Below are 72,089 nucleotides of genomic sequence, written 5' to 3'. Positions count from 1 at the left end.
TCAATCTCAAGGGTCTAGTTCTTCAGGAAATGAATTTGGTAGAATTGAAGTTATGTTTGAGCAAATGAAGAAGAAGAACCAAGACTCCGAAGCTCAATTGACCTCCACAACACTTCTATCCGTAACTTGGAAGTACAACTTGGCCAAATTTCTCAGTCTTTAAATACTCGCCCAAAGGGTGCTCTACCAAGTAATACGGTAGTAAACCCCAAGGGTGGGCACAATAATCATGTGATGAAGGTGACAACGCAAAATGGAAGAGGCGGTGATGTGCATGCCTCAAGAGGAAACCAAGTTATGGTGGATGAAGATGAGTTACGAGATAATGAAATGCCTTTGGTGGTTGAAGATGTAGTTGAACCAAGTGTGAGAGATGATGTGCGGATTGATATTCATGAGGTTGAAGAGGAGACACAAGAGGCCGTGAACCTGTCTAGGGAACACGTGATTGATATGCCCGAGCTGGTGGTGCCCAAAGCCAAAGCACCCTTACCTCGGCCTCCTCCGCCCTATCCTCAACGGTTGGCCAAGCAAAAAGGTGGCAACCAATTTAAGAAATTCATTGAGATGATGAAGAGTTTGACTATCAATGTGCCTTTGGTGGAGGCACTCGAGAAAATGTCGGGGTACGCAAAGTTCATGAAAGATTTGGTTACAAAAGAGATCAATGGAGTGTGAGACAATTAAGATGACCCATCAAGTGAGCACAATTGTGCATTCTATGGCTCCAAAACTTGAGGACCCCGGTGCATTCACTATCCCATGTACCATTGGAAGTGCCGACTTTGCAAAAACCCTTTGTGACTTGGGGGCAAGTATCAATTTAATGCCATATTCGGTCTTCAAGACCTTGGGAATCGGACAACCTCGTCCAACTAATATGAGGCTTCAAATGGCGGACCGGTCAATGAAGCGGCCTTTGGGGATTATTGATGATGTCCTTGTTCGTGTTGATAAGTTCATATTGCCGACCGATTTTGTTATCTTGGATTGTGAGGTGGATTTTGAGGTGCCAATTATCCTTGGAAGAACTTTCCTAGCTACTAGAAAGGCTTTGGTAGATGTCGAAGCGGGAGAGTTGACCTTCCGTGTTGGTGATGAAAAGGTGGTGTTCCATGTGTGCAAATCTATAAGGCAACCAAATAGCACCGAGGTGTGCTCATTTGTTGACATTGTCACGGGGGTGATAGTGGATGACACAAGCGCAATGGTGAATGTTGAGGACCCACTTGAGGCCGTGCTCTTGAACATGGATGTTGATGATGATGCCGGGAGAGTTGAATGTGTAAACGCTTTGCATGGTATGGGCTCGTATTCTTATGAGCCTAAGAAGTTATCCTTGGATCTTGAGAATTACAAAACTCCCCCAACCAAGCCATCTATTGAGGAGCCGTCAGTGTTGGAGTTGAAACCACTTCCTCCTCACCTCAGGTATGAATACTTGGGCCCTAATTTCACTTTGCCTATTATTCTTTCATCTTGCTTGACTAACGTGCAGGTTGACACCACTTTGGCGGTTCTACAAAAGTGCAAGAGGACGATCGGATGGACATTGGCGGATATTCGGGGTATAAGCCCCGCCTTTTGCATGCATAAGATCATATTGGAGGGGGATGCGAGGCCCTCACTTGAACACCAAAGGAGACTCAACGAAGCTATGCAAGAAGTGGTCAAGAAGGAAGTTATCAAGTGTCTTGACGTCGGTGTGGTGTATCCTATTTCTGACAGCTCATGGACTTCTCTGGTGCAATGCGTACCGAAGAAGGGCGGGATGACTGTGGTAACCAATGCTAACAATGAGTTGATTCCTACTCGGATGGTGACGGGATGGATAGTTTGTATGGACTATAGATAGCTTAACAAGGTGACTCGAAAGGATCATTTCCCGTTGCCGTTCCTCGACCAAATGCTTGATCGTCTTGCGGGTTGGTCGTTCTATTATTTTTTAGATGGGTATTTGGGATACAATCAGATTCTCATCGCCCCAGAAGATCAGTAAAAGATGACCTTTACTTGTCCCTACGGCACATTCGCATTTTCGAGGATGCCGTTTGGATTGTGTAATGCCCCAACGACCTTTCAACGATGTATGATGGCATTTTTTACCGACATGGTGGAAGATATATTGGAGGTCTTTACGGATGATTTTAGCGTGGTGGGGGACTCCTTTGAAGAATGCTTGACAAATTTGGACTGTGTGTTGGCCCGATGTGAAGATACAAACCTAGTTCTCAATTGGGAAAAATGTCATTTTATGGTAGAAGAGGGTATTGTATTGGGTCATACGATTTCGAAGAGAGGTATTGAAGTTGACAAAGCCAAGATTGAAGTCATTCAAGGTTATCTCCCCCTACTTCTGTCAAAGGGGTGAGGAGCTTTTTGGGGCACGCGGGTTTCTACCGAAGGTTCATCAAAGATTCCGCTAAGGTAGTTAACCCGTTGTGCAAGTTGTTAGAGAAGGAGGCCAAGTTTGTCTTTGATGAGAACTGCATGGAGGCTTTCGAGCTTCTAAAACACAAGTTGACAACTACCCCTATCATTACCGCACCCAATTGGAGCTTGCCATTTGAGCTCATGTGCGACGCTAGTGATGTTGCGGTAGGGGCAGTCTTGGGCCAAAGAATCAACAAGATGTTCCATCCGGTGTACTACTCAAGCAAGACGATGAATGAAGCTCAAAGAAACTATACAGTCACCGAGAAGGAGTTGCTAGCTATTGTGTTTGCCATGGAAAAGTTCCGACCATACCTTATGGGGGCCAAAATGATTATCCATACCGATCATGCCGCCCTTAGGTATTTGATGATCAAGAAAGATTCAAAAGCAAGGTTGATGAGATGGGTGCTACTTCTTCAAGAGTTTGATCTAGAAATTGTAGACCGGAAAGGAAGTCAAAAATCAAGAGGCGGACCACTTGTCCCGCTTGGAGGAAGAGGGGAGGCCTTCTGACGGCCTTGAGATCAATGATGCGTTCCCGAATGAACAACTCCTTGCGGTATCTATGCATGATATGTCGTGGTTTGCCGATGTGGCAAATTATCTTGTGACTGGTATAATCCCGTATGAGCTCCCTTCTAACCAAAGGAAGAAGCTCAAGCGGGATAGTTTGGATTATTATTGGGATGAGCCATATTTGTTCAAGATTTTCACCGATGGTATGATTCACCGATGTGTACCAGAAGAAGAACAATTGAGTATTTTGGAGGCTTGTCATTCCTCTGCCTATGGTGGCCATCATGGCGGGGTGAGGACGGCTTCTAAGGTGCTTAGTTGCGGTTTCTATTGCCCTCCTTGTTTAAAGATGCCGGTGATTTTGTCAAGAGTTGTGATGAATGCCAACGAGCTGGTGGGATTTCAAAAAAGGATGAGATGCCTCTCAACACAATTCTAGAGGTGGACATCTTTGATGTGTGGGGTATCGACTTTATGGGGCCGTTCGTGAGTTCTTGTGGGAACACCTATATCTTGGTAGCGGTTGATTATGTGTCGAAATGGGTCGAAGCCGTCGCTTTGCCCAACAACGAAGCTCGAAGTGTGGTGGCGTTCTTGAAAAAGAGTATCTTCACAAGGTTTGGCACTCCACGTGCTATCATTAGTGATGGTGGTTCTCATTTTTGCAACCGGGCTTTTTGATTCATTGCTTTCCAAGTATGGTGTAAATCACAAGGTGACCACTCCTTATCATCCTCAAGCGAGTGGCCAAGTTGAGATTTCCAACCGAGAGATCAAGAGTATTTTGTCCAAAACTGTCAATGCAAATAGGACCGATTGGTCGAAGAAATTAGATGATGCTCTTTGGGCCTATCGGACAGCTTACAAGACCCCGATTGGTATGTCTCCGTACCGGTTGGTGTTTGGGAAATCTTGTCATCTTCCGGGGGAATTGGAGCATAAGGTTATGTGGGCCTTGAGAAAATTGAACTTAGAATGGGATGTCGCTGCGAATCTCTGGGTTGAGAAACTCAATGAGCTAGACGAGTTTAGATTTCATGCCTACTCCAGCTCGTCCTTGTACAAGGACAAGATGAAGTACCTTCACGATAAGTATGCCCAAGGGAAGGAATTCAAAGTTGGTGACATGGTTCTTCTGTTCAACTCCTGGTTGAGGTTATTCCCGGGAAAGCTTAAGTCTAAGTGGAGTGGCCCAGTTGAAGTTGTTGGTGTAACCCCATTTGGTGCTATTGATCTCAAGAACAAAAATGGTGAAGTTTTCCGGGTCAATGGGCATCGTGTCAAGCATTACTTGGGAAAGTTTGATGACAGACACGTGGTGGCACTCATTCATTTGAAGTGACTTTGATGGTAACATGCGTCGTGCCGCGACGTTAAATCAGGCACTTCTTGGGAGGCAACCCATGTCTTTTTCTTTCTTTTTGATTTTTGTTGTAGATTAGGATTTTTGAGATAATGGTTTGTGAGATGTTGCAGGAATTGTGATTGAACCAGTGCAAAACAACTGTGCAAAAAGTGCACAGTCTCTAAAAAGTGACCGTGCGGCCGCAATCCCACTTTGTGCGATCCGCACCGACCAAAGAAAATATTGCCAAGTTTCTGAAGATGGCTAGTGCGGCCGCACCCTTGCGTGTGCGGTCCGCACCGGTAAAGGCCAAGAATGATCAGTCTCTGAACTGCGTTCACGCGGCCGCATCCCATTTTGAGCGGCTCGCGTGGTTCTTATACGGCCGCAGCCCCTCTCATGCGGTCTGTGTTCCTTCGTTTCAGCAACAGGTAAATGGTAAAGTCCCAGCGCAACCCGCGGTCATGTTCACGTGGCCGCACTAGACGAAAATGGTTAAACAACGAGGACGTGGAGCTAAAAAAACCCGGACGAGGAGGTGACCCCTCCCGGGGAGGTAAAGCAAAATTGAAGAAACTCAATCCCCAACCAAAGCTAAAAACAAGAAATCAGGTGGTGAGTGATGAGGAGCATTCGGGGAGTGAGTACCTCCCCTCCCAGGATGTCTCAACTGATTCAAAAAAAGCCCCCGCAGGCCCAGCTAAAGCTCCAACTGTTATACAACCTGAGTCGCCTGAGGGATCAGAAGTAGGCAGTGCCAAATACTCCACCTCCCCCACAGCTTCAGAATCCGGGGAGGGTGCAGAAGATAAAAACAAGAGTGATGAGGAGGTCCCGAACAGTGGGGTACTTAGAGTTGGGGGAATTGAAAGAACTAGAAACCCAGTTATATGGCAGGATAGATTTGTCAGCGAGGTGGCCTTTCATAAATTCCTGGAAGTGTGGCCCAAGAAGAAGGTGATTCCAGAAAGAAGAGTAGTCACCCGGGATTTGTTACCCTACCTTACCCAAGTCCATGAACAATTTATTACTAGAGTGGGGTGGGATTTCTTCAAAGATGAGCTGATCGATGCAAATGAACATATGGTGAAGGAATTCTACAGCAATGTGGCCCACACCAAAGAAGGGTCAATTGTAACCAAAGTGCGGGATAAGAAGATAGTGTTCTCGGGAGAGGCATTGAACGAGTATTTGGGTTTCAATGAGGAGGATGACTCTCTGTACAGAGAGAAGTTAGAGTTGAAAGAGGAAGCTCGTCCTTGGGTGGCACAGTTCTTAGCTCAGCCGGGTACTGTTCCGGAGTAGATTCAGGTGGGGAAGAAAATACTGTGAAAGGACCTCAATTTTGAGGCGATAGGATGGTTAACTTTTGTATGCAACAGGTTGGACCCTTCGTCCCATGACCAGACCATTCCAATCGCCCGAGCGGTTCTCATTGCGTCCATTATGGCAGGTTTCCCCATCAATGTGGGGAATGTTATGTACAGTGTGATCACATCCATTGGCATTGATACGGACAGAAACTACCCCTACCCGAACACCCTCACCATGTACTTTGAATATGCAAAGGTGAAGAAATACCCCTTCGATGTTGGAGTTCAGCCGGTGTCCCCATTTTTATGGTTTAGTATTCAGGGGCCAGACAACCCGAAGGGGGATAAGAAGGGAAAAGCATCCACCTCTGCCCCGACTGGCCAGTCTGAGGAGCAAGTTGCGGTAGAGGCTTCTGTTGAGCCACCTACTTCTGCTGCCACTACTGTTCCGGACATCCCATCCTCCTCTGCGGGTCCTAGTTCTTCAACTGGCCCAGTGGTTCCCACCTCCAAATCCAACCCCTTCATGGCCCAGCAGTTAGGAAAGACATTAGCCAGTTTGAACAACTGGATGTCAGTCTCGACATCCAAGTTGTCCACTTTGGCTACCACAGTTGCAGCCCAGTCTATTCCAGCCACCGTTGAGATTCCTCAGTCCATTGAGGAGACATTGAAGACACTCCTGGTCAACCAGGAGAAGATTTTGGCTACTCAGGCTGCCTTGAAAAAGGCAGTTGATGCACAGGGCAAAGCTCTAAAGGAGCTTGCCAGAGAACACAAGAAGATGAGAAAATCCCGGGCATCTAAGGAAGAGGTGAAGGTGCTCTGAGCTGAGGTTGACAAGCTAAAGGCAGACCAGCTGCCTTTAGACTTGTTCTTTGATGAGTCAGCACCTCCACCAGCAGTAGTTGTATCGGAGCCACAACAGGAGGAGGAGCCTAGGCACCCATGGAAGAAGAGGAAACTTCCTAGCACTGAGGGTGTTGTGATAGAGGTAGCACATGTTCAGGAGGATACTTCCAGTGCTCCACAGATGTTTAACCGGTACATGACCTGGCCCCTGGCCCAGCAGCAGAGCAGCAGCAGGCCGGGAACCAGTCTGAGGTTCCCGCCAGTACAGAGGACCAGGGGACCACTGATCAACCCATGACAATGGATTAGGCTTGAGGAGCCACTCTATATCCTTTCCCTGTTTATATGCTTATTTTGGTAGTTGGCATTGGGGACAATGCCAGCTTTTATTCGTGGGGGTGCGCCCTATTATTTTGATGGTTGATACATTTGGGATGACTGTACATATTTATTTGACTTTTAGCTTATGTTGCTAGTTCATAGTTGGCTTGTATATAACTTTTCATTCTAGTTACTTTTCTACTTTATGTACATATCCATTCCCCCCGTTGTATATTCTACTCCCCTATTGTACATATTCATTCGGTTTTTCTATTTTCATTAAAAAAATTCGTTTTTAGCTTCATAGTAGGCTCCTAGCCTTTTTGTTTTGTTTTGGCATTTGCAATAAGCCCTTGGTTTTCTTAATGCTACAGTTCTTTCCAAGGGTAAAGTGTTGTGCGAACCGGGTGGCTCTTCCCAATGACAGATGGCATGACAACCTTCTTAAGGGTTTGAGTCCATTTTTTATTTTTCTTTTTTTGATTTTCAAGTTTTGCAGTCAAGGGTACCTTAGGCAAAACTTCACTTGGTCCTAACACATTTGCCTTTGATCCCATGGTCAAAGACATAATGTTGTGCTCAGGATGGTGAAAGTCGTGGCCTTGAGACTCTTGTGTTGACCAAACAGTCATCATGTGGTCGTATTGGACCATTGTGCGCTTGAATCATAACTAAGGTTGTTTTGGGCCCTTGACTCAATATCTTTAGCAATCCTTGAGTGTGTGTGGTAAGAATTCGATTTGCGAGTCCAAGTCCCGAGCCGATGGTCTAGAACTTGCCCCGAATGTTTGTTGAGGCGAAATCCTAGGTGAAATTTGGCTTGAGAAGTGATTGCAGGATCTCCTTGATCAAAAATACTAAGATTGAACAATTCCATGACCTACCAATGAAATGATCCCTAGTTAACCCTTTTGAGCCTTGAACCTTCTTTTTTCAAGAACCAAATCTACAAGCCTATACCCGTTCTTAATGATACCCTCTCTTGGCACCCAAATCTTCCCTTGAGTAAATGGCAAATGTTTAAGTTTGGGGGGGGAGACAAGAAAGGAAACAATGTGGTAAAAGGTACAAAAGCAAAAGAAAAGAAAGGTAATGAAAAAGAAAGAAAAGATAAGACAAAAAGAAAGACCGAATTGAATAAGGTCAGAAAGGGGATTCAAAGAAAACAAAAGTAAAAAAGAGGTGTGGAAAAAGTATAAAAAGGAGAAATGTGTTGAATTGCATAAGAAAGGGTGACAATGTGTGTCTCTAACCCCTTGAAAAAGAAGTGAATACTCAAATGAGTCAAGAAAGTGTGCCAAAATGAATCAAAAGAAGTGCTTAAGGGAAGATTGAACCCACTTGAACAAAAATATGTCCTACCCTTACCCAAAAGCCTTCACAATGACTCCACAAAAGCACTACATGATTTTGAGTTGAAGGGAACCTATATTAGTGGATACTTACATAAGGGGAAAACATATGGTACTTAGAGCCGGACTTGTGGCCTCTTCCTTGAGAGAGATGAGTGAAAATCCATCAACCTCGATTTGTGTGTCAATACTCTAAAAGGTGAGGTTCACTTAGGGAGAGTTGAGGATGTGTGAGTTTGGGTTCCACAATGACCAAAGTAATTGAGAAAAGTTCTTTGATGAAATGTGTCAACTCTTGATGCTCTTGTGTCACACTTGATCCACAAGTTTTCAAAGTTTAAATGTATTAATGATGCATTCGCATTGAGGGCAATTGTTACTCCCAATTGATGCTTGTTGAAGTTACTTTAGGATAAGCTGAAATTGCTTGGATGTTGCCTTTGAGGGGTGGGTCTTATTTTGTTTGCTTGAGGACAAGCAAAGGTTTAAGTTTGGGGGAGTTGATAAGTAGGATTTTAACATGTTTTATACCCATACTTGCCTGCGCTTTGAGTGTAATTTTCTACAAAATAGTCCCAAAATGCTTACAGATTGCGCTTGATTGCAGGTTTGAGCTATAAAGTGACAAATCGTCAAAGATCGGCTCAAATCGGAGTGAAACCTGCTCAAGTGTCAAAGATCATTAAAGTAAGGACATTCGGAACTTGGTGCGGACCGCACCATCATGTCATGCGACCGCACCATAGGAGTTCAGATACTGTGAAACTACAAGTCAAACTCATGCTACCGCATCCCACTTCATGCAGCCCTCGTCTCACTCATGCAGCCGCACAATCTTGCTATGCGGTCGCGTCCAAGAAGTTCAGAGAGTGTCATATTCCAGAAGCAAACCACGCAGCCGCATCCCACTTCATGTGGTCTGTGTCCCTCTCCATGCGGCCGCACTCTATGGTCACACAGTCCGCATCAGTGAAGTTCAGAGAAGCTACCAAAACCATTCATGTAGCCGTACAACAACTTTGTGCGGTCCGCGCCAGTCTTCATGCGGCCGCATTCCAACTTTGTGCGGTCCGCATCACCATCTTCAGAGAGCAAGATTCAGAGGTCAAGCAACCCAGTACGGCCGTGTGCCAACTTTGTGCGGTCCGCACTAACCCCGCAGGAGCATTTTTGTCAGTTTTTCCAGCCCACTATAAATAGAACATTTTACCAGTTTTAGATTAAGTTTGGTACATCTGATAGCTGCTGCACTCGTGAGACTTATGTTTTGGCCTATTTTGGGCATTTATAGCTTGGTTTTATCATAGATTATTGTAGTTTAACATTAGTAATTAATTAATATGGTTGTTTCATCTTCTATTTCTTCAGTTTCTTCTTTAATTATGTTTAGCTAAACCCATTAGCTAGGGTTGTGGCTCAACCCTAGTATGGGTAATTAATGAGTGTTGCTTCTTAATGATACATTGATATTGCGTGTTTGTTATTTGGGTTAATTTTATGGTTTAATTAAGGATTGATGGTTGCAAACATTGATTCTAGCTTAGTGGGTCTTGACTCTTCTTAAGAAAGAGAGTCTATGACCCCAAAATTGACCCAACAAGGAATTGGGGTGGACCTATGAGAAATGGTAGTCCCAATTAACGGGTTAAACCTCGAGAGAGTAATCACCCTACTTGAACCCAAGTTGCTTGGTCTAATTGGCCTACCCAATTGGTCTCGAGAGAGTCAATTGAGCAAATTCGCTCTCCCTACTGAGAGGTGTGAGAGTGGGTACAATTGTGCAACGGTTATTACATTGATCCCAAATATGTCAATCTATTATTAGTAGTCTCTACCCGTTTGTATGTCAATCAAAATTCGCCTTTTAATAACTGTTCTTTCAAACTCTTATGTGTTTATACTTAAATCCCTACTATTTGAGCCTATACTTGTCTATTTGCTAATTGTGCAAAATTCACAAAATTGTCTGGCCAGGAACCACACTAGTGGATTCTGAGGGATGCCTAACACCTTCCCCTTAGGATAATTTCAAGCCCTTACCCTATCTCTGGTTATCAAATAAACTTAGAAATGAACCCTATAGGTGTCCTAATGCACCTTAAATCATTAGGTGACAACTCTTCAAATGCAAAATCCTGTTCCCAAAAGGAATGAGTTGTCCTATACCCAAAATATCATAAACTCGATTTTTCGATGTGAAGAGGAAAAAAGGGGGCGCGACAGTGAGTAGTAATGTCATCGTTGAGCTCGGGGATGACCAACTCTTGCCTTCCTAATTAAAATCTACCCGAACTGTGGGTAGCATTTCCTCCATAACAGAGCATATGTATCTCCATGCCCCTTCACCTCGGTCCTATTGGCTGGAGGCTTTCTCGACATTAAATTTGTTCCTGATGGAGCAGCCCCCGAATATGAAACTCTTTAAGGGAGGCTCTTAGGTTACCTCAGGAAGGTCACATCGCCTTCTGTGGCCGGGATGGAAGATGATCTGGGAAATATGAAGGTTTGAAGAAAAAATATGAAGATTTGAAGATGGGTTGAAGATTCAAAGAGAATGTATGAAGACTGGGGATGAAGATATGAAAGTTTAAGGAGCAATGTATGGATATTTGAAGGAGTTGAAGGTAAGTAAAAAATTCGAGGGTAAGTCAAAGAGTTCTGGAGTAAGAAAGTGGAGAAGTGCAAAAGGGTCTAAGTTTTTATAGGGGAAGAACCATCAATGCGCGATGTTTCACATTCGAGGACAGTCAACCGACGGCTAACACATGTTTGAAGTTAGAATGACATGACTGATGGGATGTTTCGTTGACCCAACAACTCGGTCGTAGTGTACGAAGAAAGGAGCTAGGGTTCACTTTTCGTTTCCCATCGCTTCGATGAATATACCCTCCGGATAACGAGGGGACTATCTGTATATGGGTAAAATCGGAGGTAATGTCTACCTCGATTATCTGATGAGAGAACAAAGGAGAAGCACGGGTCCGGGAGATTTCAATCGAGGTCAGAGACCCTTCGTATCGAGACTCTAGAAGAGTGAACGATGTGTCCAACATTGTACATGGTAAAGCAATGCGTCCAGGACCAAATGTAATTTCTAGACCTCGGGAGGCATGGTGAACGGTTACACATGAGGGATACAGGGTCGTGATACTCGCCCTCAACCGGATATCACGGTGTGAATCTCGTTCGATGTCGATTATGGGTCAACAATTACCGGGAGAAGAAGTTTTTTTTCCTTTTTGAGACTTATATTAAGATTGAAACTCTCCTAACATATAAAGATTTTTTTTTCTTTTGTAACACGCAATTCAAGGCAATAAAAATTTATTTTTACCTTCTAGCTACTGTCAAGAACTTTATTTACTTGTTCTGTTCTTCATTCACAACTAGGTATGATACGAGGGTCCAATCGAGGACGAGGCCACTGTTCATTCCAAGATCAAGCTTGGTCATAACATCGCGATTGGTTTGATCATTTATTCCGTCTTTAATTTGTTTATATGCTATTCTTAATTATTCGTGTTAAATTAAACCACATATTCATAAAATCGCGTACAAATTTAATTGTTACCTAATTTTGGGGTAAACAAACTACACCTCAATCAAGATAGTTGGGTTTAGTTATATGAATCTAGACCGTTGATTTCACACCATTATAAACTCGTTTATTGTATGATGAGAAAATGCCTCATAAATTGACTAGTTTTAATTGTCAACCTATATTAAAATCCTCCTCATTCTTTATCCGAGTTTGAGGCAAACAATATTAATAGGTTCACAAGTGCAGTTTAAGTGAAAAGGACGAAAAAAAATCAAAATTGCCTTTCCTTGTTTCGTTTAAGGAGAAAACATATACACATATGGACTTACTACTTTCTCCTAGTTTGTCTCTTATTTTTCTGGTATGTATAAGACATCTCTTACCTTCCTTTCACTAATAATCAGACTTAGTCAGTCCACATAGCAGCCGTTGGGCCTCACCTTTATGTGGACAAGACGAGAAAGTGGGTCATTGACTATTTTGCCAACTAAAGGCAGTTAGTAAAAGATGAAAAGACGTACCTGACAGTTGATAACTCTCCTCCTAACATGCTTTATGGGAAATTTTGGGATCGTTTGGTTACAATAATTAGAATTATAATTTCAGAATATAATTTAGAATTGTATTTATTTCATGTTTGATTATGAATTATATAATATCTATATTAATTTTATTCTAAAATTCCAAGACTATAATCATGAGGTTACTAATCTCTGAATAACTCTCTTAGGAACCAAATTATAGTACTTAACGTGGTTTAGCAACTAATAATGAACTTAAGGACGAAACCACTATTGCATCCCTTTAAAGATCAATTAATGGTATCAAGTCACATCTTTCAACGAATTTGACATGCCCTGCACCTTAGGAAAAAAGTATGCCAACTTTATTTCATTCGTTTCCGATGCATTACAAGTTGGTAAATTTTTTTTTTAATATTTTAATCTGCTTTTTTTATCTCGGCTAGTGTTAAATACATCGTCATCAGAAAGTCTACATTGTACATGTTGACTTACAGACAAATACTTATGATCCAAATTTCCTTAGTGGATTTTAAACTAGCGTTTGAATATAGATTTGATTGAAACTTGATGGGGAAAAAATCTAAAAGCTGTCCTAAACCAGTTTTTGAGAATTAAAAAATTTATGAATTTTTTTCTAAAATATAATCATATGTCATAAACAAATAATAATAAAGCCAAAATCTATTGTCAAAGGGGAGCTAAGCATATAAGAAAAGGCAAGCGTCCTTTTTGAATAAGTGGAAGCATAAGTCTTAGTGCTTAAAGCGATCAATATGTTTTTATTGCGATAAGGGACCTAGCTCACCTTTTTTTTCGGTCACTTTCAAATAATTTATGGAGTATTATTGCATGTTTGGCCAAGCTTATTTTTGGCCAAAAGTGCTTTTTTTTTTTTTGCCAAAAGCACTTTTGGCCAAAAATTGAGGTGTTTTGCCAAGCTTTTGGAAAGAAAAAAAGTACTTTTGAGGAGAAGCAGAAAAAGTAGCTTCTCTCCAAAAACACTTTTTGATTAGCACTTTTGAGAAAAATACACTTAGAAGCAGTTTTTTAAAGCTTGGCCAAACACTAATTGCTACTCAGAAGTGTTTTTCAAATTAATTAGCCAAACACAAACTGCTTCTCACCAAAAGTACTTTTGAGAAAAGTACATTTGAAAAAAAGCACTTCTCAAAATAAGCTGATTTTTACAGCTTGGCCAAACAAGCTATTAATTACGAATAAAATTTGTAACTTTTCAAACTTCTCATAAGATATTACTTTATCACAAGTTTTAGAATTATTTAAAGAGTAAGAAAATTTTATCCTTATTTACTTGTACCTTTTTATATGAGATATGAAAACATACTATAAGTTTTGTTTAATTCCACTAGTCAAAACTTTGACATATATGTTTGACCAAAAAGTGTAGTTCTTGACTCAAATAATTAAATCTATGTATCAAGGGGTTAAAATTAATTAACAATAATATTTTTAAATGCGAGTTATGAAAGCGTGATTAATGTTGGACAAATCTGGTAGAAATATAATAACGGTGTGTGACAATCATTCCAAGTAACGTGAGTAGTAATAGAGCATTAAATAGCAATGAATGATAATAAATGACATTTAAGTAAATAAAGAAATGATTCACCCAATAAAGGAGAAGCTAGATATTATTCCTTCTGACAATGATGAATATTCGAATTTTTGACAGGCAAATCCTTGAATATTCGAATTCTCCTTGGATCTGCTGGAAAGTATGGAATAATATGGACAAGAATCTTGGTAAAAAGGTGTTGTTTATATCTTAGTAAGAGAGAGAGGATCTTTTTATCAAAGTGTGTTCTTACAAAATGAATATTGCATGCCCTACCCTATTGTCCTTCTTTCTATTTATATGTGACACAATCTTAACAAACCCTAATAGTACAAGTACAGAGAATATCCAATAGGGTATTCTTTTCAATATTCTATTTCCGCAACTAGCCGTTATATCTTTGCCAACAGTGCTCGACCTCGACCCTTATTGACATCTCGACCACGAATCTCGCTACTCCTTGGTCGACCTCGACTAATGACGTCTTGAAGAGTGGATTCTACTTGTCAGGGTCGAGGATATTGGACGAATGGGTCGGGTCGTGATGTTTGAGACGAGCTGGAAATGTGGCCTTTCGTTAGCCGCAACCTTTGGGGTTACATAGTTTCTGGATCAAAGTGATGTCATGATGCCATGCGTTATTATGGTACATTATCCCGATGTTGTGTGTCGTTTCACGTGCCTCTGTTGGTTGGATCTGCCGCTTCGATACTGGTACTAAGTAATGATGGCATAATTTTTTTGTTTCGATGCCTGAATTATTATAAATAGGGATGTGAGGGCATACACGTGTTTTACAGATTTCCCATATCGAAACCTTGTGCCTTCTTATTCTTATTCCATTGTCGTTTATCTTTTTTTCTTGTTCCAACGATTCCTGTTGCTTTTAACCCTTCGTTACTTGAATAGTCTCTCTTTTGTCAAAACTATGGCTAATGCGCCTTCTGGTCCCAGTGAGGAAAATGAACCAATTCCTTTGGCGGTGGTTTTGCCTCCTCACGCGTAGGGTGTCTCTGTTACCGTTGAGGATGAAAACTTCCCTACGGTAGAGGAGATAATTCCTCGTGGTGAGAAAGTCAGGTCTGATTTTTCAAAGGCGCCTGAAGTTGAGCTTTAGATCTCTGAGTCGACAATGAAAGAGGTCAATTTATCAAAGCTTAAGGCAAAATTCGATATTAACGTTCGCATCAAGTTGGTTCCTGCAGCGCAGAATGTGGTACAAGTCTACCGCCCTGGGTATTGTGCGTTCTACGCCTACCCCTTCTAGGTCGGCTATGTTCTTCCCCTTCTCCCATTGGTAGAGGAGTTTTGTCTTTACTATGGCGTTTGCCCGGCTCAGATTGCACCATATATCTGCAAGCTCATTAGGATGCTTACTAAGTTTGCAATATTGGTCGGGGTCGAGATCACACTCCGGTATTTGATGCATCTCTTCGCCCCTAGTTTCTATAGGGGGACAATGTTAAACCTTCGCCATCGAGGGGGCAAGTGCTTGGTAATGAATATGGATGACAAGGCGAATCGTCAGTTCTGGCACAATTTTTTCTTTATTCGAACCGAGGACGTGGTATCTAATGCATACAGCTTCCCCAGAACTTGGTATTATACTAGTAAGTGTTTAACTTCTCTTTGTTGAAGTATTTGATTTGCTTGTTTAGTCGTGGGCTCTGACCTCTTGGTCCTTTCTTATGCAGCCAAAACTACCCCCCTTTGATCGGGGACATTTTTGATTGGGTCGGTCGGCTCCTCCTTCACATTGCAGGAATTCGTGAGTGGCCGGGCTTTTTATTAAGTTTGGACCTGCTCCTTCCTTGACCGGTGAGTTTCTTCGTTTTGGCCTCTTAGTTGCTTACCTTTTATAGTTTCCTCTGGCTGGTCTTCTTTTTCTTTTAAGATTCTTTCAATTTCAGCTCGAGGACCTTCGAGGAGGCCAAGAGCTCCCCCACCTGTATTCCATATGGGGAAAGCTGCCTCCTCTTTAGCGTCTGCCTCCTCTATGAACGCAGGTAGATGATAAGTAGGATTTTAACATATTTTATACCCATACTTGCCTACGCTTTGAGTGTAATTTGCTACAAAATAGTCCCAAAATGCTTACAGATTGCGCTTGATTGCAGGTTTGAGCTATAAAGTGACAAATCATCAAAGATCGGCTCAAATCGGAGTGAAACCTGCTCAAGTGTCAAAGATCATTAAAGTAAGGACATCCAGAACTTGGTGCGTACCGCACCATCTTGTCATGCGGCCGCACCATAGGAGTTCAGAGACTGTGAAACTACAAGTCAAACTCATGCGGCCCACGTCTCACTCATGGGGCCGCACAATCTTGCTATGCGGTCGCGTCCAAGAAGTTCAAAAAGTGTCATATTCCAGAAGCAAACCACACGACCGCGTCCCACTTCATGCGGCCTGCGTCCCTCTCTATGCGGCCACACTCTATGGTCACGCGGTCCGCGTCAGTGAAGTTCAGAGAAGCTGCCAAAACCATTCATACGGCCGCACAACAACTTTGTGCGGTCCGCGCCAGTCTTCATGCGGCCGCATTCCAACTTTGTGCGGTCCGTATCACCATCTTCAGAGAGCAAGATTCAAAGGTCAAGCAACCCAGTGCAGCCGCATGCCAACTTTGTGCGGTCCGCACTAACCCCGTAGGGGCATTTTTGTCCAGTGTTTCCATCCCACTATAAATAGAACATTTTACCATTTTTAGGTTAAGTTTGGTACATCTGATAGCTGCTGCACTCGTGAGACTTATGTTTTGGCCTATTTTGGGCATTTATAGCTTGGTTTCATCATAGATTATTGTAGTTTAACATTAGTAATTAATTAATATGGTTGTTTCATCTTCTATTTCTTCAGTTTCTTCTTTAATTATGTCTTAGCTAAACCCATTAGCTAGGGTTGTGGCTCAACCCTAGTATGGGTAATTAATGGGTGTTGCTTCTTAATGATAGATTGATATTGGGTGTTTGTTATTTGGGTTAATTTTATGGTTTAATTAAGGATTGATGGTTGCAAACATTGATTCTAGCTTAGTGGGTCTTGACTCTTCTTGAGAAAGAGAGTCTATGACCCCAAAATTGACCCAACAAGGAATTGGGGTGGACCCATGAGAAATGGTAGTCCCAATTAACGGGTTAAACCTCGAGAGAGTAATCACCCTACTTGAACCCAAGTTGCTTGGTCTAATTGGCCTACCCAATTGGTCTCGAGAGAGTCAATTGGGCAAATTCGCTCTCCCTACCGAGAGGTGTGAGAGTGGGTACAATTGTGCAACGGTTATAACATTGATCCCAAATATGTCAATCTATTATTAGTAGTCTCTCCCCTTTAGTTAACCACCTAGGTGATGCCACGACCCTAGTGCCTTTCTCTATATTAATCACAACTTAGAACATATCCCTTAAGCATAAATTAGCCTAAACTTGTTGTTGATAATAGTAGTTATCAAACAAAAAACCCAAAAAAATGTTAGAAGTACAATTAGGAGCAAACACGCATTCCTAGTCTGAACAAATACGCAACTCCATTCCAAGCTCCCTGTGGAAATTGACCCCGATACCACTATTCGGGTAAAAGTCTTAGCGCCCGCTCTTCCTACCGTTGTGTGAGGTTGAGTTTGCTGCGACCAGTAGGCCTGCTCGCTCTTTAGTTTCTGCCCCTTCTATGACCGCAGCTAGGTCTGCTTGCTCTTCGATCCCATCTACTACTGCTTCAACATCGATTTCTTCTCTGTTTGTAGATATTTTGATAGCGGAGCTTCCAGCTTCCCTTTCGTACCGTCTTATGGATGATGAGGAGGAATCATCGCCAAGCAATGGGGATTTGGTACCCCATAAGAGAAGGTCAGTTGACGTTAGCGACGGGGTTGACCGGGCTGTGGATTATGTGATGGATGATTTTACCATCCGTGAGACGTCGACCATAATTCTTGGAGAGGACGTCGAGCTGGCATCGGAGGTTCCGAGGTCGGCAAAGGCCGTAGAGGGCGTATCTCTTCCTTCTGTGATGATGGAAGTCGAAGGGTCGGCCGCTAGGGTTTTTCATACTTTGTGGCATGAGGGACATCGACCTCGCGATCGGCTGACGGTGTTTCTTCTCCGGCTGATGGGAGAGATAAAGGCGTTGCTGAGGATGGCTGTGAGACGGGTTCAGACCTCAATACTGCAGATCTGAGGATGATGGAAGAAGGATTTACTCAGCTCGAGGTGAGGCTGAAGGGGCCTACGCGGACCATCGCGATCCCCGAGGACCGTGATCTGTTGAAGAACATAGAGAACGTGGTCCCTGCCCTTGGTGCCCTTTGCTCCGACATGGAGAGTGAAACGCTCAAGGAGCTGGATGACACTACCTTATCGAGGAGCATAGACGGCCTCGCTCTCAGAGTAAATTTTTCCAGGCCTCTTTTTCCTGTCTTTTATATTCAAAATGTTGGGCATTGTTTTAGTGCTTTTCCCTTGTCAACAGAGGCGTTCTTATGTTTGATTATTTTTCTTTTTATGAGAGCAGATCGTGATCTTGGAAATTGAAAGCGCTCGACGGGAGGAGAAGCATAAGGCTACATTCATGAAGCTTTAATGCAAATACTTTGAATACCGTAGCAAGTACCAAGAGATCCGCAGGCGTTTTGGCGAGGGTGGTAATTTGCAGGCCTTTTGGGATGAGTTAAAGCAAAAGGATGATGAGCTGGTGAAGGTTATCGAGAAATACAGTGTCTTCGACGGGAAATTGAGAAATAAGGAAGAAGAGCTCGAGGTTAGTAAGGCCATGGTAATTCAATGTGGCGACCTCCAAATGCAGGTGGTCGAGTTGCACAGGCAATTGGCGGAGTGCCTGCAGATTAAGGTTCTTCATAGCGAGATAAACGAGAAACAGAACGAGCTGGATAGGGCATAGTTCGCTCGGTTGGAGGCTTCGAGGAAAACGGAGCCCCTTGAGGTGGTGATCCAGACTCTCCATTCTGAATGGGAGAATTACTTGGAAACGGCAAGGCAAAAAGAAGAGCGACTTGATGAAAGGATCGGAGAGTTGGAGAAAAGACTTTCGACCTCTATGACCGAGTTGCTGCTCTTGAGGCCGAGAAGGCCCAATTACTGGCGCAACCGCCTTCTTCCCATACTTTGGACTTTCCTAATGTTCCTCGAGAGGTATACGAGGAGTGGATTCATGCCGAGGCCAAGTTAGACATGTTTCAAGATTTGCATGCGGCGGGATATATTTTTGGGGCCACCCTTGAAGATGCTCGTGTTAAGGCTTACGAAGCTTGAGTCACTTGCGGGTATGGCCCTGCTATGCTAGAGGCCGGCAAGGACGAGGGTGATGAAGGTGTATACCGGCTTGAGCAGAACGCCTGGTATGACGCTGTATATCTTAAGGGCCAAGTCGGCGATGATGTCGCAGACCGTGATTGTGGTGGCCAGTAGTTTTCTTTTTTGACTCTTTTTATATTTTTGTGTGTAGCTGGAGACGTCTTCATGAGCCTTTGTAAAAATATTCTAAGTATGAAATGCCAACTTCGTTATTTGCATCTGATTCTCTTCCTGTGTTTTCGTATTTGTATGTTTTCTAATTATGTTGCTTGGTTGCTTTGATTTTCTAGCCATAATTATTTAGTTCGAACAAGGTCAAAGATATCCTAAGTTAAATTATGGTTGAGGACCAGTAGGTGTTAGTTCGAATGAGGTCGAATTAGAAACTAAGTTTGATTATGGACGAGGGCCAGTAGGTGTTAATTCAAACAAGGTCGAAACATAACCTAAGATTGATTATGGTTGAGGTCTATTAGGTGTTAGTTCAAACAAGGTCGAACATAACCTATGTTTAACTATGGCCGAGGGCCGATAGGTGTTAATTCGAACGAGGCCGAATATTACCTACGTTTAATTACGGTTGGGGGCTAGTATGTGTTAATTCAAACGAGGTCGAGTCTTAACCTAAGTTTGATTATGACCGAGGGCCAATAGGTTTTAGTTTGAACAAGGTTGAACGTAAACTACATTTAACAATGGCCGAGGCCCGATAGGTGTTAATTCGAATGAGGTCGAATCATAACCTAAGTTTGATTATGGCCAAGGGCCAGTAGGTGTTAGTTCGAACAAGGTCGAACATAACCTATGTTTAATTATGGCTGAGGGCCGATAGGTGTTAGTTCAAACAAGGTCGAACGTAACTTACGTTTGTAAAGATATGCCTCTAGGTGCGAAGTTTGTCGACATCGTAAACTTTAAGCATTGTTGCCTTGGTTGTACACTTGGAGAAATAGAAATAAACTTCATGCATTGCTGCTTTGTTCATGCACTTGGAGAAATTTACAAATTTTCGGGTGTTGGCAGGCATTTCAGTCCCCGTTCCAGTCTATCTAGTCCCATCATTAGTTGACCTGGAGAAGGCTTGGAGGTCGAACAATGAACTAGTCGTCCCGTGTCGTTTGGTGCCTATGGGTTCTAGCGCCATAACCTTTTTCGTATTCGATTCAATCTTCTTTTCGTCTTGAATAGTAACAGTAGGGGTCGTCTTTGCGTACTTCGACTTGAAGTGTTCCCTTCGTCGCCTTGTTAAAAACTTCTTTGAGAAAACCCAATTGGGACAAAACTCAAGTGAAGGAAAAAAGAGTACGACTTGGGGGACGCTTTATCTCTTAAAAGTTGAAGTACTTGAGGTGGGTAATATTCTAGTTGTTTGGTAGTAGCTTTCCTTCTATTATTTCTAGTTGGAATTACCCTATGTTCGCTGTTGCCGTGATTTTGTACGGGCTGTCCCAATTTGTTCCTAGTTTGCCTTCCCGTGGGTCTTTGCTTGCTTGTGTTTTAGCTTTAAGCACGTAGTCCCCGACTGTGAGCGGCCTGACCTTTTCCTTTTTGTCATAATAGCGTTCCGCTTGTTGTTTTTGGGCGATCATCTTTATGTAGACCATATCTCTTCGTCTTCGGCTTTATCGAGCTTCTACCTTCTACTTTCATCGTTCCTTGGTCCGCTCTTGTGGGGGTATCTTAGGTTGGGCCCCCGACCTAGACCGGTATTACTGCATCAGTCCCATAGACTAAATAGTAGGGCATCTCTCTATGCTTGTCTTCGGCGTTGTTCGGTAGGCCCACAATACTTCTGCTAATATTTCCGGCCACAACCCCTTAGCGTCTTCAAGTTTTTTCTTTATGATGTTTAGTATCGACTTGTTGGCGGACTCCGCTTGTCCATTGCCCACAGGGTGGTATGGCGTTGAGAGTATTCTTTTGATATGTCACTTCTAAAAAAAACCAGTGACCTTGTTTCCTATGAATTGGGGTCCGTTATCGTAGCTGATCTCTTTGGGAAGGCTTAACCGTCATATGATATTTTTCCATATAAAGGTGATCACTTCATGTTCATGTATTTAGGCGAATGCTTCTAATTCTACCATCTTAGAGAAATAGTCAGTTAAAACCAAAAGAAATCATACATTACCTCTCCCTACCGGGAGGGGGCCCACGATGTCCATTCCTCATTTGATGAACGGCCAAGGTGATATGACCGAGTGGAGGTGTTCGCCCGCTTGGTGAATTATTGGGGCGTACTTTTGGCATTGCTCGCATCTTTTCACGAAGTCCGCGACCTCCATTTTCATGGCGGGCCAATAATACCCTGCCCGTATGAGGCATCTGACCAAAGCCCGATTGCCGGAGTGAGCTGCACAATGGCCCTCGTGGACCTCTTTAAGAACGTGCCGCATCTGATTTGGGCCCAAGCCTTTCTCTAGAGGGCCGCTGTACATTCTCTTATATAGGTCGTTGTGTATGATACTATACCTGGTCGCTTGAATTCTCAGTTTCTTGGCCTCTTTTTTATCATCTGGGAGTACGTCATCCTGCAATTACGTAATAATACTATCGCACCAGTCCCAAGTTAAATTTACGGTTCTTACCTCAATTTGGTCTAACGACGAGTTGAGAATGTGGACAACACTTTGGTCTCCGGTTGTAATGTTTTTAGTGGTTGCAGCTAGTTTGGCCAGGCCATCCGCCTTAGCGTTCTATGCTCGTGGAATCTGATCGAGTTGACATTCGTCGAACTCGGATGGCATCTTGTAAATTTTTGTCTAATATTTTTGTAACCTTTGTTCCTTGATTTGGAAAGTCCTTATGAGTTGGTTGACTACGAGTTGAGAATCGAAACGTAGTCTTAACCGTTTCGCCCCATACTTGAGTGCTAGCCTTAATCCTGTAATTACGGCCTCATAATCGACCTCGTTGTTAATTATATCTGGGCACCTTATGGACTAGTGAATTACTTAACCATTTGGGACTTCGAGTACGAGTCCTAGTCCAGACCCTGATGCGTTGGACGTGCCTTCAGTGTACAAGATTTCCTTTGAGAGGGAAGTACGGGCGGCTTCTCTTTCAACCTTAGGTATTACTTTTGCACTAAAGTCGGCCACAAAGTCAGCGAGAACTTGTGACTTTATAGTTGTTCGCAGTTGATATGTGATATCATGCTCGCTTAGTTCGATGGCCCATTTGGCCAACCTTCCTGATAGCTTTGGTTTATGCAAAATGCTTTTTAGGGGGAAAGTCATAACGACCGAGATGGGGTGGCATTGGAAATATGGTCTAAGCTTTCTTGAAGCTATGACTAAGGTCAGAGCCAGTTTTTTGAGGTGAGGGTACCTTGTCTCGGTGTCGACTAGAGTTTTGTTAATGTAATAGATGGGAGACTGCGTACCTTTATTTTCTCGAACCAGGACTGCACTCACAGCTACTTCGGATACAGCAAGGTAAACAAGGAGACGTTCCCCTAGCTCCAATTTTGAAAGTAATGGTGGCGACGACAAATATGCTTTTAATTCCTTTAGGGCCTGGACGCACTCAGAAGTCCATTGGAGGAAGTTATCATTCTTGAGCACACCGAAGAATCTGTGACACATATCCTATGATAGCGAAATGAACCTTGACAGGGTGGCGATACGACCAGTCAACCTCTGAACCAATTTTTTGGTGGTCAAGTGTTCTGGTATCCCTTCGATGGCTTTTATTTGATCAGGGTTGACCTCGATTCCTTGTTGTGATACCAGGAAACCTAAAAAATTTCCCTAGGCCACACCGAACGCACACTTCTCGGGATTCAGTTTCGTTCCATATCATCTGAGTATGTCGAAGGTTTCTCTTAGGTGGTCGATGTGATGCTCTTTCCTTCTGGACTTGACCAACATGTCGTCTATGTAGACTTCCATCGTTTTACTGAGCTGGTCTTTGAACATCCTCGTCACTAACCTTTGGTAAGTTGCCCTTGCGTTTTTCAGCCCGAAGGGTATGACCCTATAGTAGTACGTCCCCTGATAGGTTATGAAAGTGGTTTTCTCCAGATCCTTTTCTTCCATGAGGATTTGATTATAGCCCGAATAGGCGTCTAAGAAGCTCAGTGATTCATGCCCGGCCATTGCGTCGATGAGTTGGTCGATATAGGGTAACGAAAATGAATCTTTGGGGCATGCTTTATTCAAATCTGTGAAATCTACGCACATCCGCCATTTCCCATTCTTTTTTTTCACCATGATCACGTTGGTGACCCAATGGGAGTATTTTGACTCCCTGACGGAGCCATTTTCTAATAATTTTTCCACCTCTTAGTGTACCGCATCATTAATAGCGGAGTTGAACTTAAGCCTGACCTGCCTCACTGGGGAATGAATTGGTCAACGTTCAGCTTGTGCGTGGCGATTTCTTTTGGGAAATCTGTCATATCTGCATGGCTGAAAGCAAACAAGTCCATGTTAGTAGTTAAGAATTGACGGAATTTACCTAGTTCCTAAAGTTTGCAGCCGATGAAAGCTTTCTTGCCATGGCTGTTGCTGTCTAATTGAATGGGGTCGAGGTCTTCTATGGTCGAGTCCAAAGCTTTAACCATATCAGGGTCTCTGATGACTTCCTCGCTATTCTCATATATCGACCTCGACCCTGTTGATTGTTATGCCTCTTTTTCTTTGTCCTTTGTTTGATGAGCGACCGTGCAATCTAGGGTGATGCGGTAGCATTCCCGGGATGTGCATTATTCCCCTCGTATGCTGAATATTCCCTCATGGTATGTATCCATGGTTGCCCTATTATGGCGTTGTACGTTGTATCTTGGTCCATGATTTGGAACGTAGTTTCCAGGGTGACGCCACCAGCTAGAATGGAGAGTGTGATTTCGCCAAATGTTCGCTTAACTGCGTTTTTAAAACCAGTTAGTGTGATGCAATGCGATACTATCTTATCTTCGAGTTTCATTTGTGCAAGTACTCTAGGATGGATAATGCACGCACCGCTCCCATCGTTTACCATAATGCTTCACACATCGGTGTCTAAAATTCGTAAAGTAATAACAAGGGCATCATAGTGAGAGAAAGCCAAATCGTCGATATCCGACTTATCGAAGATAATACTCTCTTCGAGTTCGGCATACTGTTCGCGGGTGATTGACCGTTTGAGCTTGTGGGTAGTGGTGAAATTCACGCTATTGATGGAAGCATCGTTGCCGCCACCGATGATCATGTGAATGGTGCGGGTTGGTGAGGACGGTTTCGATGGTCCTTGATATTGTTCACGGCCTCTGGAAAAGTTGGTCTTCCCCTAGTCGCTCAACAACTCTTTTAGGTGTCCTTGTCGTAACATGTTTATGACCTCTTGCCTTAGGGCGATGCAATCTTCGGTCTTGTGCCCTCGTTCTTGGTGGAACTCGCAGAGGGCGTCTGATTTTCTGGTACTTGGGTCTGACCTCATCTTTTGGGGTCAATTCACCTTTGGTGCGCGCTTCTCCAAGGCATAGACTATCTTTGTAGGTGACACACAAAGTTGTGAGCAGATAACAAATGAGGTATACCTCTTTAGTTCTAGTGAGTCACTATCCTTGATCTAGGTGGGCCTTCTCCGTGGTGGTGGGAGGGCGCAACTACCGCTCTAATATATGGTTGATGTCATTCCCTATTGGGTCGCAGAGCTGCAAGGTCTCTTCTGGTATTATTTCTTCGATATTTTCTAGATTCGGCATGCACCGAGGTCAGTTGATGAGTTGGTCGTCGTCCTCATCTGCTCGGACCTCGGCACAATACGCGTTGTGTATTTCATCCCAAGTGGTTGGGGGATACTTCATCAATCAACTTAATAGCTTTATAGTTGCCCTCGAAACGTCTCTACTCAACCCGTTTTTGGAAGGCTGCAACTGCCATCCCTTTTGACACGTACGACAGGGTCATCCTTACTCGGTTGAACCGGGCAGCTTGGTCCCTCTCCCGAAGACTGTTTAATAGCAAATATGTCGTTCACTCTTGCCTTGGCCTTCTTGGCTCCAGCATGGGAAGTTATGAACTTGTCGGCCATCTCTTCGAAAGTTTCAATAGAGCATGCAGATAGTTGTGAATACCATGTTAACGCTTCTCCTGTGAGGGTTTCACCGAAATATTTCAATAAAATAGAGGATATTTGCTTTTTTGCGAGATCATTGCCTTTTACGGTGGTGACGTAGTGAGTGACATGATCTTCGGCGTCAGTCGTACCGTCATATATCCTTAAGTAGGGCAGCATTTTAAAGGTTTTCGGTATGGCATGTGGGGCCGCATCATCACTGTACAACTATTCGACGAACCAGCGGGCGTCTCTCTTTGGTAACAGTTTGCGGGCACCCGGTATTTTATCGACCCTTTCCATTTCTTCCATCCTTTTCAAAATGGATGCAAGGGCATTGTCACCTGCACTATCATTGATGTTGTGAGTGATATCTGTTATTGGAGGTGAAGGGAGTTGGTTGTACTGTTCATCTGTCGGTCGTACAGTGCAAATCCGTGTGTTTTCTATGGCTGCATCCCAGGCGGGCTTGTTGAGGACACTGGATAGCATGTCGGTTAGCCATGCTTCGAGGAGCTTTTTTACAGATGGGGGCGTCTCTTCCCCTACATATGTGGAGGCTCCCTTATGAAGAGATTTTGTGATGCTGCAATGAGGGGGTGGTGACCATCTCGCCTAGGGGAGGCATTGGGCATTGCGCCTTTTTCTGCTGTTTCACAGCTTTCGTTGATGATGCTCATAAGGTTGACTGGGAGGTCACTGTTTATTCTCGCTCTTTCTTCCCTTTTACCTGTCATGTCGAGATTTTTGCACACAAAGGAGATCTTGCGCGTGTTTCTCTTTTTTTGTATATTTTTGAACCGTGTTAGTGATAGAACTAGAAGAAACTAAAAAACCCCACAAACTATGCCAAATTATTTGACCATAAAGTGTAGTTTTTGGCTCAAATAATTAAATCTATGTATCAAGGAGTTAAATCTAATTAACAATAATATTTCTAGATGCGAGTTATGAAAGCATGATTAATGTTGGACAGATCTGGTAGAAATAAATAATAGCGTGTGACAATCATTACAAGTAACATGAGTAGTGATAGAGTATTAAATAGCAATGAACAATAATAAATGACATTTGAGTAAATAAAGAAATGATTCACCCAATAAAGGAGAAGCTAGATGTTATTCCTCCTGACAATGATGAATGACAGACAAATCTTTGAATGTTCGAATTCTCCTAGAATCTAGCGGAAAGTATGGAATAATATGGACAAGAATCTTGGTAAAAAAGGTGTTGTTTATATCTTAGTAAGATAGAGAGAATCATTATATCAAAGTGTGTTCTCACAAAATGAATATTACATGTCCTACCCCAGTGTCCTTCTTTCTGTTTATATGAGACATATTCTTAACAAACCTTAATAGTACAAGTACAGAGAATATCCAATTAGAATATTCTTTTCAATATTCTATTTTCGCAACTAGCCGTTACAGCTTTGCCAACGGTGCTCTACCTCGACCCTTGTTGACATATTTACCACGAATCTCGCTACTTATTGGTGGACCTGATTGATGACGACTTGAAGAGTTTTCCTTTAGCGTTATATTGTCTTAAATACTTTAGGATAGATTTTGACCTATACAATATGTACTCTTTTTCATCATTAGGTAATTACTACATTATAATTATGTATTCTCTATCTCTTTAAAATGAGGTATTACATCATTGTCAGTTTCTAAATTTATTAACAATGTCCATGAAATAGCATAATAACTACTCCCTCCATCCAAGTTTACTTTTTCGCTATACTAAAAATAGATGTCCACTTTTACTTGTCTAGTTTGGAATCAATGGATAATTTACAATCTTATACTTATTTTACCTTTATCATTTCCAACATTTTGGATTTATAATAGTCAAAGTTGGTTTTTTAATAATAACAATCATGTCACGCCCCAAACCTAGGGAAGCGTGTACTTACCCGAGCGAACCACTATGTAACCTCTTTTTGGTAACTATCATGGGCCAACATGGTCACAATTCGTAATGTATAACTATAATTGGGCAAATGTTGTATTAATGAACCATCGTTCTTAAAACATGAATACATATGGGCTATCAAGGCCTGTACAAAATAAACTTCTGTCTACAAAGCCTCTAAGATTATTCGACATCAAATGGACAGGGTATCGACCTACCCATAAGTCTGTAGTAAAATTCTGACATGATGACTTATAAACACGAATGCACTCCGAATGAGGTGGAGTCTTACCGATCCTTCACTGAATGCCAACCTCGTCTATTATGAGGGCTCGTCAAACTGATTATCTATACCTGCAGGCATGAATGCACCGTCCCCAACAAAAGGACGTCAGTAAGAATAATGTATCGAGTATATAAGGCAAAACTGGAATATAATAATAAGTCAACATTAATTAAAGACATTTAAGAATCAACCTGAATCTCAGAAGTGCCACCATATATGCATACTTATTATACTTATATATATATATATATATATATATATATATATATATATATATATATATATATATATATATATATATATATATATATATAATGCTTCTCACAGCATAATAAATGTCCGGAGGACAGAACAAAATCTTGAATTCTCGGGTTTCCTTTGCCAATAGACCAATCAATGGTGCTCTATCAGAAACAAGATTCAGTCGCTACAAGCCAAGCCCAATGCGGAGCACTCCTAAGGCTTGGTGAGCTAGGTTTAATGACTGGGGCGGACTTCTATTCTATACATGTCTCCTTCTGTTAATATTATATAACATCCTCGAAGCAAGGAATGATCTGGTAATTGGTCTGTTCTGATTCTAATAGTTGTCCAACTGATCAATGGTAACTGTCTGACCGGCCGTAGCGGTAGTAAATGCATGACTGCCCGACCGTCCGTAGCTCGGTGGTAAATGTATAACTGTCCAACCGACGGTAAATAATAATACATAACTGCCCAACCGGTGGTAACTGCCCGACCGGCCGTAGCACGATGGTAAATGCATAACTGCCTAACCGGTCGTAGCACGGTGGTAAATGAATATACATGACTGCCCAACCGATCGTAGCATGATGATAAATGAATATGCATGAAGATGTATGTATTACTATATTATGAACATTAACATCTTTATCAAACGCCTCCATAGAGACTTAGGAATATACTTAGACATACTTGAATATAACTTTACAGGAATGAATAATATAGACATCCTTAACTGCTAAGAGTAGAACCACTTATAGAATAACATTACATTTGCGTATCATTATTTGGATCAAGCCAAAATAAAGAAGGGATAGCCTTAACATACCTGAGCCGATTCTCTTGACAATCTCTCTAACACACGGTTTTTGTAATAAAACACGTAATGGTGGATCGAAGTAGGGGAAAATTCATATGATATTCTTGAGAAAGATTATATCGTATTCTCTTAAAATTACCTTTCACGCTGCTATTACATGATCTTGTATGAAATTTTTTAAGCAAATCACGTCGCCATTCAAAATCATATGATATCTCTCTTTTAATTTAAGAAGTCTTGTATGGATTGCTAAACCTTTCCATTATATTGTAGACATACAAAGTGAATTAGAAAAGGGTTTTTAATCTTTGGGTGTGGACCCCACATTGTAAGGGGACTTAGCCTTCTAAATGTCACCATTACATGAATGTGAGAGTAATAATTTCCTAAGGCAAAAGCTGCCACGTTGATGTTCAAGAGGCTTATCCAAAGTTCTTAAGTAATTATCTACCAATTTCTTAATTGACTTGTTAATCTCCCACTAACCAATAATTAACCAATTACTCACATAATTAAGAATTATCTTAAATTACTTAAAATATTGTTCACTTTTAACACACTTTATACATCTTACTATCATGTCATGTGGTACCATATAAAATCAATACATACACTATTATTTCATTAAAACATCCATGTATAAATATATATATTTTCTCAACTTCTAATTTTTCTAATCTCATATAAAGAGTACAAATTTTCGTACGCTTAATTCTTAAAATGGTAAAAAGATAACCTTCTTTTCTTGTGAGAAAATAATTTCTATCTTTACAATAAAGAATATCTCATAAACTTTCTCATATTATATGTATAATTTAAAGCATATTCAAAAATAGTAATATTAATAACTATATAAAATCATTTTTCAAACTTTTTTACCAAAGTGTTCCACTCAAAATACCATATTAAATGTATATAACAGTATAAAAGTTGTTAAATTTATGGGGTCTTATAATAACATAGTCACAAATCCTTTATAACCTCATGAATGATCTTAATCCCTTCAAGCTCATATGGATTACTACGACTCATCCTAATATTAAAGTACGAGATGTAACAGCCTTTCCCTCTTTAGAAACATTCATCCTCAAATGTTAACTCTTAGAAACTTACAAAAAAAATTCCAAAGTCTCCTCTGTAAACTAAACTAAAACCCAACCTCTGTCTGAAGTCTGGAAAATTCATAACCTTTTGTACTTGAGTATCTCGTATCTTCTTCACCTTTACCTTATTCAATCTTACATGTATCTTTTGTCGCTTTCATAACCTCCCTTCCACATAGGTGGAAATTACATCCACGCCTTAAAGTTCTACTATGATACCTATACCTCTAGTGCATACAAAATCTGGCGAAAGTTTCATACCGACTTCTTATGACTCAACTCTATGGAATGGTCTGGAAACAAAAGAAGGATAATATTTCCTAAATTCCCTATAGCCTCTCAATTATAAGTGTGGCGCGTAACACAAATAAGTGAGACTCTACTAAGCATGGCTTTGTAGACTCCCTAGGACACGATGTAACGGCCTGACTGGTCGTTTTAAGAATTAACACCATGATCCCCTATTTACTGCTTTCCCCGTGTTTGTTTCTGCTATTATGATTTCCAGGAGGATTTTTTTTGAGTTTCAGAGTGTTTTGGGACACTTAGTCTCCAAAATGAGAGCTTAAGCTTTAGAATTTGGACAATAGTCGAAGCAGTGTGAATACAGCCTCGGAATGGAATTCCGTCAATTTTATTAGCTCCGTTGAGTGATTTTGGGCTTAGGAGCGTGTTCGAATTGTGTTTTGGAGGTTCGTAGCTTATTTAGGCTTGAAATGCCGAAAGTTTATTTTTTGGAGTTTTTGGATCAGTAGTGAAATTTTAATATCGGAGTCGGAATCCGATTCCGGAAGTTGGAATAGGCCCGTAGTGTTGAATATGACTTGTGTGCAAAATTTTGGGTCAATCGAACGTGGTTTGGTTGGTTTCGGCATCGGTTGTAGAATTTTGAAATCTTAAGTTCATTAAGTTTGGATTGGAGAGTGATTCGTGATTTTAGCGTTGTTTGAGGTAATTTGAGGGCTCGACTAAGTTCGTATGGTGTTTTAGGATTGTTTGGTAGGTTTGGTTGAGGTTCCGGGGGCCTCGGGTGTGTTTCGGAGGCTCAACGGACCATTTTTGGACTTAGAGAAGTGGCAGATTTTCTGTTGTTGTGTTGTAGAGAAAACCTTCATCGCGTTCGCGAGGGGTGTCTCTCATTTGCGCAGAGCATCTGGGTGAGGCAGCTGAGTTGTGCTTCACTTTCGCGATGATTCTTCTGAGTTCGCGAAGGTTTGGACCCTTTAGCCTTCGCATTCGCGACATGGTCCTTGCGTTCGCATAGGGTCTGCCAATGTAAGCTAGGCATTCGCGAGTGGACCCTCGCATTCGCGAAGGAGGAAAGCTGGCCAGTGATTTTTTGTGCATTGCGTTTGCAAAAATGGACTCGCGTTCGCGAAGAAAAACGCATATGGGAAGAACTTAAATTTCCAAAATCGAGGGTTTGAAGTTCATAACACCAAATTTGATTTTTTAGCTCGGGAGAAGACGATTTTGAGAGGAATTTGAAGAGAAAATTAGTGGGTAATGATTTCTATTCCCTTTGTAGTTGCCCATTAATCTAATCTTAGATTTGTCATTTAATTTTGAATTTTGGGTGAAAAATTGGGAGAAAAGAGGAAAAGCTTTCCAACTTAAAATTTAAGTTTTGAGGGAGATTTTGGCATCGAATTTTGATAATTTTTGTTCGAGTGTGTTCGTGAGTGAATGCATATTCATAATCCATAACTTTTACCCGACTCCAGGACGTGGGCCCAGGGAGGATTTTTGGCCGTTTTTCTATTTTCTTGCCTTAGCTTCGATTTCATTAGCTAAATTAGTTGTTTGTAGTTGTATTTACGTTATGGTATTAATTTGATTAGATTTGGGCCACCCAGAGTTGGATACTCGTGGCAAGAGCGTGGTTTTGGATTGATTTTAAGCTGGTTCGAGGTAAATGGCTTGCCTAACCTTGTGGGGGGGAACTCCCTTAGGATTTTGGTATTATTGTTAAATGAGTGTTGTGTACATGAGGTGATGAGTGTGTACACGTGCTAATTGTTGAAAAATCCTATTTTTATTAAGTAAATATTTGTGTTTTTCTTGTAATTGAGCAATACTTGTACTTGAAGCCTCTTATTTAGCTTCGGAAAAGCATGCTTATGTGTTCTAATTGTCTTACCTGCTTTAACTGCTTACTTGTACTCTATGCAGCATGTTTAGAGTAGCATTCATGTTTACTCACGAATAGAACTGTAGATTATTTCTTGATATTGTTATGTGTTTACTTTGGGACTACGGGATGATATCCCGGGAAATCTCCTTGCATGTTTACTTTGGGACTACGGATCGGTATTCTAGGAGATCCCCTTGCATGTTTATATTTGAGACTACGGGACGACACCCGGGAGATTCCCCTATACTGAATATTTACTTTGGGACTACAGATTGGTATTCTAGGAGATCCTCTGCACATTGACGTTTGGGACTACGGGACGATATCCTGGGAGATCCCCTGTTGCTATCTCCGTGTACTGAGTTATATTCTTTCTGTGATTTTATTCTTTATCAATTGTTTGTGCTTTAATTATGTTGTTACATTTCATATTGTTTCACCTTATTTTATATATATAACCAGTAGGGCCCTAACCTTCCTCATCACTACTCGACCGAGGTTAGGCTTGGCACTTACTGGGTACCGTTGTGGTGTACTCATGCCCTTTCCTACACATGTGTTTCGTGTGCAGATCCAGGTTCTTCTGCTTATCCGTTCTACTAGTGAGGCGAGCGATATCAGAGACTTCGAGGTATATCTGCCGCATTCGCAAACTTAGAAGTCCCTCTCTATTCTCCCCAATAGCTTTAGACTTCCTGTATTTACTTTTGATTAGACATTCTGGAGTTAGAACACTATGTAGTTATTCTATAGCTTGTGATTTTCATGAGATTCTGGGTTTTGGGAGTTTGATTCAGTATTGAGAGTATGTATTATATATGTCGAGCGATACTTTTAATCTCATTTATTATGTTTTATCCGCAACTTGCTAGTTTCGTATTTCATTTCCCTTTTCCGAAATTTGTTAGGCTTACCTAGTCATAGAGACTAGGTGTCATCACGACAGTTCACGAAGGGAGAACTTGGGTCATGATACACGGCCTGCTCTGATACCACTTTGTCATGCCCCAGACCTGGGGAGGCGTGGCTGGCACCCGGTGTTGTGCTGGCCTAAGAGAACCACTCTGTAACCCTTTGTTTGTAACTATTTTGGGACAACATGACCACAACTCGTAATGTATAACTATAAATGGGCAAATGCTATATCAATGAACCATCGTTCTTAAGAAATGAATACATATGGGTCGACAAGGCCTCTGACATACTATACAAAATAAACCTCTGTCTACAAAGCCTCTAAGATTATTTGACATCAAATGGAATAGGGTACCGGCCTACCCATAAGTCTGTAGCAAAACTCTGACACGATGACTCACAGACTCGGTTGCACTCCGAATGAGGTGGAGTCTTACCTATCCTTCGCTGAATGCCAACCTCATCTATTATGAGGGCTCGTCAAACTGATTATCTATACCTGCAGGCATGAATGCAACATTCCCAACAAAAGAATGTCAGTACAAATAATGTACAGAGTATGTACGGCGGAACTAGAACATAACAATAAGTCAACATTAATTAAAGACATATAAGAATCAACCTAAACCTCTGAAGTGCCACCGTATATGCATACTTATGATGCAAGACTGCCCAACTGATCAGTGGTAACAACCCGACTGGCCGTAGCGCAGTGGTAAATGCATGACTGTCCGACCGGCCGTAGCTTGGTAGTAAATGTATAGCTACCCAACCGGTGATAAATAATGATACTTAACTGCACAACTGATGGTAACTGCACGACTAGCCATAGCACGGTGGTAAATGCAGTACTGCCCGATCGGTCATAGCACGGTGGTAAATGAAAATGCATGACTGCCCGCACCGGCCGTAGCACGGTGGTAAATGAATATGCATGAAGATGCATGTATTACTATATTATGAACATTAACATCTTTATCGTACACCTCAATAGAGACTTAGGAACATACTTAGACATGCTTTGAATTACATTTCATAGGAATGAATAACATAGACCTCCTTAACTGCTAAGAGTAGAACCACTTATGGAGTAACATTACATTTACGCATCGTTACTTGGATCATGCCAAAATAAAGAAGGGATAGTCTTAACATACCTGAGCTAATTCTCTTGACAATGCCTCTAACACACGTCTTTTATGATAAGATACGTAACGACGGATCAAATTAGGGGAAAATTCGTATGATATTCTTGAGAAAGATTATACCGTGTTCTCGTAGAACTACCTTTCACGCTGCTATTACATGATCTTGTATGGATTTTGTTAAGCAAATCACGTTGCCATTCAAAACCATATGATATCTATCTTTGAATTTAAGAAGTCTTATATGAATTGCTAAACCTTTTCATTATATTGTAGACGTACAAAGTGAATTAGAAAGGGGTTTTTAATCTTTGGATGTAAGCCCCACTTTTTAAGGTGACTTAACCTTCTAAATGCCACATTTTACGTGAATGTAAGAGTCATAATTTCCTAAGGCAAAAGCTTTCACGTTGATGTTTGAGGGGCTTATCCAAAGATCTTAAGTAATTATCCACCAATTTATTAATTGACTTGTTAATCTCCCACTAATCAATAATTAACCAATTACCTACATAATTAAGAATTATCTCAAATTACTTAAAATACTACTTACTTTTAACACACTTTTGTCACGACCCAGATTTCCACCGTCGGGACCGTGATGACGCCTAATATTTCACTTGCTACGCAAGCCAACGTTAGAACAATTTATTCATTTTTAACATTTGAATTAAACAACGAAAGATAACTAGAATAACTGAAATGTCAATACGGAAGATAAAACTGCCAAACGTCTATTACAATTCCCTGAACCTGGTGTCACAAGTGCACGAGCTTCTAAAATAATACACATAAAGGTTTGAAATAAGTACAAAGTTGTCTGAATAAAGTTGTACAGCTAAAAGAAAAGAGGATGGGGACTCCAGGAGCTGTGGGCACTGAACAGTCGTACCTCAAGTTTGTGCAATAGTACGATCCGAGCTCGCTAATAACCGCCGCTGGAACCGTCCCCAAAATCTGCACAGTGTGCAGAGTGCAGTATCAGTTCAACTGACCCCATGTACTGGTAAGTGCCGAGCCTAACCTCGACGAAGTAGTGACGAGGCTAAGGCGGGTCACCTACACTATAACTTGTACGCAATATATAATAATGATAGAATAATGGAAATACTGAACAGAATTTAAACAGTCAACAGAGAATGAGAACTACAACCTCAAAAATAAACCAGTGCCACCCAGAGTTACTAATATTCAAACAAAAGTATATATGAAAAACAACGCAGCTCAGGAAATTAAAATATGTATATTATTGAGGCGCGCAACCCGATCCCACCAGACAATACATAATCCTCCCTTATTCCACTGTATCAATAATAATATCAATAAATAATATATATTTGTTGCAGCGCGCAACCCGATCCCACCATATATCAGTATCAATATCATAATTCACCCTTATTTCACCATATCAATCTACCCTTATTCCACCTGTTGCTGCGTGCAACCCGATCCCACCGAATATATATATTCACCCTTATTCCACCATATCAATCCTCCCTTATTATATCTGCTGCGGTGTGCAGCCTGATCCCACCATATCAGTTCCAAACACTCAATGTGCACAGACAAATCAACAATCTAAATCACAAGGCCTTTATGATAACTAAATACCAAACTGAACCAAGAAGGGGAAACCTTGTTCAACATAGAATATACACAAATAATACTACACAACGAGACCAAACCAGCAATTTACAGTTAGAAGGTACAAATGAGTCAAATTAAGCAAATATCAGGGATTGGGGGAACTATGAAGAGAGCAAACATGGTTAACAAAAGAAAATATTGATTAACACATAGTAGCTAAGCATGAAAAGCATTTAGAGCATATAACAATTAAGACAGGGAGGGAAACAGTTAAGGTAAAGTAGTAAATTAGGGAAAACAGATAATTCGACGGCGTATAAGTACTCGTCACCTCGCATATATGCCGCTCACATGGATTTCATGTAGCAAATAAGTCAAGTGTCCCTAATCCCTCGAGTCAAAGTTAGACACGACACTTACCTCGCTCCACGGGCCACTCAATGCTCAATTACTGATTTTCCTCTAGTATCCACCTCCAAACCATTCATATCTAGCCACAATTAACTCAATAACATCAATTATCGCTAAAGGAATCAACTACAATGCATAAATTTAAAATTCCCAAACTTTTCCTCCAAAAAGTCAAAAACCAATCTCGGCCCCGCTTGATCAAAACCCGAGGTTCGGACCAAAATATATTTACCCATTTACCCTCGAGCCCGGATATATAATTGGTTTTGGAATCCGACCTCAATTCGAGGTCTAAATCCCCAATTTTCCAATCCCTACTCTCTACCCAAAAATCCCAAATTCTACCATGAAAATCTTAGATTTTAGGTTGAAAATTCATGAAATGTGATGGGAAATTGAAAGAAAGTAGGTTAGGATCAGTTATCAAAGTTTTGAGGAAGAGTTGGACTTGGAAGGGTCGCCTCTAGGGTTCTAGGATCTGAAAATTTGAAGAATGAATCAAAAATCCCATCCAAAAGTCATTTTGATAAGTTGCAGGTATCGCATTTGCGATCTTGCGAACCCCCCAAATGCAAACTTCTCTTCGCAAATGCGAAGAATAACCTGAGCATGCTAACGTCACAAATGCGACCCATGGTCCGCAAATGCGAACTGCGAGGATCGCAAATGCGATCAATGCTTTACAATTGCGAAGCTACCCCTCCCCGCCCACTACTCGCAAATGCGATAATTTCTTCACAAATGCGAGGCTCGCATTTGCAAGCTAGACGTCGCAAATGCGAAGTCTGCAGACCTAGAGCACACCAACTATGATTCATAAGTTCAAAACACTCTGTAGCCTATCCGAAACTCACTCGAGCCCTCGGGGCTCAAAACCAAATATGTACACAAGTCTTAAAACATCATACAAACTTGCTCGTGTGATCAAATCACCAAAATAACACTCAAAACCACACATTTAGCACCAAATCAAATGAAATTCTCAAGAACACTTTGAAATTCCTATTTCACAACCGGACGTCTGAATCACGTCAAACCAACTCTATTTCTCACCAAATTCCACGTACAAGTCTTAAATATTATAATTAATCTGTTCCGGGCTCCGGAACCAAAATACGGACCTGATACCAACAAAATCAAACATTAATAATTTCTTAAAAACCATTAAATTTCTAGACTTTCAATTTTCATAAAAAAATTCATAACTCGAGCTAGGGACCTCCGAATCTTATTCTAGACATACGCCCAGGTCCCATATTTCGATACGGATCCACTAGGACTGTCAAAATACGAATCCGAGTTCATTTACCAAAAATATTGACCGAAATCAACTCAAATGAAGTTTTAAAGCAAAAATCCTTATTTTTATCAACTTTCAACACAAAAGCTTTCCAAAAATACAGAATTTGATTTTAAATCATAAGATGACCTACCGGGTCATCACAACTTTATACATCTTACTATCATGGTCATGTGGTACCATATAAAATCAATACATACACTATTATTTCATTAAAACATCCATGTAAAAATACATACATTTTCTCAACTTCTAATTTTCTTAATCTCATATAAAGAGTGCAAATTTCATACGCTTAATTCTTAAAATGGTAAAAAGATAACCTTCTTTTCTTGTGAAAAAATAATTTCTATCTTTACAATAAAGAAAATCTCATAAACTTTCTCATATTATGTGTATAATTTAAAGCATGTCCGAAAGTAGTAATATTAATAACTATATAAAATCATATTTTTTAAACTTTTTTTACAAAAATGTTCCACTCAAAATACCATATCAAATATATATAACGGTATTAAGGTTGTTAAACTTATGGGGTATTATAATAACATAGTCACAAATCATCTATAACATCATGAATGGTTTTAATCCCTTCAAGCTTATATGGATTACTACGACTCATCCTAATATTAAAGTACGAGATGTAACAAATTATGAGTGATATACTAAAATTATTTTGTTATTTATTGTTTCTTAAGGAGTGTGCCAAGTCAATAGTGGACAAGTAAACTTAGACGGATAGAATACCACACTTCTTTTAATTCAATTTTAAATTATTTAAGAGCTTATACAACATAATTAATCAAATAAATATTTTTGTTAAGATTAAACCTCGTTTCTGGCTTTCGTAAGATTAAAGAACGGTCACTATTCTTAGTTAACATTATTAACCAACGAAAGAATTGTTTCAACAAAAGCTTCATAATTATAAGCACTTAACATAAACGGGTATGTGGGGGCCGGACATTGCCATACTGCCTGCACTAATGCTAGTTGAAGAAACAAAACAACATAGTACTATAAGGGGTCGTTTGGTTAGGCTTATGCTGGATTAAGTTATGGGGTAATTAGTTATGCTGAGATTAGTTATTCGAGTATTGTTTTTTATTTACAGTTTGATATGTTGTATTAAAAGTGACAATTGCATAATTTTTTAAAAAAATGTATAAATTATCCTGGCACTAATTATCCCACCCCTACAAAGTATAAGTTATACCTGCGCTAATTACCCCACCCCTATAAGGTATAAGTTATCCCCGTACTAATTTTAATCTCGTGATAACTTATACCAGGTTTGCTAACCAAACGAAGTATGAAGGTGGTATTAAATTTTTATACCAACACTATATCTACTTAGACGTCATACCAAACGACCCCTAAAATTGCCAAGAATACTTAAGTGAACCATTTAAAAAGTCACCAATTTAGTTGAAACTTGCGACAATAGTCACAATACAACAACGTCAAGTGTAGCAAAATATAGTAAAAGTGAGAGTAGAACAAGTTTTGTCCCATAAACAAGTCAGCAGTAGGGACAATAGACAGTGACACTTCTCTCAACTCAACTCACATAAGAACCGTGTGTGAGTGGTTGACAGTTGACACTGACCTTCTTTCTCTCTTACGCTCCGTCTAACCAAAGCAACCCGCGAAACTTTATCTCCTCTGTCCCCTTCATTGCCCGACCCGACCCGTATAACATTCACAGCTCACTTTCTTCAGATCCAGATACCGACACCACTTCCGCTTCCTATTCTCTTCTTCCTTTTTAACTCTGTTTTTAGTGCTTTGTCGTTTATTGGCATTTCGCTTTTTCATATACTCAATGCTATGCAAATGGTGGTAGGTAGGACCGACAATGTAAGTGAAGTATGCTTTGAAAATGATGTTTTACTAGTTTTATACTATTGTTTGTTAAGTATTAGTTAATAGTTGAAATTTTTCATTTGCATTGTTGTCTTCGGACAGATTCACGAGCTGGTCGGAGTTAGTGTTCTGCTATCTGATGTCAGAAGGTAAGCTTGTTTCCTTATAATGAGCTCGCTTTCCTTCTTTTTTTTCCTTCTCTTTTACGGATCATTAATTGCTGTTCTCTATTTTTGTGGTTTCTGTTTGGAATGTTGTTTTACTGCATTTTGACTTATAATGTTATAGAAGAGGGGAAAAAATGAACATGTGTGTGTTCCGATATTTTTTAAATTGATCCTTGGGCAACGACGTAATGAAATTTGTGAAATATATCATACGAGATTATATTCATTTATATATATAAGTGGTATTTATATAGGAGAGTATAGAGTTGTGCAGTGACTCTGGAAAATACTGTAGAAATGGATCTAATACACTAACATGAGATTATTTTCACATCAATGCGTTGAGTGCCAATGATTTCATTATCAGATTTGTGAAGTTGACTCCAGGATGCACTTTCTATTGCATCTCCTTGTTTCGGTTTCTCCTATGAGTCTGGGATTTCACTGTGTGAGTTATGTTTGTCGAATTATTATGTTAAAAAGAATATTTTTTATGCAGATGTTTTATTGTATCGATGTAGTTAAGACGAACTGAATAACTGCAACATTTTGGATAAATAAGACTGCACCTGAAGATATTCTGAAAGACAATGGATCACAAATCGTGGCCCTGGAAGAAAAAATCCTTAGATAAAAACACGGTTGCTGAAGACAAAGCAAATATTTCTTCAAGAAGACATGACGAAGAGGTAACTAAATACATAGTCTTTTTAATTTTTCTTCCCCGTTCATTGCCCAATTATTTAGCTTGTTGGTCAAGGTTGACTCTCACATGTTTCATTTCCCTGGTAACAGAAAATTTAAGAAACTGCCTCTACCTTTGCTTTCGACTGCAAATTGATTAGAGATATGAGTTAACTAAATGACCAGGGTCCAACTACAAGCCGCAGTAACTTGTTGCGGTTTTGTTGACTCTGGGGTGATGAAGTAGAAGAATATGCACCTTATAGATTATGCAAATAATCTTTTCATTTCCAATATGTGAGAGTTTATAATGGCTTCAAGTATACTTCCGTCTGAAGACATGCAAAACATAACTGGAAATAATCAGGATCTTCGGATAATTGGAAGTTGGAACTAGTCATACAGAAGCCCACTTAATAGTAGTTTCTTCTGATTTGTGGGTGGGTGGGTGGGGTGGGGGTCAAATCGGCTCGATAACCTTATGCACTTCCCCTGTGACAAGAAACTCAAACCTAATTAGATGAGGATGTATCTGCTGTTGGAAGCAGATGAAATGATGATCCTGCTTGAAATTGGTGAAATTTTCTATGCTTACATGTGCTTTAGCTTTTTGGTTGATGATAGTCTTATGTGCTCTGAACCAGCTTTTGTATTCTTCTTTTAGTTGCAGACACTATTGAGTGATAAAGCTGAACTAGAAAGAGAGCTGGAGGTTGTGAATGCCAAGCTTTCTTCTGCTCTGGTGGAATGTCGTGCTAAAGATGATTTTGCACAGAAACAGATGAAAATTGCACAGGAAGCAATTGCAGGTAATAGCTAATTACCATCATATTTACATATTCATGTGTTTAGCTTCTTTTTGTATTGTTTTACGTTCTATCCTCCCTGGAAATCACAGAAACGTAGTTTTTTCCCCCCAAAACAGTCGCTTACAAGTGGTATATGTAGGCTGGGAGAAGACTGAAACAGAAGCAAGATTGCTAAAGCAAGAACTAGAAAAAGCTCTACAGCAGAGCGTAGCGGGTGAAGAGAGATTAGTTAACTTGGATGCAGCACTCAAGGAATGTATGCAGCAGTTGCGTTTCGTTAGAGATGAGCAGGAGAACAGGATTCACGATGCAGTATTGAAGGCATCCAACGAGTTCGAAAAAACAAGGACTCTCTTAGAGAGAAAATTAGCAGATGCAGGGCAAAAGCTTTCCCGATTAGGTTCCGAGAACACTCAGCTTAGTATGGCTCTCATGGCAAAGGAAAAGGCAACGGGTCATTTAAAAGGACAATTAGCTCAGGCAGAAGCAGATTTCAGTGTCTTGAAAACGCGACTGGAATCTGTTGGAAAAGAGAATGCTTCTCTGCGGTATGAGGTTCGGGTCCTTGAGAAGGAGCTTGAGATCCGGAATGAAGAGAGAGAGGTTAATCGCCGAACAGCTGATGTTTCTCACAAGCAACACCTGGAGAGTGTGAAGAAAATCGCAAAACTGGACTCAGAATGTCAAAGGCTACGTATCCTTGTTAGAAAGAGACTGCCAGGCCCTGCCGCCTTGGCCAAAATGAAGAATGAAGTTGAAATGTTGGGGAAGGATCATGCTAAAATGAGGAGAAGGAAGTCAAATCCGTCTCCAAATAGTTCAGTAGACTTAACTTCAGAGACGGCTCCTGATACTCCAAACAGGAAGATTAACTTCCTCGCTGAGCATTTATGCATGATGGATGAGGAAAATCGGGCTCTGAAAGAAGTGCTATACAAAAGAACTAATGAACTCAAACTATCTAGGATGACAAATGCTCAAACAACTGCTGAACCAGAAAAATATCCTCCCTCTGTGCAGGAACTGTCTGATATGGACAGCGATGACATAGGTGGCTGTTCCGAGTCGTGGGCTTCTGCACTAATGTCAGAGCTGGAGCATTTCAAAAATGAGAAACAAATAGGTCCACCATCATCTGTAAGTGTAGGAGCTTCAGATATAAATCTGATGGATGACTTTGCAGAGATGGAAAAATTAGCCTTTGAGTCTACAGATAACCCTCTGGGAGCTCTTCATCATGCCTTACCGAGGGAAAATGGAAATGAGGATGCTTTGGAGTCTCAGTTACATTCTCATTCATCAGAAGCAGATATCCGAGAGAGAGTTCCTGTGGCAGATCGTTTTGTCTCCAGCAACGATATCCAGGTAAAAGGAATATTGACGAGTAAATCTACTGGTGGAGTTGATAACATACTGAGAATGCTCTTCGAACATGGCCATGTAACACAAAGAAACCCATTTGAAATACTGGAAGATATCAAAACTGCTTTGGCACAAAAGTGTCCCTCAACTAAGAACCCTGTAGAAGCAAATGAAAGTTCAATAGATACTGATGTTACATTTACTCCCAACACTGGTGAGTGTATATCTCGGGGTATACATGATGACTCAGTAATATGGCATTCATCAAATACAGGAACTGGTGATATTGTCTCATCGGCAAGAAAGTGTGAACCAAACATGTTATCATACATGGGTACATCGATCAATAAGGTGATTGATATCATAGAAGGGATCAATATACCCTCAACAGATGACAATATTCCAGACATCTTATCTTGCAAGGGTAATGGACTTCTACCATATGAAAGTGCACCGAAGGAGACAGCCTATATGGTTCGTGTTTTCCAGTGGAAAACTTCAGAACTATCTGCTATTCTTCAAGAATTTGTTCAAACTTGCCGTGATTTATTGAATGGAAAGGTTCACATAGAGAAGTTTACTGAAAGATTAACCTGGACTCTGGAATGGATTGTGAACCACTGTTTTTCTCTTCAAGATGTTTCAAGCATGAAGGATGCTATAAAAAACCATTTTGACTGGGATGATTCGCGAAGTGAGATTGAAATGGAAACTGGGGGGATTAATCCGATCTTTGAATTTGATAAACTTCAGACTGGAAGAGGAAACTCATTATACTCTCCGGGTTTTTCCTCACTCGGTCGTATGAGTTCTTTGCCAGAGGAAAAGGTTCTATCATATGTAGATAATGAAAGTCAATTATCGAAAGATGAGTTTCCAGAAGAGGGACTTACAAAGGTGGATTTGGATGAGAAACTGCAAGCAGAAACTGTCAGGAATGATTCCTTGATGGTTCAACTTCAGGAATCAGAGAAAACAATCAAAAGCTTGCAAAAAGAAGTAGAAGATCTCAGACAATCAAAGGAGATGACTGAGGATCAAATTGAGAAAGAAAAGATGGCCAAAGAAGACTTTGAGATGCAATTCAAAGCAGTTAAACTGGAACTGAATGAAGCTTGTCGAAAGGCTTGCTGTTTAGAAAAGGAACTTGAGGACAAAAAAAACTCCTATAAGAAGCTCGATTCTACATGTCATATGCTTCAGCTGCAGCAAGAAAGGTACATCTGATTCTCTTGTAAATTTTATTAAAGATAATTGTCTAGGGGATTTTCGTTTCCTGAAACACGTAACTTGCAGCACGAAACAAAGGGAGTTAGCAGAGAATGCCGAGGTGGGCCCTGAAGAAAAGCTTCTTCAAAGTGTAAGTTCCCATCAGCTTCAGTTAAATTCCCTCAGGCCTCGCAAATCTACTGGCCACGTTCATTTAAATATTCTGTTTAATGGTGTAGGATCGGGAGATCACTGCAGCTTCAGAAAAGTTGGCAGAGTGTCAAGAGACTATTTTGAACCTAGGGAAGCAGTTGAAAGCATTGGCCTCGCCTGGGGATGCTGCTCTCTTTGATAAGGTGATATCTACATCCTCAGAAACAACTAGTGTTACCGTGACAACCCCAAGGAAGAGTTTTGGACGTCGTTCATCTCTTCTTGACAAGATGCTGGCTGAGGATAATGAAATGCGTTCTCCTACTACCAAGGAAGTCATTCTTGATGCCAAGAGAACTACATCCTCCAGTGTTGGCGGTTCAGTGGAACAGCCAGAAAAGTCTCCATTGACAAATGGGAGCACACATTCAGGATATGAAGCTGTTAATGGCTCCCGGGCTATTGTACCTAGCAAGAAAAAGAATGGTCTAGGATTGTGGAAAAAGCTGTTGCGAAAAGGCAAGAAAAATAGTAGCAAGACAAAACTTAACGTATGACCTGCATGGATGTCATTCGAAGCTGCAGGCCTGTTGGTTCTAGTGATGTCTATGCTTCATTCATGGCTTGGTTTGGCGCAGAAAGCAATGTTTTTGTCTCCCACTCTCTCTGTCTCCCTCTCTTTCCTTTCTCTTTTTCCTTTTCTTGTTCTACTGTAAGTAGTATTGTATATGAGAACTAGAACTTACGCGTAAACCTCATTGATATAGTTTTTCCATGGCAAATGGAAATAGGGATAAAACTTGGTGCACGAACCAAAGTGAAATGAGTGTGACATGTGCTTCATATTTGTGACATACGGTTTTTGCTAGTCGAGTAATGTGTACTTGGAAAAAAAAAAAGAACAAGTAAACTGAAATTTCTGTGAGCACGAGTATTTTCCTGTTATTATACCAATATTTGACCCCCAATAAACATGTTTGAATAATTTTGCACGTAGCAGAAATCCGAGGTTCCTTTTCTAATAACGATATCAAACGAGTAAACAGCTGTTTGGATCGTGAACCATACTTCATAGATGCTTCAACTTCTGCAAGCTATTTCTTACTACTGTTTTTCCTTATCTGGTCTTTTACAATTGACCCCAGCGTGAGTGAAGAGACCTCAATGGCGGTGCATTTAAAAGGATTGCTGTAAAGTGTCTTCTTGTTATACTGCAAAGAATTAGAATACACAGCACTAGAGTCAAAACTGAATAGGCCAATACAAACTAGGAATCGTAGGAAGTCTCTCGTATAACACGTCTAGTATTCAACAAAGTTACTGGTAATTCAGTCTCTGTAAACCACAAAGTTGGCAACATCATGCAGCCCTGCCTCCTTGTAACATTCAGCAATCCTTTCCACGCAATCGTCCCATTTACCGTCAATAGAAGCTAGATCCAACAAGAAAGCAGCTTCATCCAATGCAACCTGCAAAGTAGGCGTGGTGTGAAAAAGGAGCTACGCCGTTGTTTTTCTGCACGGAGTAGCACTAATTCAAAATATTAAGTAGGCATTATGCAAGTGCGGAAACCTACCAAGATATATATCATTTTAGTACACAAACATATTTGAACTGAAATTGATTAAAGGATTTGGTCAAACCTGAGCAGGTTCCTTCCCTTTCTTTAGATCAGCTTGCCTACCCTCCTCAGTTACTTTCTCTTTGATGTACTCGATTTGTTCATCTTCCCATTCGGCAATGTTAGCAACTTCCTGCATGGGGTTCAATAAAGAGTAAACAAACAGACCTAACATCAGTGTGCTGCAAAGGGAAGAAGATATTGATTGGATCAAGGAATGGCGTACATGGTACTCGCAACCCAAAGTCCACCATGGTGATTTTAAAGCCCCCCTAGCAGCATCTTTAGCCTCTACACTGCGCCCAACCCTAGACAAAAAGAGAAGAATATGAGTAAATATCCTATAGAAATAACTTGTTTAATAGATATACAGATTTAAGGATGAACAAGAACTACGAGATATACAGACTTCAGCAGAATTTCAGCATTAAAGACAAAAGGCCGCGCAAATCCTGGAAAATGCTCCTTCTTCGTATAAAATTCTCCCGTCACCAAAGCTGAAATCTTCCAACAGCACGTACATATCACCCAAATGCTAAGAATTGAGCATTGCTTACTAAATAAAGAACAACTTTCTTACATCGTCTCCATTGTCAAAATGCTGCTTAACTCTGCGCTCCAGTACGTCTGGAAACAAGCCAACCTAGAAAGAATATTACATGGGTGCAATTAGTCTGAGTCAATGAATGCCCAACACAAGATACTGCAGCATACGTACATTCTTCTACCTTTTTCAATATATAAGTATCTAAGCTTGAAATTTTTGATGCTATAAAGTCACCCTTCTCATAAAGTTTCTTTTCAGCACCAGCTGAAATCCGGAACAATTCATCCGCTCTTTCTTCATGACTGTTTGCATCTTCTTCCACCAATACCCTGTGAATGTACTGATCTACCTATATCATGGTAAAATGGAAAGGTGAGAGATAAATTGTGTGCATTCATGCATGCTACCAAAGCCAGAGTACACAATGACGTACGCAGGATTTTTCGTAAGCGGTGTTACACTTTGAAATTGTACAAGTAAACAAAACACTACTAACAATATTATATAAAAAAAATACAATTTGAATCATATTAATAAAACACAACTCTAATATATTACTATAATTCTTTTCGATGAACTTTGTTTTTAGAAAAGTATTCAAACCTAATTAGAAAAGTATTAAATATTTTTTTATCTTATATAAAGTACCTAATAATCACTAAAAGTTCGTATGTTGTTCTTAATCAATTTTATTGGCTATAAAGGAGATGGAGGGAACAAGGGAAAAAATAGTACATACTCCTAACCGTAGAACAAATAATTTATTTTCACAAAAATATACCTAAGTTATTGCTGATTGAATGGCTAGAAGTTATGTATGCTTTTAAGAGGTCAGCAGTTCGACCCCTGCTCACTACAATGTAGATTTTGTGTAAATGAGGCAAAAAAATTTTGAAATAGTAAATGAAGCTTTCAGGGCTTCGAACCCACGACCTATTCTGGAAAAACAAGGAGCCGGACCAGTTTAGCTAGACAGTTATTTGTTTCAAGTGGTGTCACTTGAAGTTTTTTACCTGTATTTTGTTTCTGTCTTTTAATTATATATACATATTTAATAAAAATTTCCGACCAAGCGGTGCCACGTGACACCGCTTGGCCTAAGGTAAATCCGCCTCTAAGAGTACAAGAGAAGCAATTAACCCTCTCAAACTTCATCCATATCCCATTTAGTAGAGCAAGTCATAGAAGCTTACATTCTTAGCTAATAGCCATACACCATACTTGCGCACCTCTACCAGCGGCATCTCCATCCTGCGAAAAATGAGGATATAGATCAAATAGAAAATATTCTTTTTCCCTTCTTTTTTTTCCTGAGCGCAATTAAGAGAATCAAACCCAGAGAATAAACCAAGATAGCTAACCAAAAAGCATAAATCCACAAAACTCAGCAATTTGATGATTTATATTACCCAGATGGGGCAGTTGGCCATCGTAACAGTGCAGTTACAGAATCTACAAAGAAAAAAAAGAAGGAAAAAACAGTGAACATAGAAGCATACGTTCAACTTAGAGAAGCTTGATATCAAATTCAGTTCCCGCCATACCTGAACCCTTTCTGGAAAGAGGAATTGCTAGAGGAATCAGCCCTCGCTTGGCACCAGGAGAAATTATTTCCTCACCTATCACAAGGTGTTGAGCAGTGCATAAGTTTCAAATGACCATCAGTTATTGTAGTAATAAAAAAACTATCAACTCTCCGCAGTTTGAAGATTATATCAATACCAACCTAAGCCAAAAAAAAGAATCTCGGCTAAGTAAGCCTAATAAAGGATATACAACACGTCTCCGTCAGTTCTACAAGGTCAACATATACCAATTCCTTAATATAGAGTAACCAAGAGCAGAGGATTACTCTAATCTGATACATCGAGAATCGTGATACCTTAAGTTTCAATAGCTATAAGTTATATCCTAACAATAACATGCATTAAATAGGTAAGTGTAGGTACTAATGTAGTAATGTTTAACTCTAACTAGAAGCACTCTGAACCAGATATATTACGACACAATAACTAATTAAAGCTGGCTTCTCTATTTTAGTTGATTCATTCTTTTTCCAATAGAAGCATACCTCAGAACAATCAAACATTTATTCTCCACAAATCGTTAATGAAATGAAAATTAAAACATGGAATTAGAGTGCCTCACCTCTCACCTGAAGGATTTTGAGAAGTTCATTCAAATGCTCTGGTGCTTGAGTTGCAGCTACATCTTTGATAAAGGACACATGATCTGTATTGCAAAAATCCCAACATTCTCACTCCACTACCCATTCATGCATTCAAATAAATGAAACGTTTACCAGTAACCAGCTAGGATCAAATTAAACTGGATGAAATAGCTCAGTACACTGAAGCAACTCATGTTTTACTAACATAAAACTCGAATGGACGACCACCAATTTGAAAATTCAAATTTTACTCTAGGTATACTAATTAATTACGCCTCTATCCATATGTATGTATGTATAAATATACACGGAGAAGTATTTATAGGTTTGCAGAATTTACATTACCTGGAGAAGAAGAGGAATAGCAACGGAATGCTGGTCTGCAGCGGCCGAAGAAAATGCCCGGAAATGCGACGGCGCGTGGACATCCGAGAGCCACTCCACCGCCCACCTTCATTATCTTGCTTGTGTGTTAACTAATGAGTGAAGTAGAAAACTGTAAGTGAAACAATACTTCGTTGATTTAACTGGGCTGGGCTTCAACTTCTGTTGACCCCTGAATGACGAGTTTGATGGAATTTAATTGGAGGTAAAACTACCTCTATAGCCCTTCAAAATTTTAATAGCCCAAATTTTTACCCACTTACAAAAAATGAATTTTTACCTTCCTATACCATATATGAAACCTTATTACCTTCAATATTTAAAGTTTGTGTTAATTACATTTCAGCATACCAAATTACCATTTATATACCTAATTAAAATTAGGGATATAATTAAGAGTACATTTATATTAGGCGCTAATTTAGGACCGTATCTTCCCACATTTACCTTTACCCGTCTCTCCCCCTCTTTTGGAGATTGACAGTAGCATCAATAATCTTTATTTTTGTTTTCTACTGGGGTGTTAGGGGTGCTGCCATTGCTCATGTTCTTTCTCAGTAAGTCATGTTATCTGAAACTAATTAATTATGGATGTTGTCACGCATGCATAGATTCCAATATCTCAGAGTGTTATGGTTATAGGTACGTGATATCCCAATTCCCATTTTTTTTTTTGGGCAGTTGCTGAAGGTTACTGGTTAACATAATCGAAGAAGAAAAAGAAGAAGAAGAAGAAGAAGAAGAAGAAGAAGAAGAAGAAGAAGAAGAAGAAGAAGAAGAAGAAGAAGAAGAAGAAGAAGAAGAAGAAGAAGACATATTTTCAGAAATTGTAGATGAATTGTAGAAAAATTGTAGATAAATTGTAGACTGTTTTTTGCAGAAGATTTTGTAGAAGCTTTAGTCGTTTTGGATTTGTGAAAACAGAAAACAATGCATCTACAATCAGAATACAAATAATCTACAATTTATCTACAAGATATCTACAAACTGGATACATTGAATTTTAATATCCCAATTCTCATTTCAATTGTAGCATAATTGGCATTTTCGACATAATTGTAGAAGATTTGTAGAAGTTTTAGTCTTCCCAATCTACAATTTATCTACAATTTATCTATAATTCTACAATTTATCTACAATTTCTGAAAATATGTCTTCTTCTTCTTCTTCTTCTTCGAGTTTCAATCTGAAATTCAGTCAAAACCAAGTCTAATCTTCACCAAAACCCCTCAAAATTGAGATATAAACTCCTAAATATATTCCGAATTATTTACAACAATACCCAATCCAAACAAATAATGATTTTTGAAAACCTAAATTTGAATTCAAAGCTTTCAAGCTTTTTAATGGCTATCAATAGTGGAAAATATATGGAAGAACATATGAAGAACATAAATCTCCTTTCCGTTTCAATATTCTTCTCCTAAATCTATTTAGAATATTCACGCCAAATCTGTTCAGAATATTCTTCTCCTAAAATTTAGCTCGCATAAATAGGAAGATACAACTGCTATTAATTAGCTTTTAATGATTGGTACAAAAACTGTAGAAATAATGTGGATTGAGTGGGTAATTTAGGAATTATGCACATTTTTTGTAATAAGGTTTCATATATGGTATAGATAAGAAAAAATCCCTACAAAAAATAGCCTTTCGGCCCAATTTATTTGTAACTTATAGCCATTATCTATTTCCACTGCATTTATCTTCCCAAAACAACATTTAATCCTAGCATTTTTATCTTTCTTTCATTCTATCCAATGCACAGATTTTTTCTCCATTACCATTTCCATTCCTATCCTCTTTCTTTCTTTGTGTCTTCTTCGTCTTCTTTTTATCCTTTTTTGGTTATTTTGTTTTCATTTTCCTTCCCTTCTCTATCTCCAATTTCAAATCTATATTTTTTTCTCTTTATTTTTTTTACTTCTCACTGGAAAAATTTATTTGAGTACCTAGAAAAATTACAAAATTCTTAGTCCAATTATTAAATTTCACAATTACGATGCATGATACAAGAGTAGCAGCAAAAATCGTGGGATTTTCTAGTCAAGTTGTTGTTGCTTCTTCTTCTTCTTCTTCTTCTTCTTCTTCTTCTTCTTCTTCTTCTTCTTCTTCTTCTTCTTCTTCTTCTTCTTCTTCTTCTTCTTCTTCGGTCATAATAGTGTTTGTGAGTGAAGAACTTTTACAGTGAGTATCTATGGTGGGTCTAGATTTAATAGGGTATTTTTATTATACTTATATATATATATATATATATATATATATATATATATATATATATATATAGTTATAGTTATATTAAATATTTTTATATACACATTGTATAAATTTTGTATATAAGTGTATCTTGTATTTTTAGTGTATATTATAAAAATTATATATAAATTGTTATAAAATGTATAAAAAATAGTATATATACTAGTACAATTTTGTATATAAGTGTATCTTGTATTTTTCAGTGTAATTTATATATTTTTTGTATAGTGACAGTCTGTTTTGTATAGTTTTTGTATATTAACAGTCTAACTTGTATATTGACAGTCTATTTTGTATATTTTTTATATAGTAATAGTCTATTTAGTATATATTTTGTATAGTGACGGTAAATTTTGTATATAAGTGTATCTTATATTTTTTAGTGTATCTTGTATATTTTTTGTATAGTGACAGTCTGTTTTGTATATTTTTTGTATATTGATAGTCTAACTTGTATAGTGACAGTCTATTTTGTATATTTTTTTGTATATTAACAGTCTATTTAGTATATATTTTGTATAGTGACAGTCTATTTTGTATATGTTTTGTATAGTGACATTCTATTTAGTATATTTTTACATTGGAAGCTGTTTTGGAATATTCCTCTGATATTAAGAACAAAATCAGAATAAAACAATCAGTAAAACAGTGAGTAGAGTTTAAATGAAAAACTGATTAAGCCCTAGAGATCGTAGGAAAAGACTCACAATAAAGTGTTTATTTTGCCGCAAAAAAAAAAGAAGAAAAAGAGAGCGTTACAAAATGGAGATCCAAAGTATACTGACTTTGAACAAAAAAACAACACAATCAGCCCTCTAAGAAGACAGGTAAAACCTTTAACATGATACATGAGACATAGTATTATTTAGATAGCACAACTTGTATAAGTGCTTTGACATTTCAACCAAGGATGACCACCAACAAAGGGACAAGTATCATAATTTTGACCTCAACAACCAGCGAAGTGAAGATTGCTTTTCTTCTCAGCTTCTTACTTGCTACCAAACCCTTGAGGCTGATCTATCATAATAACTCATAAGTACATCATTACATCTCCCGAAATCAAAATGCAACTGAAAAATTCATATAACCAAGCTACATAATTCATTTGCTCCATCGTCCATTTTTGCAAATTCCGATATTTTTTTTGGTTAAGCTAAACGTAATGGAGTTTCACCCAAATTTTTGCATATATGGCCTAAAAGAAGAAGAAACACATTGTTAAAACAAATTGTCATTGTATCTAAAGAAGAAGAAAACAATACACAATTAGAACTCCATTATTTTGGATAAAAAAAGGATTTCCCGCTTTCTGATGCCATTTCTATCCATCTTATACATGGGTTTGCTTGTTTCCAGCACAACCTAGAACTTAATTCCACAGTCACTTCCGACAAAAAAAGAAAAGTAAAAGCAAAATCCGACCTACCGGATTCGAACCAGTGACCTAAGGATTAAGCAAACTCATCTCCGGATGCCCGGCGATTCAAAGGTTTTTTCTTTGGATGGAATCAGTGATTTTGCAGCCATGGCGTGGTCGCCTCTCTTTTCCGCGACCTGTCTTTGCAGATCTGAGCCCCAGTACTTTTGGGCTAGCTACTAGAATTACTTTTGGGCTACCCACTAGAATTACTTTTAAGGTATAAAATGTGTATTGTAATTTTGGGCTACCGGATGTTATAGGTTTGGGCCGAGTGGCTATAAATAATATTTGCTCTTAATTGGATGGGCTTCATTTTCTGTAGACCACTCTATAAAGCCCATTCTAGTTTCTTATTTGCACAAATATCGTTCGAGGAATTTTCACGAAGTATTTGTATTCAGACGCGCAACAAATGGGAAATACAGAAAATATGATGCTTTTGTTAAGACTCAAACTCAAGACCTCCACTTACTAAGCGGGTGGTCTAACCAACTGAGCTACGAGAGTAATTATTTCAGTTCGAAATAATTAGTCTCTTGTTTCATTTAGACCTGTCAAATGGGCCGGGTCGACCCATGAATCGACCCACATAATCTATTAAAATTGACCCTTTAACCGACCCATGGCCTACGTAACCCTAACCGGACCAACCCATTAATTTAAAGGGCCTGGGTCGGGCTATAATATTTTGACCCACTGAATCGGACGAGACCGAACTGGTAGCTAACCCACGGGTCAACCAGCCCGGACCAACTCACATATATATATTCAGACAAGTGGTAAAAAATTAAATCCAAACATTGAAGAAATATTATAGTACCAGACACTATGAGGTGTCTTGTCGAAATAGTCGAGTTCCATATGTTTTAGATTATTAGTTATAGAAATAGTCGAATTTCATATGTTTCTCAAGTTTTAATGTTAATAAAATATGATTTTTCTTTCATTTTTATTCTAATTGTCTTCAAGGACATGTGGTAATTTCAAGTTCGTATATATGTATATAAAGTTTGAATTTTTTATCATTTATTAATTTTTAACTTTTTTAATTAAATTGAATTCAACCCATTAGGGTCCGCAGTTAAGGGGTTACAGGTTACGGGTCGCGATCGGGTCAACATGTTTTGATTAACGGGTCAAATCCGGACCGGCTCCTATAAGAAAGTGAATCGGACCAGCCCGGTTAAGAACACACTGGCCAAGAGTCAACGAGTTCAGGTTCGGGTCGGGTTGACCCATATAACAGGTCTAGTTTCAATATTACTGGTGGATTTGTTATAAAATTCAAATATGGCTATAAATGATCATTTTCTGAAAGTATAGCTACGAATAATATATACAGTATATACATTTATTGTGTCGCATAATTTTTTCATATCCTTTCTCGGATTTGATCTTTTCTAAATAAAAATTTATACTGTTAAGTTATATAAAAGTAGGCACTTCTTATTGTAAAGTTGTGAATTGATAAGTAAGAAAATATGTAACTGAACTACTAGTATGCTTATATTACATAGATAATCTAAAAATATTATCTTACAAACATAGGTGGCTCAATTATAAGGCCACTAAAGCAATTGCTTGGGGCCCTAACTTGTTGGGCCCTCGTTTCTTCTTTAAAGATGTATTATATATGTATTATTAAATAAATGTGTGTACATCTAAATTTTAAAAAAAATAGAGCGAAAGTACAATAATTTTAATATGAGGATCGTTGTAATAATTAGAGAATGAAATAATTTTTAATGAATTGTTTCCTTAAGTAGGTAGGGTAGCTATTTTTTTGCCTCATTTATATCCTATTAACTAATACGGGCCCACATTATTATTTATTTATTTACCTTTGTCATTCTCTCTTTTACTATTGTTATTCTCAATACTGAAAAATCTCTCAATCAACAACTTACCGCGGCTTATAAGTTGTCTGCTTAAAAATATCAAGCATTACAAAAAGCAATCATTATGTTGAAGCAATGCAACACTTTTTGATATCAATATATCAACTTATCTGGCTCTATAATTTCTTACCCTTTGATTTCTGCTATTATCTATTGTTTCTTGTACTTCGATTATCTTATTTATCTGTAATAGCTACTGCTCCTTTTAGACTGCTTTACTTATTCGCTTTTGTTACTTTCATTTTCATCCTACATTGAATTGATTGTCCTTATTTAACTTTTTTTTTGTCATGTTTTCTCTTGAGCCGAGGATTTTTCAGAAATAACCTCTGTACTTCCCAAGGTAGAGGTAAGGTCTGTATATACTCTACCTCCCCAGACCCTACTTTATGGGTTTTCACTGGATATGTTGTTGTTGTATATCAACTTATCAAATTCTTGAGCCAGTTTAATTATTCTATCTGTATTTTATACTTTTTCATTGAAAATTTGTCGTTGATATTCTTACTTAGGGCATCTCTCTGAATTTGGCTTTAGGCCCCCAATCTTGTTGAGTTGGCCCTGCTTACAAATTATTACACCTTAAATCCCTCTATGAAATATTAGGCTTCAACTCTCTCAGTTAAATTTCAATTTTCTGCTGTAACTTATGTAACTTTTTTTTTCTTCCCCCCCTGAAATACACCGTTTCTCGTTTAAAAAGTCTTAACGTAAATAAATTTAGTACAGTCAAATCTCTTTGTAATAGTATCGTTTGTTCCGACTTTTTTGGCTTTTATAGTGAATGATTATTATATATCTATAACAATATTTGACATTTTAAATATTGTTTGGCTGTTACATAACAAAATTATCCAAAAATTAATTTTTTTAATATTACATATTAAAAATAAGAAAATTATTCAAATTTGAATCCTCCAAAAAAATGTATATTTTACTAATTAAATGTTAAATAAATCTAATATATTTATTAGTAAATTCATAACTAAATGTACAAACATTTAAACTCTAAAGCCAAATTAAATTCTTTCAATGAAAGAACTCTGTAATTATAGCGTCTTCCGTAAATTTCAATCTCTTACTAGTGATATAACACTTAAATTGTCAAATATTTGTGTTAAATTTTTCAGCAAAAGGATATCTGATAAATTTAACTTGAAACAATTTAAGAGCTTAACAATTGAGTCTTTTATCTCAGTCCAAGTAGTAGTAGGTTGAGGTTAAAATCTTTAAACTTATTATTGTTGATCTTAGACTCTAGATAACTGTTATAGATGGATAAATTTATAAAGAGTGTACTTCCATAAAAATAAATATTGCTTTTATAGGTAAAAAGTTATTATAGAGAGATAAAATATAACATAAAAAATCGGTTTTGAGAAAAGCTTAACTTTTATAGTGAATGTCTGGTATATGAGGATGTTGTTATAAAAAGGTCTAACTATATATATTTATATTTATATAATATATGTGAAATTGCTATTAAATGATAAAAGAAGAAGAAGAGTATTGCAAAGAAAAGTAGGGAGAGAGAATTCTTATTGATTTGGGAAGAATTACAATGGAACAAAACCTCTTTATTTATAGGGAAAAAGTGACTTAGCCACTAGGTAACAAACCTTAAAACCCCCTTGAATGTTTATTCAACAGATAATGTGCCTCGTTAAAACTTTAACTAAAATAAAACCTAGTGAAAAAAAATTCTAGTGAAGGAAAAAGAGTACACATGTTTAAAAATATGCCTTTTGGTTGCCTCGTTAAAAACCTTACAAGGAAAACCCAGTGAGACAAAACCTTGTAAGGAAAAAAGAGTACAACGCATATTAGCCCCCTGATGAGTAGGGGTGTTCATGGTTCGGTTTGGATCGGTTTTTCCCTTAAAAGAAACCAAACCAAGTAAGTCGGTTTTTTAAATATTAAAACCAAACCAAACCAATTAAGTTGGTTTTTTCTCGATTCAGTTTATGTCGGTTTTTCGGTTATTTGTCGATTTTTTTCTTAAATATAAGATATACACTACCAAACACATATTCTGGCGACCCCATTTTCAATGTAACACTATCAAATCAATTGCCGTTTAAGAAATCTATTATTTACCAAGATATATTGATGATAATTGAATTAAATAGTGATGAATAATTTAAGGACTCAATTAAAAATATATTATTTTTAACACGAAATGGATTCTTACACTTAACAAAAGAAAATTACCAATCAAACTAGAATGTAAAGGTAAAGAACTATACTAAAAGTGCAAACTATTAACATTTACCATTAAATTTTTGAAACTTTGTATAAAAATATACATATATATATATATGTGTAATAATAAATTTGAAATAGCTACTCCTATAGTCGGTTTGGTTCGGTGTTTTTTCTTATTGATACCAAAACCAAACCAAATTTGATCGGTTTTTTAAATTCAAAACCAAAACCAAACCAAACCAAAAAAATATCCTTTTTTTGGTCGGTTTGGTTTGGTTTTCGGTTTTGTTCGATTTTTCGGGTTTTTATGAACACCCCTACTGATGAGAGCATCAATTCACATCTTTGAGCCTTTGCATCCCAATCTTGTGCACTAGCTCCTTGAAGGTTGACGTCAACAGAGATTTGGTGAATAAATCAGCCATATTAACTCCAATGAATATGTTGCACCTTGAAATAATCATTCTTGATGGATATATAATGTCTTCTTATAATGTCATGGAATAGCCTTTTCAATGTCTCCATAGAGGTAAAAATTCTTGCTATCACACTCTCATGCTTATAGTTATAGCAAAATACAAATGTGCACAAATAGCATTTAGGATGTAGTACTTCATGACCAAGAATTTTATATGCTTTAAGCAACTCAAATACTTCAGCGATTGTCATATAAGTTAACTCATATAAGCCATATGAATGGACATTAGATGCATATCATGTTTTTATGTCATGACATGCATATAAGATACATGAAAGCGATTGCACATAACATTGACTTTATATTTTCTAAGTGTTCAAACTACATGTCTTTCATATGAAACCAATTCTATTAAATTTTATCTCTTCCGTTTGGTCAATATTTTTATATCTGTATTCGACAGACTTAAGATCCTCATCTATACTTAGGGCTATCATAGATGTCGTCGACGAATATTTTATATCGTTCCAACATTTTTTTTTATAAATATATTACATAAAGATGTGACGACCCAAAGGGTCATCACCATAATTCTTCCTTGTTCCGTGCTTCCGAGGCCTTGAAAACCTCGCTTTTAGTTGCCTCGATATTGCGTGCGCAGTCCGGGCACGAAGCCGGAAAGCTTTTATGTTGAAATATGCGAATATTGCGAGAAATTTGATGAATTTTGATATTTAATACGCATAATATTGACATCGGTCAACATTTTGGGTAAACGGACCCGGACCTATGATTCGACGGTCCCGGAGGGTCCGTAGAAAAATATGGGGCTTGGGTGTGTACCCAGAATTAAATTCCGAGGTCCCAAGCCTGAGAAATGAATTTTTGTGTGAAATTGTTTTCTGAAATTAATTAAGGAAAATGAAGAAGAAAATTGATTAGAAAATATAGGTATCGGGCTCGTATTTTGGTTCCGACGCCCGGTACAAGTCTTAAATATGTGTTAAGCACTATCTGTAAAGTTTGGCTAAAAACAGACGTCATATGACGTGTTTCCGACTAAAAAAATGGAGAATTTGAGTTATGAAATTTGAAGAAAAGAAAATCATGTGTTTGAGGCTTGATCCTATGTATATGATGTTATTTTGGCGATTTGATCACACGAGTAAGTCCGTAAGATATTTTTAAGGTTGTGTGCATGTTTGGTTTGGAGCCCCGAGGGCTCGGGTGAGTTTTGAATGGGGCCCGGGAGGTCTTGGACTTAAGAAAATGCAGGTTCAGGTGTTGCAGACACCAGCGCGACCGCGGTCATTTCCGCGCGGTCCGCGCTGGTGCCGCGCGGCTGCGATGCCTTTCTGTGCAGTCCGGGTGGCTGAGTCTGAGGGCTAGGGTTCAGGTTAACCAGCGCGGCCGCGCACCAAAACAGTGTGGTCCGCGCTGGAAGGGTTCAGAGAAGCCCCAATTTTTCTCCCACTCGGCGCGGCCGCAACACATTCTTGTGCGGTCCGTGCTAGGTCCTCAGAAAGGTATACAAGTCCGGAAAATCTCAGTCATTTTTCACTTTTCAAAAACCCAAAACCTAAGAGGCGATTTTCCAAACAACTTTTCTTCTTCAAAACGATTGGTAAGTGATTTCTAACTCATTTTCTTCATTTCTTAACATCTTTTAACATGATTTCAACGTCAAATCAAAGATTTTCATTGGTGAAATTGGGTGTTTTGGGTAGAACCTAGGTTTTCTACAAATTGAGGAGTTGGACCTCAATTTGGGATCCGATTTCAAAACAACTCATATATTTGGATTCATGGGGGAATGGGTAACCGGGTTTTGGTCCGAACCTCGAGTTTCGACCACGTGGGTCCGGGGGTATTTTTGACCATTTTGGGAAAAAACCTTGTAAAATTTATTTTCATGCAGGGGGAATGATTCATTTAGTAATTATTAATGTGATTAAGTAACTTATGACTAGATTTGAGCGGATTGGTGGTGGAATCAAGAGGTAAAGCTATACTAGAAGCGTGAGTTGAGTTTGGAGCACTCGAGGTAAGTGTTTGTTCTAACTATGGCTTGAGGGATTAGGATTTGGATATTATTTGCTACGTGTTAAATGTGGAGTACGGTGTATAGGCATGGTGACGGTTATCTATACACCGGAGTCTAGCATGACCGTGAGTCGTAGTTGCTTTTAAATTTGAAAGATGTGAAACAGTTGAGCTAATTACTTGCTAATATAATTATGAAGTGATAGTTGAGAAGCAGATGAGTTAAGGAAGGAAGTGTGGTATTTTTTTTCCTTGCCGGGACTTATTGTTGATTTGTTCTCCCTTGCCGGGATGTTTAATCTTGTTGTATATTCCCTTCCCCGATTGGTTGTGACTGTTGATTGGGTGAGGAAGAGCGATTATGCACGAAGGGTCTTTCCGTGCCATGTTTTGATAATTATGCACGAAGGGTCTTTCCGTGCCATGTTTTGATAATTATGCACGAAGGGTCTTTCCGTGCCATGTCTCTAATTATTTGAGCACGAAGGGTCATTATGTGCCTTGATGTGAGAGTTATGTGAGGAAAAGCACGAAGGGTGATGTCGTGCACTATATTTGACAGTTTTGGTGAGAATTGAGAGTAAAAGCACGAAGGTTGGTGCCGTGCAGTTGTTGATTCACTTGCTCTCTTTCATAGATGTTAATTATTCAGTTTCCATCTCTCTATTCGTTGGTCTTATATCCAAATGGTTACACCCCACAGCATGTCCCCTCCCTATTATCTGTTTAAATTTTGTATATCTTTCCGTTGTTGCACATATATCTGTACAGGTTAATTGTGGTAGGTCCGGTCTAGCCTTGTCACTACCTCGCCGGGGTTAGACCAGGAACTTACCAGCACATGGGGTCGGTTGTGCTGATGCTACACTTCTGTGCCCTTTTTGTGCACAGATTCGGGAGTAGCTTACGGATCGTAGTAGTAGTAGATTGGGAGTGTGCCTTCAGTCCAGAGACTCCTAGGTAGTTCACTGGCGTGCATGGGCCCTGAGTCTCATCTATTTCATTCCTGTTTGTTTTTATTATATCGAAATAGACTCCTTATGTATTTTCTTTCAAACTCTTATTTGTAGTATCTTATAGTAGCCCGTGAGTATTGTGACACTAGATCTTGGGTAGAGGATGATGTTAATTTTTTTTCGCATTTTCGTTCATTTATTATTAAATTAAGATGTCCGCTTGAATTTATTGTTTCATTATTATCTTGTTGAAAGTTAGTTAAAAAAGGTATGTTAAGGTTGGCTCTGCCTAGCTCCGACAGTAGGCGCCATCACGACTCCCGATGGGGGGGGGAGGGAAATTTGGGTCCTGACAAGTTGGTATCAGACCGCTAGGTTACTTAGGTCTCACAACTCACGGACAAGCTCAGTAGAGTCTGAGGGATCGGTACAGAGACGTCTGTATTTATCCCGCAGAGGCTGCCGAGTTAGGAAAACTTCACCTTGTTCATTCTTGTTGTGCGATTCTGTTTCTCAAGTACTGATTGTCTTTCCACTCTGTTCTTTCCTAGATGGCGAGAACACGTGCTTCCTCTTCTACCGCGCAGCAGCCCGAACCCCCTACAGCAGCTCCTATTAGGGGCAGAGGGCGAGGCCGTGCCAGAGGCCGAGGCCGGGGCAGAGCTCAGCCCCGAGCGACAGCCCCATAGGTGGAGCCTCATGTTGACTACGACGAAGGGGTTCCAGCTCCAGCAGCTCCGGTGGGCCCAGCTCAGGTCCCAGAGGGTTTCATAGCCACTCCAGTGCTTCAGGATGCTTTGGTGCGACTGGTAGGCTTTATGGAGGGCATTTCTAGGGCGGGTCTGCTTCCCATAGCTCCAGCCACATCTCAGGCTGTGGGAGGAGCTCAGACTCTCGATACTCGTACTCCAGAGCCGGTAGCTCCTCAGGCTTAGGTTCCAGCAGTTCAGCCAGGCGTGGCAGTTCAGCCAGCTGTGGCAGCCCAGCCAGCTGTGGCAGCCCAGCCAGGTATTGCAGCTCAGTCCAGTGATGGTGCGGTTATGTCCGCGGATGCTTTGTGGAGGCTTGATCGTTTCACCAATCTCTTCACAACTACATATAGTGGCACTCCCTCAGAGGATGCTCAGGATTTCATATTCAGCTGTCATGAGGTTCTACGGACTATAGGCATTGTAGAGACCAATGGGGTCGATTTCGGCACTTTTCGCCTGGCAGGATCCGCCAAGACTTGGTGGAGGGATTTCTGTTCAGCCAAGCCAGCAGGGTCGCCATCATTGACCTGGGATCAGTTTTCAGAGCTATTTCTGGGGAAGTTTCTTCCAGTTACTTAGCGAGATGCTCTTCGCAGGCAGTTTGAGCATCTCCAGCAGGGTCCTATGATGGTTACCCAGTATGAGACCCGGTTCATTGATCTCGCTCGTCATGCCATTGTGATATTTCCCACCGAGAGAGAGAGAGGGTGCGGAGGTTTGTTGATGGGTTGGCCCAGCCGATCTGTGTTCAGATGGCCATGAGTGCCGGTAGTGAGATTTCATTTCAAGAGGCGACAGATGGTGCCCACTGGATAGAGATGGCACTTGCTCAGGGAGGTGGTCATGGGTCTAATAAGAGGCCCCGTCATTCTGGTAGATTCAGTGGTACCTCATCTGGAGGTAGGGATTCTTATGGTAGAGGCCATCCTCAGAGGCCCTTCCAGTCGGCACTTCAGGTTTCTCATGGTACTCCAGGCGGTGGTGGTCCTCAGCAGTATTATTCGGATCAGCAGACCTTCAGCACACCACCAGCCCCATCAGAGCACCGCCACTTCAGAGCTTCAGGGGAGGACATACAGATCGACAGGGCCAGCAGTCCCAGCAGCCAAGGACATGTTATGGTTGTGGTGACCCGAGTCACATTGTCAGGTTTTGCCCTCGAGCCTCGGGTAGTTCTCAGCAGCAGGGTCCTCGCCCGATGATCCAGGCACCAGTTGCCCCACAGCCTGCCCAGCCAGCTAGAAGCGGGGGTAGAGGACATAGAGGTGGAGGTAGAGGTCTTAGAGGTGGAGCTCAGACCGCTAGAGGTAGGGGTCAGCCAGCAGCAGATCGTCCCAGGGATATGATTCAGGGAGGTGGGCCCCAGCCCCGTTGTTATGCTTTGCCGGCCAGGCCAGAGGTCGAGTCATCAGATGCTGTGATTACAGGTACTATTCTGGTCTGTGATAGGGATGCTTCTGTGCTATTTGATCCCGGATCTACGTATTCATATGTGTCGTCCTATTTTGCACCCTATTTGGTTATGCCTAGTGACTCGTTGAGTATTCCTGTTTATGTGTCAACACCGGTGGGTGATTCTATTGTGGTCGACCAAGTTCATCGTTCTTGTATCGTAGTGTTTGGGGGTCTTGAGACCCGTGTTGATTTGTTGCTTTTGGACATGGTCGACTTCGATGTTATATTGGGGATGGATTGGTTATCCCCGTACCATGCTATCTTGGATTGCCATGCCAATACTGTGACCTTAGCCTTACCGGATTTACCCCGTTTAGAGTGGAGAGGGACTTCTGGTCATTGTACCCGCAGTGTTATCTCGTATGTGAAAGCTCGACGTATGGTCGAGAAGGGATGTTTGGCCTACTTGGCGTATGTTCGCGATTCTAGCGCGGAGGCCCCTTCTATTGATTCTGTGCCCGTTGTTCGGGAGTTTCCTGAGGTTTTCCCTTCAGACTTGCCGGGTATGCCGCCCGACAGGGATATCGACTTTTGTATTGATTTGGCCCCGGGCACTCAGCCCATTTCTATCCCGCCATATCGTATGGCCCCGCCGGAGTTGAAAGAGTTAAAGGAACAGCTGCAGGATTTGCTTGAGAAAGGTTTCATTAGACCCAGTGTTTCGCCTTGGGGTGCGCCGGTGTTGTTTGTTAAGAAAAAGGATGGTTCGATGAGAATGTGCATCGATTACCGGCAATTGAACAAGGTTACAATTAAGAATAAGTATCCACTGCCGAGGATTGATGATTTATTCTACCAGCTTCTGGGTGCGAGGGTGTTTTCAAAGATAGATTTGAGATCTGGCTACCACCAGCTGAAGATTAGGGCGTTTGATGTCCCTAAGACAACATTTCGCACTCGGTATGGGCACTATGAGTTTTTGGTCATGTCATTTGGGTTGACCAATGCCCCAGCAGCATTTATGGAATTGATGAACCGAGTGTTCAGGCCCTATCTGGATTTGTTCGTGATTGTTTTCATTGACGATATTCTGATATACTCCCGCAGTCAGGAGGAGCATGAGCAGCACCTCAGAGTGGTTCTTCAGACCCTGAAGGATAGTCAGTTGTATGCTAAGTTCTCAAAGTGCGAGTTTTGGTTGAGTTCGGTCGCATTCCTGGGTCATGTCGTATCAGCAGCAGGTATTCAGGTAGACCCGAAGAAGATAGAGGCAGTCAAGAACTGGCCTCGACCAGCTTCAGCTACGGAGATTCGGAGTTTCCTGGGGTTAGCAGGTTACTACCATCGGTTCGTGGAGGGGTTTTCATCCATTGCAGCCCCTATGACCAGATTGACCCAGAAAGGTGCCCAGTTTAGATGGTCGGATGAGTGTGAGGCGAGCTTTCAGAGGCTCAAGGCAGCTCTGACCATGACACCGGTGTTGGTTTTGCCCACAGGTTCAGGGCCCTATACAGTCTATTGTGATGCATCTCGCATTGGACTGGGTGCAGTGTTGATGCAGGATGGCAAGGTCATTGCCTATGCTTCGAGGCAGTTGAAGGTTCATGAGAAGAACTATCCAGTGCATGATTTGGAGTTGGCAGCCATTGTTCATGCATTGAAGATTTGGAGGCACTATCTGTATGGTGTGGCGTGTGAGGTGTTCACGGATCATAAGAGTCTTCAGTATTTGTTCAAGCAAAAGGAGTTGAATTTGAGGCAGAGGAGGTGGTTGGAATTGTTGAAAGATTATGACATCACTATCTTATATCACCTGAGAAAGGCCAATGTGGTGGCCGATGCCTTGAGTAGGAAGTCAGCCAGTATGGGCAGTCTTGCTTATATTCCGGTCGGTGAGAGACCGCTTGCTTTGGATGTTCAGGCTTTGGCCAATCAGTTTGTAAGGTTGGACATTTCTGAGCCTAGTCGAGTATTAGCTTGCACGGTCGCTCGTTCTTCGTTATTGGAGCATATCCATGATTGGCAATTCGATGATCCCCATTTGTATGTCTTGAGAGACACGGTGCAGCGTGGAGGTTCCAAGAAAGTAGCCTTAGATGATGATGGCATATTGAGATTGCAGGAGCGAGTTTTTGTGCCCAATGTTGATGGGGTTCGAGAGTCGATCTTAGCGAAGGCCCACAGTTCTCGGTATTCTATTCACCCGGGCGCTGCAAAGATGTATCAGGATTTGAGGCAGCACTATTAATGGCGGGGAATGAAGAAAGACATTGTTGCATATGTGGCTCGTTGTTTGAACTGTTAGCAGGTTAAGTACGAACATCAGAGGCCTGGTGGTTTATTTCAGAGGATTGAGCTTCCCGAGTGGAAGTGAGAGAGGATTACTATGGATTTTGTTACTGGACTTCCGATGACTCAGAAGAAGTTTGATGCGGTTTGGGTTATTGTTGATAGGCTGACCAAGTCGGCGCATTTTGTTCCTGTTGCAGCCACCTATTCGTCTGAAAGGTTAGCCGAGATTTATATCAGGGAGATTGTTCGCCTTCATGGGGTGCCGCTATCTATCATTTCGGATCGGGGTACGCAGTTTACCTTGCATTTCTGGAGAGCAGTTCAGCGAGAGTTGGGCACCCAGGTTGAGTTGAGTACAACATTTCATCCCCAGTCGGACTGTCAGTCCGAGAGGGCTATTCAGATCCTTGAGGACATGCTCCGAGCTTATGTCATTGATTTTGGAGGCTCATGGGACCAGTTTTTGCCTTTACAAGAGTTTGCCTACAACAACAGCTACCAGTCCAGCATTCAGATGGCTCCGTATGAGGCTTTGTATGGTAGGCGATGTCGGTCTCCAGTTGGATGGTTTGAGCCGGGAGAGGCTCGATTATTGGGTGCGGATCTGGTTCAGGAGGCCTTGGACAAGGTCAGGATTATTCAGGATAGACTTCGTACAGCTCAGTCCAGACAGAAGAGTTATGCAGACCGCAAGGTCAGAGATGTTGCTTTCATGGTTGGTGAACGGGTATTGCTCCGTGTATCGCCTATGAAGGGCGTGATGAGATTTGGGAAGAAGGGCAAGCTCAGCCCTAGGTTTATCGGTCCATTTGAGATTCTTGATCGTGTGGGAGAGGTGGCTTATAGACTTGCCTTGCCACCTAGCTTGTCAGCTGTGCATCCCGTGTTTCATGTATCTATGCTCCGGAAGTATCGCGGAGATCCATCGCACGTGTTAGATTTCAGCACTGTCCAATTGGACAAAGATCTGTCATACGAAGAGGAGCCGGTGGCTATTCTAGACCGGCAGGTTCGACAGTTGAGGTCGAAGAGTATTCCTTCGGTGCGTGTTCGGTGGAGAGGTCAGCCTCCTAAGGCATCGACCTGGGAGTCCGAATCCGATATGCGGGGCCGTTATCCTCATTTATTTCCCGACTCAGGTACTTCTTTCTTTTGTCCGTTCGAGGACGAACGGTTGTTTTAGAGGTGGAGAATGTGACGACCCAAAGGGTCATCACCGTAATTCTTCCTTGTTCCGTGCTTCCGAGGCCTTGAAAACCTCGCTTTTAGTTGCCTCGATATTGTGTGCTCACTCCAGGCGCAAGGCCGGAAAGTTTTTATGTTGAAATATGCGAATATTGCGAGAAATTTGATGAATTTTGATATTTAATACGCATAATATTGACATCAGTCAACATTTTGGGTAAATGGATCCGGACTTGTGATTCGACGGTTCCAGAGGGTCCGTAGAAAAATATGGAACTTGGGCGTGTACCCGGAATTAAATTTCGAGGTCCCAAGCCCGAGAAATGAATTTTTGTGTGAAATTGTTTTCTGAAATTAATTAAGGAAAATGAAGAAGAAAATTGATCAGAAAACTGTGGTATCGGGCTCGTATTTTGGTTCCGACACCCGGTACGAGTCTTAAATATGTTTTAAGCACTATCTGTAAAGTTTGGCTAAAAACGGACGTCATATGACGTGTTTCGGACTTAAAATGGGGAATTTGAGTTTTTACGAAAGTTGAAAGAAAATCATGTGTTTGAGGCTTGATCCTATGTATATGATATTATTTTGGCGATTTGATCACACGAGTAAGTCCGTAAGATGTTTTTAAGGTTGTGTGCATGTTTGGTTTGGAGCCCCGAGAGCTCGGGTGAGTTTTGAATGGGGCCCGGGAGGTCTTGGACTTAAGAAAATGCAGGTTCAGGTGTTGCAGACACCAGTGCGGCTGCGGTCATTTCCGCGCGGTCCGCGCGACTACGATGCCTTTCTGTGCGGTCCGCGTGGCTGAGTCTGAGGGCTAGGGTTCAGGTTAAACAGTGCGGCCGCGCACTAAAACAGTGCGGTCCGCGCTGGAAGGGTTCAGAGAAGCCCCAATTTTTCTCCCACTCGGCGCGGCCGCAACACATTCTTGTGCAGTCCGCGCCAGGTCCTCAGAAAGGTATACAAGTCCGGAAAATCTCAGTCATTTTTCACTTTTCAAAAACCCAAAACCTAAGAGGTGATTTTCCAAACAACTTTTCTTCTTCAAAAAGATTGGTAAGCGATTTCTAACTCATTTTCTTCATTTCTTAACATCTTTTAACATGATTTCAACGTCAAATCAAAGATTTTCATGGGTGAAATTGGGTGTTTTGGGTAGAACCTAGGTTTTCTACAAATTGAGGAGTTGGACCTCAATTTGGGGTTCGATTTCAAAACAACTCATATATTTGGATTCATGGGGGAATGGGTAACTGGGTTTTGGTCCGAACCTCGAGTTTCGACCACGTGGGTCTGGGGGTATTTTTGACCATTTTCGGAAAAAATCTTGTAAAATTTATTTTCATGTAGGGGGAGTGATTCATTTAGTAGTTATTAATGTGATTAAGTAACTTGTGACTAGATTTGAGCGGATTGGTGGTGGAATCAAGAGGTAAAGCTATACTAGAAGCGTGAGTTGAGTTTGGAGCACTCGAGGTAAGTGTTTGTTCTAACTTTGGCTTGAGGGATTAGGATTTGGATGTTATTTGCTACGTGTTAACTGTGGAGTACGGTGTATAGGCATGGTGACGGTTATCTATGCACCGGAGTCTAGCATGACCGTGAGTCGTAGTTGCTTTTAAATTCGAAAGATGTGAAACAGTTGAGCTAATTACTTGCTAATATAATTATGAAGTGATAGTTGAGAAGCAGATGAGTTAAGGAAGGAAGTGTGGTGTTTTTTTTCCTTGCCGGGACTTATTGTTGATTTGTTCTCCCTTGCCGGGATGTTTAATCTTGTTGTATATTCCCTTCCCCGATTGGTTGTGACTGTTGATTGGGTGAGGAAGAGCGATTATGCACGAAGGGTCTTTCCGTGCCATGTTTTGATAATTATGCACGAAGGGTCTTTCCGTGCCATGTTTTGATAATTATGCACGAAGGGTCTTTCCGTGCCATGTTTTGATAATTATGCACGAAGGATCTTTTCGTGCCATGTCTCTAATTATTTGAGCACGAAGGGTCATTCCGTGCCTTGATGTGAGAGTTATGTGAGGAAAAACACGAAGGGTGATGCCGTGCACTATATTTGATTCACTCGCTCTCTTTCATAGATGTTAATTATTCAGTTTCCATCTCTCTATTCGTTGGTCTTATATCCAAATGGTTACACCCCACAGCATGTCCCCTTCTTATTATCTGTTTAAATTCTGTATATCTTTTCGTTGTTGCACATATATCTATACAGGTTAATTGTGGTAGGTCCGGTCTAGCCTCGTCACTACCTCGCCGTGGTTAGGCCAGGCACTTACCAGCACATGGGGTCGGTTGTGCTGATGCTACACTTCTGTGCCCTTTTTGTGCACAGATTCGGGAGTAGCTTACGGACTGCAGTAGCAGTAGATTGGGAGCGTGCCTTCAGTCCAGAGACTCCTAGGTAGTTCGCTGGCGTGCGTGGGCCCTGAGTCTCATCTATTTCATTCCTGTTTGTTTTCATTGTATCGAAACAGACTCCTTAAGTATTTTCTTTCAAACTCTTATTTGTAGTATCTTATAGTAGCCCGTGAGTATCGTGACACTAGATCTTGGGTAGGGGATGATGTTAATTTTTTTTCGCATTTTCGTTCATTTATTATTAAATTAAGACTTCCGCTTGAATTTATTGTTTTATTATTATCTTTTTGAAAGTTAGTTAAAAAAGGTATGTTAAGGTTGGCTTGCCTAGCTCCGACAGTAGGCGCCATCACGACTCCCGATGGGGGGGGGGGGAATTTGGGCCGTGACAAAAGATCTCTTCATTCATATTTTCAAGTACATAAACCTCTTCTGAGATTTTATGTAATGTTATGTCATGTGATCTTCTAGATCACTTGCCTCCTTATTATGATCAATTTGATGATTTGCTCATCTTCATTATCAAGAATTTTATTTGAAACCGATTTGTCTATACGCTTTAAGCGTACCATAGACTTTATTGTTCTAGGACTTATTCTAATAGGAGTATTTGTAATGAGAAAATAATTACTTCCTTTGGGTCAACAAATGCATTTGGAATGCTTTGCAATATATTGCAGATAAATTATCTTTTTATGAACTTCATGTGATGACCCGATACGTCATCTTATGTTTTAGAACCTAATTATGTGCTTTGAAGCCTTAAATGACTCATCTTAGCCCTCCTCGATTTGCATGCATAGTTCAAGTGTTTTTCTGGAAAGCTATTATGTTAAAAACTGAGAAAATATGAAATTCTTTCCGTAAATTCTATTTTAGTTGACTTCGGTCAACATTTTGAGCAAATAGACCAAGATCCGTATTTTGACGGTCCCAGTGGATCTGCATCATGCTTTGGGACTTGGGCGTATGCCCTGAATCAAATTTGGAAGTCTCTAGCTCGAGTTATCGTATTTTGTTGAAATTTGAAAGTTTAAAGGCTTAATGAATCTAAAGGTTTGACTCATATTTGAATTTTTTGATATCGGGTCCGTATTTTAGTTCCGAAACCTAGTATAGGTCCATTACTATATTTATGACTTGCTTGTTGAATTTGGTGAGAAAATGAGTTGGTTTGACGTGATTCTGACGTCCGGTTGTTGAAATAAAAGTTCATGAGTTTTCTTGAAAATTTTCTTTGATTTGGTGCTCAATTCGTAGTTCTAAGTGTTAGTTTGGCGATTTCATCGCGCGAGTAAGTTTGCATGATGTTTTTAGACTTATGTGCATATTTGGTTTAGAACCCCGAGCGCTCCGGAGAGTTTCGGATAGGCTATAGAGTGAATTTGGACTTAGGGAAGTGCAGGTGTGTTTCAGTTCTAGTGCAGGCTTCAGACCTCGCAATTGCGAGGTCAGGCTTCGTATTTGACACCTCTGTTAGGTTCGCATTTGCAAGCAACTCCTCGCATTTGCGAAGAGTAACCGGGACACCTCAGGTTCGCATTTGCGAACAATACTTCGCTTTTGCGAAGTGGGACTAGGGCAGACTTGGTTGCATTTGCGATCAATTTGGTCGCAACTACGAAAGATAAATGTTCGCACTTGCGAACAAATCATCGCAAATGTGATGACAGCAGAAATGCAGGGACTTCATACTTGCGAAGGTTTTCTCGCATTTGCGGGGTTCACAATTGCGACATCTGCAACTTATCAAATAGCTGAAAAACGGGATTTTTGTTCATTCTTTGAATTTTCAAAACTAGAAAACTCTAGAGGCGATTTTTCAAAGAACGCTTCTCCCCAAATCATTGGTAAGTGATTCTAATCTATTTTCTTTCAATCTTTCATTACATTTCCTAAAATTTTAACCTAAAATCTAGTGTTTTCATGGTGGAAATCGAGGGTTTGGGTAGAATTAGGGATTTTTGTTAAATTAGAATTTAGACCTCAAATTGAGGTTGGATTTCAAAACAAATTACATAACTGGGCTCGGGGGTGAATGAATAATCGGGTTTTGATCCGAATTTTAGGTTTGGACAAAGCGGGCCCGGAAGTTAACTTTTGTTGACTTTTTCAATAATGACCTAAATTGAATCCTTTGAAATCATGGGTAGTTACTAAGGATTAATTTGAATCATTTGGTTGGTAATTTGCTAGATTCTATTGGTTTGGAGGATTGTTTGAAAGGCAAAGTTGTGGTTGAGCTTTGAGTGAATCTTTGGAGCAAGTTAAGTGTCGTAATTAACCTTGACTTGAGGGATTAGGAATTTATTTGTGTATTTGCTACATATTTAGATGTTGGGTAACACGTATATGTGAGGTAACGAGTGCTTATGCGTTGTTATTTGGTTAAAGCATGCAGGTGAGACTTGTTCCTTATAATTTATTGCTTATTTTGATCATGTTATCCTTGGTTAGACTAGTTACTTATTAAATTGATCGCTCTTATCATGTTTATGGGCTTTGTGATAATTGAGTATTGTTTCTAAAAATTGAGATTGGTATTGTGGAACCATTGTTGATGTAAGGCTTGTTCTTGTTGATTCTATCTCCCTGTTGTTACTTGTTCATTGTTATATAGTAAAGGAGAGTGTTAATGCACGAAGGGTGATGCCGTGCCATATGTGAGTGTTAGTACACGAAGGGTGATGCCATGCCATATTATGAGAGTTAATGCACGAAGGGTGATGCCGTGCCATATTTTTGAGAGTTAATGCACGAAGGGTGATGCCGTGCCGTATCTATTGATTTGTGAGGAAAGTAAGCATAAATGCACGAAGGGTAATGCCGTGCCATTATTATTGTTTCACTGTGAGGTTGAGAGTAAAAGCACGAAGGGTGATGCTGCACAGTTTTATTCATTGTGTTTACTCGTTTTACTGGTTAAAGGCATATTGACTATTTTGGTTATCATTTCTGCTGTAATTATCGTACTTTGTACCCCCTTTCGCATGTCCCCTCCCAATAGTACATGTTTAGCTTTTATTTGTTGTTATCTTGTACGTACACTGTTATCTGCATAGGTTTATTACTTGGGTGTCTTATCATAGCTTCGTCACTACTTCGTCGAGATTAGGCTCGACACTTACGGAGTACATGGGGCCGGTTGTACTGATACTACACTCTGCACTTATTGTGTAGACTTTGGTACTGGCCCCAACTGTTCGTGAGGCGTAGCAGCTTGGATTGCTCATTGGAGATTCGAGGTAGATCTGCTGACGTCCGCAGACCTTGAAGTCCCCTCCTATTTCCCCTATTTTTTTGTTTCTTTTCGTTGAGAACAGTTGTATTTATTTCAGACCTTGTTTGTAGAAATTCTTGAAGCTCGTGAGTTGTGACTTTAGATCCATATTGTAGTAGATATTATGGGCATTTATGTTATTTCGCACTCAGTTTTTGTTCATTTTGGCTTAATTGACTTTATTTATTGAAATTAAATGAAAATTGGCTTAAAGATTCTCTAACACTGGCTTGCCTAACAAGTGAAATATTAGGCGCCATCACGATCCTGAAGGTGGGAATTTCGAGTCGTGATAAGTTGGTATCAGAGCATTAGGTTGCCTGGGTCTCACAAGTCATGAGCAGACTTAGTAAAGTCTGGAGGATCGGTACAAAGACGTCTGTACTTATCTTCTAGAGGCTATGAAGTTTAGGAACAAATTTCACTTATATTCTTCTATGTCGTGCGATTTTGTTCTTTCATTGCTAATTGAATCTTCTACTCTTGTTCTCTCGCAGATGGCGAGAACACGTACTGCTTCTTCAGCTGGACAGAAGCCAGAGCCCCCAGTGGCAGCTCCTACGAGAGGCAGAGGTCGAGGCCGAGATCATGCCAGAGGCCGAGGCAGGGGCAAAACTTATCCTAGAGCTCGAGCAGCAGCACCAGCAGTGGAGCCTCAGATGGAGTTTGATGAGGAGGTTCCAGTTTAGACTGTGCCCGTTGGACCAGCTCAGGTCCCGGAGGGGTTCATCGCCACCCTAATACTTCAGGATGCTCTAATCCATTTAGTGGGCCTTATGGATAGTGTGGCCCAGGCTGGTACATTTCCTATGGCACCAGCCGTCTCTCAGGCTGGGGGAGGAGCACAGACTCCCACTACCCACACTTCGGAGCAGACGGCTCCCCAAGATTAGACTCCAGCAGCCCAGCCAGTTGGGGTAGTTCAGCCGGTTATTGCGGCACATGTCGGTGAAGGGCCAACCATGTCTTCTAAGGGATTATTGAGATTGGACAAGTTTGCCAAGCTCTTTCCAGTTCACTTTAGTGGTGCACTTTCTGAGTACCCACGGGATTATCTTGACCGCTGCCATGAGGTGCTGCGGAACATAAGAATAGTTGAGACCAATGGGGTCGATTTTGTTGTGTTTCACATGATGGGTTCCGCCAAGAGATGGTGGAAGGATTTTGTATCGACTAGACCAGCTGGGTCGCCTGCTCTTACTTGGGACCAGTCCTCTCAGATATTTCTTAAGAAGTTCCTTCCTATCATATTGAGAGAGGATTATCACAGGCAGTTCGAGTGTCTCCCATAGGGCAGTATATTAGTCACTCAGTATGAGACCCATTTTGTAGATCTGGCCCGTCATGCTATTCTTCTGCTTCCTACCGAGAGAGAGAGAGAGACAAAGAGAGAGAAAGAGGAGGTTTATTTAGGGACTCACTCAGCCTATCAAGTTGCAGATGGACAAGGAGACCAGGAGTGAGATTTCTTTTCAAACAGTTGCCAATGTTGCCATGTGAGTCGAGATGGCTCTTGCACGGGGGGGGGGGGGGGTCAGAGGTCTAACAAGAGGCCTCGTCATTCTGGCGGGTTCAGTGGTGCCTCATCTGAAGGCAGGGGTACTTTTGGTAGAGGCCATCCTCCCAGACCGTTTCATTCAGCACTCCAGGCAT

At 40.3% G+C, this 72,089-nt stretch overlaps 2 protein-coding genes across 5 annotated transcripts; one reads left to right on the top strand and one right to left on the bottom strand.

Moving 5' to 3' along the window:
- Nucleotides 1–38,587: 38,587 nt before the first annotated feature.
- Nucleotides 38,588–44,163, top strand: LOC107806112 (filament-like plant protein 7). 2 transcript variants are annotated; one of them, XM_075249745.1, is made up of 7 exons: nucleotides 38,588–38,848; nucleotides 38,957–39,003; nucleotides 39,521–39,710; nucleotides 40,370–40,514; nucleotides 40,654–43,093; nucleotides 43,173–43,236; nucleotides 43,325–44,163. In XM_075249745.1, exons 3-7 carry the CDS (start codon nucleotides 39,612–39,614, stop codon nucleotides 43,793–43,795), a joined length of 3,219 nt encoding a protein of 1,072 aa, XP_075105846.1. In that variant the 5' UTR covers nucleotides 38,588–38,848; nucleotides 38,957–39,003; nucleotides 39,521–39,611; the 3' UTR covers nucleotides 43,796–44,163. The 2 variants fall into 2 exon arrangements, with proteins under 2 accessions (XP_075105846.1, XP_075105847.1); XM_075249746.1 differs by having other exon boundaries at nucleotides 38,708–38,848; nucleotides 39,543–39,710.
- Nucleotides 44,164–44,423: 260 nt separating this feature from the next.
- LOC107806111 (protein IN CHLOROPLAST ATPASE BIOGENESIS, chloroplastic) lies at nucleotides 44,424–48,081 on the bottom strand. 3 transcript variants are annotated; one of them, XM_075249748.1, is made up of 12 exons: nucleotides 47,922–48,081; nucleotides 47,555–47,638; nucleotides 46,951–47,025; nucleotides 46,816–46,858; nucleotides 46,600–46,657; nucleotides 45,588–45,755; nucleotides 45,440–45,502; nucleotides 45,269–45,363; nucleotides 45,086–45,167; nucleotides 44,882–44,992; nucleotides 44,560–44,707; nucleotides 44,424–44,449 (listed from the first exon to the last, which is right to left on the bottom strand). In XM_075249748.1, exons 1-11 carry the CDS (start codon nucleotides 48,031–48,033, stop codon nucleotides 44,567–44,569), a joined length of 1,032 nt encoding a protein of 343 aa, XP_075105849.1. In that variant the 5' UTR covers nucleotides 48,034–48,081; the 3' UTR covers nucleotides 44,424–44,449; nucleotides 44,560–44,566. The 3 variants fall into 3 exon arrangements, with proteins under 3 accessions (XP_075105849.1, XP_075105848.1, XP_075105850.1); XM_075249747.1 differs by having other exon boundaries at nucleotides 44,424–44,707; XM_075249749.1 differs by lacking the exon at nucleotides 44,424–44,449 and having other exon boundaries at nucleotides 44,476–44,753.
- Nucleotides 48,082–72,089: the final 24,008 nt, after the last annotated feature.

The sequence above is a fragment of the Nicotiana tabacum genome, chromosome 3, assembly GCF_000715075.1.
Source record: "Nicotiana tabacum cultivar K326 chromosome 3, ASM71507v2, whole genome shotgun sequence".
Lineage (NCBI taxonomy): Eukaryota > Viridiplantae > Streptophyta > Magnoliopsida > Solanales > Solanaceae > Nicotiana > Nicotiana tabacum.
This window is presented reverse-complemented; position numbering and strand designations above follow the sequence as displayed.

What these genes read in the sequence shown, in the direction of transcription:
- LOC107806112 (XM_075249745.1), top strand. Translation starts at nt 39,612, where the DNA reads ATGGATCACAAATCGTGGCCCTGGAAGAAAAAATCCTTAGATAAAAAC. An exon ending in CTTCAGCTGCAGCAAGAAAG is followed by an intron (nt 43,094 to 43,172) that starts GTACATCTGATT and finishes CGTAACTTGCAG; the next exon opens with CACGAAACAAAGGGAGTTAG. An exon ending in AAGAAAAGCTTCTTCAAAGT is followed by an intron (nt 43,237 to 43,324) that starts GTAAGTTCCCAT and finishes TTAATGGTGTAG; the next exon opens with GATCGGGAGATCACTGCAGC.
- LOC107806111 (XM_075249747.1), bottom strand. Translation starts at nt 48,033, where the DNA reads ATGAAGGTGGGCGGTGGAGTGGCTCTCGGATGTCCACGCGCCGTCGCA. An exon ending in CAAAATCCTTCAGGTGAGAG is followed by an intron (nt 47,026 to 47,554) that starts GTGAGGCACTCT and finishes ACCTTGTGATAG; the next exon opens with GTGAGGAAATAATTTCTCCT. An exon ending in TATGGCTATTAGCTAAGAAT is followed by an intron (nt 45,756 to 46,599) that starts GTAAGCTTCTAT and finishes ACCATGATATAG; the next exon opens with GTAGATCAGTACATTCACAG.